The sequence below is a fragment of the Emys orbicularis genome, chromosome 2, assembly GCF_028017835.1.
Source record: "Emys orbicularis isolate rEmyOrb1 chromosome 2, rEmyOrb1.hap1, whole genome shotgun sequence".
Classification (NCBI taxonomy): Eukaryota; Metazoa; Chordata; order Testudines; family Emydidae; genus Emys; species Emys orbicularis.
The window spans coordinates 110,347,201-110,419,289 of NC_088684.1; positions in this window are offsets into that span (position 1 = coordinate 110,347,201).

Here is a 72,089-nt window from a genome sequence, read left to right on the forward strand (position 1 = left end):
TGGGGCACCATTTGGTCTAGGGCCACCCCTGGGAGGGTGGGGCCATGGTCACTCCCTACCCTGCACTAGCCAGCAGAGATAGGGGAACACACTCTGTAGTGGAACCAGTGAAAGGGTGACTGCAGTGTGTGTGTGTGTTGCTTAGGAGACCCCTTCTCAGTGTCCGGAATTCCACGCCAGGTTCTCCTGCTGCAACACAGCCCCAGCTATCTCTGGTTCCAAAAGCCAGAACTGAACCCTGAGTGCATGATTTTTAGAAATCAAGTCTGATTATCCATCTAGCTCTAGTACTTTTTATGCTCTCTCAGTGGCAGGCACCATCAGATACTAGAGAATGTGTTTTCATCCCAGTGAACAGAGGGCTACACAGACTGCTTGTAACTGTTTTTAGCACAGTAAACATGCAAACCAAATGCCTAGGAAAAAAGCCTTGCCTGGCAGCAATTGATCATTTTTAATTAAAACTTGATATATTGATATTAAAATGTGATATATTAATTTAACCAGCAAGAGATGCCAACCCTAAATGATTTAGGGCACCACTATTTAAAAGACTGCTTCTCACCCTGTATCCCATCACAGCACTTGCAATCAGCAGGGGAGTGCCTGCTGTCAGTCCCCAGGATAAAAAGCAAATTGCTGGAGGCAGAGTGTTCCCAACAGAGGGTCTGTTTGCACTGAATGCACTTCCTCAGCCAGTCCATCAGAGCCTGTAGCTGCCTCCTTTCAGGCTGTGATGCAAGACACCTCCTCAGTTTAGTTTACTGCAAATGGTGAGGTTTAGTAGTTGGGTGGGTTTGGTTTGCTGGCTGGTGGGGGCAGTTTAAAGTAATATCAGGTGTAATATATATTCTTAGTTTGATTTATGGTGACAAGATACCACTGGAATGGACATCTAATAATTATTTTTAATAAAACTAAATTAATAATGATAATGAAACAACCAGGAGGAGGAACTTTAGTAAGGAGCACCAATTCCCCAGGTCACCAATGGGTAGCAAAGAGTCTCTGTGACCACTGCTCACAATTGCTGGAACCCCTGCAGCTACCGTGGATTCAGACTGTTCTCCAGCTGTAAGTCCTCCTGCCTGCTAGGGTACAGGGAGCACCTGCAAAGCTGTAATCCACAACCTAGGGAAGTACAGTCCCTCTCTGTGGTCTCCCTGCATTCTGCCCATCCCTGCACATGGGTTCCACTCCATCAGAATCTTCCATGGTTGGGGAGAATACGCGATTGAAATACATTTTAGTTCCATTTTGATGTGTCCATTCCAGTGAGATCAGATCCTGCAAAATGCTTGAATCTGTTGGTGATGGGGACTGGCTTGATGGAGTTTGATATTTGCTAACATCTGACCTTTTTCTGTGTGGATCAGTAGTGAAGATGTTGTTTGTGAATTAACAGTAAAAATAAATGAATAAATAAAAGTAGTAATGGCAGCTGCCAAATAATTTTGAAACCAGATTCTGGCCTGCAATTAGGGTCTGGGAGGTGTTCATCTGCCTGCCAGGAGCAAATAGTCCAATGCGTAAAATATATTTTTGAAAAGAATTTTAAAATATATGTTTATTGACTGACAAATTAGTCCTCAGTAAAATCTCTTGTAGCAGCTAAGCACTGAGAAGCCACGCCGGGACTTTAAAAAAAAAAAAATCTATTTTTCCACTACTTGCACAGCAATCAAAATTAGAATAAGAATTCAGGCCACCTTGATCAGTGGGGGATGGAGGCAGAGGAATTTTTAAAACTCTCAAACAATACAGCACAGTACTATATTTTGCCAGATTTTAATAATTATATTTTTAAAAGATATGAGCCTGAACCAAAACACCAGAAATTCCCAAACCATAGCAACATTCAAAATCCAAACCCAGATGCGGTTTTACCTTTGGCAAATTACCTCTATCATTCGAGCTGAATGGATACACTGGATATGAAGCTTGGGGTTGGGGCCATATGATCCCGCCATGGGACACAAAAGTAGTCTTCCCCCATGGGAATTACTAGGAGTGCCTCTTATCCTGCGGGGCCGGGGGTAAGAATATGGCCTCGGGGATCCAGTCATCTCAGGAGGGCCCTGTGCGCAGCTTCCATTAACTTCAGTGGTAGTTGAATGCATACATCTCACGGGTGATTGGGCCCCACATTCATAGCTGGATTTTCTAGTTTGAGCCCATCACCAATTAAAAAAAAAAGAACGATAAGGGAAAAATCTGAGTCAAGTACTATCAGGAACCTGACTGAAGTTTGTCTTAAAAATACAGCAGGATAACACAGCTCTCTTTTACTATTACTAGACATCTTATAGGAGACCAGAGCAGAAAGATAACAAGAGATATCAATCTCACTGCAGCAATGATAATGAGATAGGTAGCTGTGCATAAATTTGCAGAGCATTAATTACTACACAGATAATATAGTGCTAGTGTGATGCTGCCTATCCCACACAAGTATACATGGAAGAAGAGGTGAGCACAAATCCAGTTTTTCTTCAGCATAATAATCCCTGGCAGTTTTATGATGAGCTCAAAGATTTTTACGAACACTAATTAATTTTCAGGTTTGAGCCCATCACCAATTAAAGAGATGAATGACAAGGGAAAGTGCTGTTCAGATTTGCACAGTGAGCATCAACTCCAAGCAAACAAGATGCTTGTGAGGTAGGTAAATATGAGTATAATTTTACATAGAGAGAAACTGAGGCAAAGAGGCATTAAGTCACTTGCCCGAAGTTAGACAGCAAGCTAGGAGCAGAGCTGGGAATAAAAACTCAGAGTTCTGACAAAGTCTTCTGCTTTCACCACTAGGTTACATTATCTTGGTTTTTTACAAGCTGACATATTTTGTCATCTTCTGTGTGGTATTCTGTGTTGGGAGACGGGCACAGAGAGTTTCTTTCCCCATCCTCTCGGCCTGATCCATTATTGCCCTGTGGCCCATTAGCATCAGCGAGGTTCATGCAAACCGGCCAGAGGGTAGGCACAAGCAAAGGGTAAAATTAAGTGCTTTGCTTATTGTAACCATAAATCCTAGTCGTGTGAAGTGATGTAAGATATTCAGTACCCTCAACTTTCATTAAAATCCAGGATGTCACAGCCTAATACTGAGTTTTGGTTTCCCTACTGGGAAAAAAAAAATCAAGCTAATGTATATCTACAGTATGTCACAGCAATGTCATAAGACTTCTTTCAATACTATTTGTGCCGGACAGTGCTTTGCAATCCTCTGAAGGAAGGTGCTATAGAAGTGTGAAATATGGGTCAAATGAGACCAATTCAGAAGACACCCTTTCTCCTTTGGCCTTCCTCTCCTGGCTGAAGAATTCTACCCATTTCCCATTTGATGCTATGATTTAATACATAGTTTTAAGACACGGGCTGTGTGTCCAGGGGTTAGAACTGAGAACTTGGAAATCCTGGGTACGACTTCCAACTCTGCCACATCAATTTGATTTATGACCTCGTATAGGTCACTTAAGGTCTTTGTGCCCCCGTTTATCGATCTTGTTTATACAAGAGAGACAGCTTTCTCACGGGTCGGTCTGAGACTGTAGAACAAACTCCAGTAGGAACTAAGGCCCATCACAAATCTCACCACCTTCCACTCCAAGCACACACTTCTTCATCCTGACCTTCTTGAATATAAACATGGAGAAGTGTGTATATTTTAAAAACCAAAACAAACCCCACCAAAACAAAAACAAAACACAATTCAACCCCTGGAGAGAGGATGAGAGAAAGAACTAGTCAAATGACAGATGTTAGGCCTGGTCTACACTACACCTTTAATTCGGATTTAGTGGCTTTAATTCGAATTAACTCTGGAACCGTCCACACAACGAAGCCATTTAATTCGAATTAAAGGGCCCTTTAATTCGATTTCTGTACTCCACCCCGACGAGCGGAGTAGCGCCAAAATCGAATTTGTCAATTCGAATTAGCGTTAGTGTGGCCGCAATTCGATGTTATTGGCCTCCAGGAGCTATCCCACAGTGCACCATTGTGACCGCTCTGGCCAGCAATCTGAACTCGCATGCACTGGCCAGGTGGACAGGAAAAGCCCCGGGAACATTTGAATTTCATTTCCTGTTTGCACAGCGTGGAGAGCACAGGTGACCACAGAGAGCTCATCAGCACAGGTAACCATGCAGGCTGATAATCGAAAAAGAGCACCAGCATGGACCGTACAGGAGGTACTGGATTTGATCTCTATATGGGGAGAGGATTCAGTGCTAGCTGAACTGCGTTCGAAAAGACGAAATGCCAAAACTTATGAAAAAATTTCCAAGGGCATGATGGAGAGAGGCCACAATAGGGACACAGATCAGTGCCGCGTGAAAGTCAAGGAGCTCAGACAAGCCTATCAAAAAGCAAAGGAGGCAAACGGTCGCTCCGGGTCAGAGCCGCGGACATGCCGCTTCTACGCTGAGCTAAATGCATTTCTAGGGGGGGCCGCCACCACTACCCCACCTCTGACTGTGGATTCCGAGCTGGGGATAATCTCATCAGGGACACCTGATGATTCCGCGGAAGGGGAAGAGGAGGAGGAGGAGGACGAGCTGGCAGAGAGCACCCAGCTCTCCGTTCTCCCCAACAGCCAGGAACTGTTTCTCACCCTGACTGAAGTACCCTCCCAAGCCTCCCAAGCCAGCACCCAAGACCATGACCCCATGGAAGGGACCTCAGGTGAGTTTACCTTTTAAAATATAAAACATGGTTTAAAAGCAAGCATTTTTAATGATTAATTTGCCCTGAGCACTTGGGATGCATTCGCAGCCAGTACAGCTACTGGAAAAGTCTGTTAACATGTCTGGGGATGGAGCGGAAATCCTCCAGGGACATCTCCATGAAGCTCTCCTGGAGGTACTCCAAAAGCCTTGCCACAAGGTTTCTGGGCAGTGCAGCCTTATTCCGTCCTCCATGGTAGGACACTTGACCACGCCATGCTAGTAGCAAGTAATCTGGTATCATTGCCTGACAGAGCCTGGCAGCGTATGGTCCCGGTGTTTGCTGGCATTCAAGCAACATCCGTTCTTTATCTTGCTGTGTAATCCTCAGGAGAGTGATATCGCTTAGGGTAACCTGGTTGAAATAAGGGAATTTAATTAAGGGGACTGAGGTGGCCGTTCCTACTGGGCTGTTTGCCTGTGGCTGAAAAGAAATCCTTCCCTGCATTTAGCCAAGTGCAAGGGGGGGGGGGGAGGATTGGCCCAGAGCTTTTCGCGTTTTGCTAGCAGGGATCTTCCCTGATACCAGCCAGGCGGTGGGGGGAGGGATAAAGCACTCATCCCAGAGAATTCATGGCGGGTGGGGGGGGGGGGTGTTAGTTTGGTTCCTGCAGGGATCTTCCCTGATACCAGCCACGCGGTGGGGGGAGGGAGAAAGCACTCATCCCAGAGAATTCATGGCGGGTGGGGGGGGGGTGTTAGTTTGGTTCCTGCAGGGATGTTCCCTGATACCAGCCACGCGGTGGGGGGAGGGATAAAGCACTCATCCCAGAGAATTCATGGCGGGTGGGGGGGGGGTGTTAGTTTGGTTCCTGCTGGGATCTTCCCTGATACCAGCCAGGCGGTGGGGGGAGGGATAAAGCACTCATCCCAGAGAATTGGATGGGGGGGGGGGTGTTAACCTTCAGCAGCAGAAAACAAGCTAACAGGAAAACTGCAGCACAACGGGCTTTGCTTGGTATGTGGGAAAGCAGGGCGCAGAAGCCTAAAGACAGTGGCTTACCATGGCAGCATGCAAGGTGAATTCTGTTGCCCCGACCTGCGTCTGTGATCTCTAGCAGCAAAGCCACAGGCACTCAATATTAAGAGGCAAAATGCGACCTTGCACAGAAATCACATGTGCTATGTAATGTGAATAGTATACACCGTGAAAGAGTATAAGCATTGTTCTGAAAAATGTATCTTTTAAAAAAATTCTCTCCTTTTTTCACTCCCTCCAGCAGGTGCAAATGTTTCAAGCCTCCCTCCTCCTTCCCGAAGGCTATCCCAGATAAGGCGTCGTAAAAAAAAAACGAGAGAAGAGATGTTTTCCGAAATCATGCAATCCACCAGGAATGAAAGAGCTCATCTGAATGAGTGGAAGGAGACGGTTTGCAAGTATAGGAAAGAAGCCAGTGACCGTGAGGACAGGAGGGACCAACGTGAGGACATGAGGGACCAACGTGAGGACATGAGGGACCAACGTGAGGACAGAAGGGACCAACGTGAGGAGAGGAGAGACGCTCGAGATGAGAGGTGGCGGCAGGAAGATCAGAGGAGTCGGGAAGCAACGCTGGGGCTGCTGCGTGAGCAAACAGACATGCTCCGGCGTCTGGTGGAGCTTCAGGAACGGCTGCTGGAGAACCGAGTGCCGCTACAGCCCCTGTATAACCCCCCTACCTCCTCACCATGTTCCATAGCCTCCACACCCAGACGTGTAAGAACACGGGGGGGGAGGCTCCATACACCCTCCCATTCCACCCCAGTGGACAGCCCAAGCAAAAGGCTGCCATTTTTTTAACCTTTTTTTACTGGGCTTTTCCTTCCCGCTGATCCTCCTCCCAAACCCCACTCAGGTTCTGTGCCGCTACAGCCCCTGTATAACCCCCCTACCTCCTCACCATTTTCCATAGCCTCCCCACCCAGATGTGTAAGAACACGGGGGGGGAGGCTCCGTACACCCTCCCATTCCACCCCAGTGGACAGCCCAAGCAAAAGGCTGCCATTTTCTTAACCTTTTTTTACTGGGCTTTTCCTTCCCGCTGATCCTCCTCCCAAACCCCACTCAGGTTCTCTCCCTCTTTTTATAATCAATTCATAAAGAATAAATGATTTTTAAACAATGGTGACTTTATTTCCTTTGAAAGCAAGCTGGGGGAAGGGGGAGGGTGGGTTCCTTACAGAGAATGAGTCAATAAAGGGGGCGGGTTTTCAGGAAGGATAAACAAACATAAATTTCACACTGTAGCCTGGCCAGTCATGAAACTGGTTTTCAAAGCTTCCCTAATGCGCAGCGCTTCATCGTGTGCTCTTCTAATCGCCCTGGTGTCTGGCTGCGAGTAATCAGCAGCCAGGCGATTTGCCTCAGCCTCCCACCCTGCCATAAAGGTCTCCCCCTTGCTCTCACAGAGATTGTGAAGCACACAGCAAGCAGTAATAACAATGGGGATATTGGTTTGGCTGAGGTCTGAGCGAGTCAATAAGGATCGCCAGCGACCTTTTAAACGGCCAAATGCACATTCTACCACCATTCTGCACTTGCTCAGCCTGTAGTTGAACAACTCCTGACTCCTGTCCAGGCTGCCTGTGTATGGCTTCATGAGCCATGGCATTAAGGGGTAGGCTGGGTCCCCAAGAATAACAATTGGCATTTCAACATCCCCCACGGTTATTTTCTGGTCCGGAAAGTAAGTCCCTTGCTGCAGCCGTTTAAACAGATTGGTGTTCCTGAAGACGCGAGCGTCATGAACCCTTCCCGGCCAGCCCACATGGATGTTGGTGAAACGTCCCTTGTGATCCACAAGTGCTTGCAGCACCATTGAGAAGTACCCCTTGCGGTTTATGTACTGGGTACCCTGGTGCTCCGGTGCCAAGATAGGAATATGGGTTCCATCTATTGCCCCACCACAGTTAGGGAATCCCATTGCAGCAAAGCCATCCACTATGACCTGCACATTTCCCAGAGTCACTACCTTTCGTAGCAGCACCTCCGTGATTGCTTTGGCTACTTGCATCACAGCAGCCCCCACAGTAGATTTGCCCACTCCAAATTGATTCCCGACTGACCGGTAGCTGTCTGGCGTTGCAAGCTTCCACAGGGCTATCGCCACTCGCTTCTCAACTGTGAGGGCTGCTCTCATCTTGGTATTCTGGCGCTTCAGGGCAGGGGAAAGCAAGTCACAAAGTTCCATGAAAGTGCCCTTACGCATGCGAAAGTTTCTCAGCCACTGGGAATCGTCCCACACCTGCAACACTATGCGGTCCCACCAGTCTGTGCTTGTTTCCCGGGCCCAGAATCGGCGTTCAAAGCCTATAACCTGGCCCATTAACATCATAATCTCCAAAGCACCGGGGCCCGCGGTCTCAGAGAATTCTGTGTCCGTGTCCATGTCCTCATCACGCTGGTCGCTGCGCTGCAATCGCCGCCTCCTCCTCCTCCTCGCCTCTTTTTTCTGGTCCTGTGTAAGCATAAACTCCACGAGAAAGCGCGAGGTGTTTATAATGTTCAAGACTGCGTTCTGGAGCACAACGGGATCCATGCTTGATGCAGAATGGAGTCTGCAGAGTTCACTCAGGAAAAAAGGCGCGAAATGGTTGTCTGCCGTTGCTTTCAGGGAGGGAGGGGGAGGCTGTACCCAGAACTACCTGCGACAATGTTTTTTGCCCCATCATGCACTGGGGTCTCAACCCAGAATTCCAAGGGGGGTGGAGACTGCGGGAACTATGGGATAGCTATGTAAAAGCTACCCACAATGCAACGCTCTGGAAATCGATGCTACTATGGTAGCTTGGACGCACACCACCGAATTAATGGTGCCTAGTGTGGCCGAATACATTCGAATTTATAAAATCGGTTTCCTAAATTCGAATTATATAAATTCGAATTAATCCTGTAGTGTAGACATACCCTTAGTCATGTTGCTCAAAGCGCTATGGATGAGCATGGTATAGCAACTCATATGGAATATCCACTTGAAAATGGGCATAATATTCCCCACATACAGAATTTTGCTAGGGTGGAGTGAGATTTAATAAATTTTCATTTGTAAAGTGTTTTCAGGTCTGCAGATGAAAGGCACCATCTATTTAGTATTTATTAATAATGAAACATCTTTTAAAACCGCATTGGATTAATATAAGGTTTTTCCTCTGGACTAAATATATGACAAAAAAGAATTTTCCTGTGGAGTTTATTGCAACATGTATTTCAAAGGACTGTGGATCCTCATTGGGAGAATATACTACCAAGTCAATACAGACACAGAAGCTGTTCAGTGGAATAAGGCTTCAGGAAAACACTGGGTTTTCCACACTAACACACATTTGCCCCTAGCAGGAACAGTGGCTACAGAACTTTCCCTGGTCTTAATGGCACCACATGAAGCATAAACACATCACCACGCATTATTAGAGAAATTAGACAAAGTTCCAGGAATAAAATAATCCTTATTAAAATATTTGAATTCAGAAAAATTAGAGCCTGCTCCTGCTTCCAATATTTCCTTAAATGGGACAGGATCAAACCCTACATAAGGGGGTTCAGACCAGTGTTGTGGGAAGAAATCCCTACTGCCAACAAAGCCAGCACAAAGTAAAACATTTTTCATAAAAGTTTTTTCACAAGACTTTTCAGCTGCAAAATGACAATTTTTACCCAGAGGGTAGAATTTTCCAATTATTTACCAATTATTATTCTGTGTTTCCCATTCACTCTAGATGAAATATGGAAATACCTATTTCCATAGACCAGTGGTTCCCCCTGTGCCACTTCCAGCAGCTCCCATTGGCCTGGAGCAGTGAACCGCGGCCACTGGGAGCCACGATCCGCCGAACCTGCGGACGCGGCAGGTACACAAACCGGCCCGGCCCGCCAGGGGCTTTCCCTGCACAAGCGGCGGAACAAGTTTGGGAACCACTGCCATAGACAAATTCTTAGTGAGAAAATTAGTGGTCTTGTGCAGTCCTTTTGATATTGATTTTTCTCTTTTGTCCAAATGTACCCAGAATAACCAGCCTAAATTTATTATAATATAAAATAAAATTGTGAAAAGTGAGTGCTGGGAAAGGATGCTCTTCCTAGCCCCAGGACAGATAAAGCAAAGACATTGGCAGTATTGGCTGCCCTATATTGCTTCACTACAGAACCCCACCACAGTGCCTCAACCCTGTCCTTTAGTGATAAGAAGTAGTTTATCCTCCAGCCATTATCCTCAGCTACCTCCAAGGAGCATTACAGTGTACAGAGGAGAATAAGTTCCTGAAAGTACCTTTGTGGTCTCCAGATCCTGTGCTGGCGGGGTGCATAAATTAGAGCAATCCGAAGGCTGCCCTAAGTTGCAGTGGCTCCACAGCCCCAAGGGACTGATACTGTAGTCAGTGATCAGCAAGACATAAGTGTAGGACATTCTCCTTTCCTCCATGCTGGGTGACAAAGGAGCCATGCTATCAGAGGATCCCCCTACACTACGACGCTTCTTCTGTGGCTGTCAATGCTGAATTTAAGGCTGCTTCCCCTGAAGGTGGGGCAATGCAAAGCAGCCACTTCGTAGTACAGGATTTGCACTCCCATGTCTATTCTAGCTGTGCTTTCTCTACAGAGACTGCCAACAGGGGTGTGAATTGTGGGGTTGGGTTTTGTGATGTGAACACCTGGCCATAGGGAACTGCAACCTCCAAACTCACACAGACCAGCACAATCGCTATATGGTGGTGGTAACTTTCAGTCATTACTATGCTGGTCTGGATTCAAACTGTGTTCCATTACTGTTCTGCTGAACCTACCAACCTCTCCTATTACAGACAACTCATATATAATTACTGTTAAATACAAAAGTGACTTGAACAATCCCATTACTGCTTGCGATCAAGAAATCGGTTTAGTGAGCGTTTAAAAGAAAAGTCAATGGAAATCTTAATAAATAATAATAATTAATAATAATAAAACCTATGTTTTCCCTTTGCTCTTTAGTTCCCATTTGCAGATTCTCATCCCTTAATGAGTCATGATCATTAATACAACACATATGTATAAAATAAAACTCATCTCCTTCTGCCTTTCCCTGGCTGCAGCTGCTTCCCCACCCCCATATCTCATTTTTATTTCCAGACCTAAGTCACCAAAATGTTCCTTGGGAAAAAAAACCTTCTCTTCACCCACTGTCTTTATTTGGTGTGGATTTAACTTGCTGCTTGTGCACAGAACTATAGACCTGAACTCTGACTGATGATGTGAGCCGTCTCTTTGCCACACTAAAGCAATCACAACAACCCAGCTTGAAGCAGTAATGCAAGCTGGACAAAAGCTAAAAGAAAAAAAAAAACAACCAGCAGCCCTTATTTTATCCTGTGAGCTTATCAAGGATTGTTCATCAGCAATGACATCTCTGGCAAACACAGCTCAATGAAATTTGTGATGTCTTTAAAAAGTCAAGGCCAAACTTTCCGAACTTACCAGTAGGTGCCTAAAGTCAGTCCCCTAAATCCAAGTGTATTAACCTCAATAAGAGGCCTGATTTTCAAGGGTACTGACCAGCCACAGGTGTCATTGAAACTGACTGAGATAATGCCTCCAAAAACTCTCCCTCTGTTATACTGTCCCCCCAGCAGTATTCCGATGAAACATTCTTTTATTTGAAATATAAAGGTCAATGAGCCAAGACAAGAGATCAGGAGTACTTGTGGCACCTTGGAGACTAACAAATTTATTTGAGCATAAGCTTTCGTGGGCTACAGCCCACTTCTTCGCATCCGAAGAAGTGGGCTGTAGTCCACGAAAGCTTATGCTCAAATAAATTTGTTAGTCTCCAAGGTGCCACAAGTACTCCTGTTCTTTTTGCGGATACAGACTAACATGGCTGCTACTCTAAGACAAGAGATGTCTATTGCTTTCTTTGTAGCGTAAAATAGTGCTTCCCAAACTGTGAGCCAGGAAAGGTTCATGGGGGGATACAGGAGTGTTTGGGGGAAAAAATAATATGCCCAATTTTTTTTTATTTTCTGATTAAGAGATTATTATACCAGGCTTAAAGCTCACCTGTGTTTTATCTATGGGTCTGCTACGGCTGCTAGCACTGGGAACCTTTCTGTTCCCTCAGCTCCTGTTAGGGGCCTTCCGCAGAGAGACTCCCTGCTGGGGGAAGTATTCAACAGGAAGTCTCTAGTCTCTAGCAGCAGCACTAGCAGATAGGGGAAGGGGGCAGAGGGAGACACAGGTGTGTCTTATCTTTATAATGGAACAATTTTTACCAAGTTAAACCTACATGTAGCAAACATTTGGCTGAAGAAGAAAATGCTTTTAAAACTGAAAAGGAAGAAAAGTAGACAATACAACGCTAGTTAAATTGTTTGGATTTTTGTGTCTCGTTATTACGGTGGAAAGTCCATAGCCATAACATGTCATTTGTTTTCAGGTGTTAGTAAATGAAAATATGAAGCCAAGGAAACTTCAGATGCATTTAGAACCCAAACATCAGGAAATCCAGACTCAAGAACCACGATTTTTTCCTTCAGAAATAAGAAGAATTAAAGCAGCAAAGAAAAGGTCAGGTCTAAAGCAGCAACTGGTCCTCAGATAGCCTTAGAAACATCATATGTTGTAGCCACACAAATTGCAAAATGCAAACAAGCACATGCCATTGATGAGACCTGACTACTTCCAGCAGCAAAAGACATCCGTAGAATTATGATGAGGGAACAAGGAGCCAAGGCACCGAAAACTATTCCTACATCAAATAATACCATCCCTCAATACTTTGATGACCTTGCAGAAAACATCCAGGACCAGTTGATAGAACAAGTTAAGAAGAGTCAATATATTGCAGCGCAGCTTGATGAGTTCACAGACATAGTCAACATGGCTCGGCTTCTGTGTTATGTGAAATTTGTCAAAGCAGTTACAATAGTGGAAAAACTTATTTTGCAAAAAGAGATCCCAATTTGAGTAACCAGTGAGGAAATATTCAAGACCACTGATAAATTCATAGTGCATGAAGGTCTTAACTGGGCTATGTGTGTGGGGCTGTGCACTGATGGAGCAGTAGCCATGACAGGAAAGAATAGGGGAGTTGCAGCATGTGTAAACAAAGTGGCACCAGCAGCAGTTTAGACACACTGCATAATTCATCACCAAGCTTTGGCATCGAAGCAGTTGCAACCTGAAGTACATGAGGCCCTCAACATTGTTATTAAAATTAATGTTATAAAACTCCAGGCAGTGAACACACATTGCTCTAGTATACTGTGTGAGGAGATGGGCTCTTTTGACTAATATTTTCCTGGAGCTGAACATGAATGTCTAGCTCCCGACTGGATCATTCAAAACCCTATTGTGGCAACAGTTGGTTCCATTCCTACCTTAATTATCTCTGCTCAAGAAAATCTCTTAGAATTGTCAAATGATCAGATGCTGAAGTTCAAGTTTTCAAATCTAAAACCACGAATTCTGGATTTCTATTAAAGGAGAGTACAAAGAACTCAGTGATGAATCTATGAAGTGCTGCTTTCATTCACTTCCAGTTATCTCGGTGAGTCTGGGTTTTCAGTAATGATTTCTGTGAAAACTAAACATAGAAATCATTTAAACTTGGAAAAAAACTTACATCTGGTGCTATCTGAGATTCAACCAACGTTGCACAACCTTGCAGTTCGAACCAGGCCCATTCTTCTCTCTAAAATCTTAGGTTGTGTCTGAATAGGCCCCAAAAGCCATATTTTCAAACTGTAGTTTAAAAACTTGGTTTAGATTGGATTATACAATTAAACTAACTGTATGTAGTTGAATAAAGTTGCAAACCATCCAAAATGTAGTATCCCGCTTGAATCTAGTGTCCTGAGTCAATAAACACAATAACAAAAACTAAACAAGAAAATGTTATTTGGTTGTTGGGAGCCACCGAGTCTTAAAATATCTGCAAAGGAGCTGCAGTTATAAGAAGTTTGGGAATCATTTGTGTAAAGTACAGGGTGGGGTGCATAGAGAAGAACTATGTATCTTAGAAACTGGAATTGTATTGCTAGGGTTTGCTTTCATTACAAGAATCCAAGCAATTCTTATTCTAGGAGTAAAATATCCTTTACCAACTCCTTCCTTTCATCTCTTTTTACTTTTGGTAATATCCCATGCTTTTGACATCTTGTCTCTTACTTCCTCTCCCTTCTTCAAAACTTTAGTTCGATCCTCTTTGCTACAATATTCCCTCTCCCATCTTCTCTTTTCACTTTCCCCTTGTTTTTTTTCCCCAGTCACCCATCAGTTTCCTCTCAGACTTTTATTTCTCAGTTTTGTCACTTACAGTTTTGTCCCTCCCATCTCTAGGCTCTAATTGGTGTTTTTAAGTCCTGGCTTCTCCCATCAGTTGTCCAGCAGCAGCAGCAGCTTCCCTATCATCAGTTTCTTTATTTTTAGATCATAGCCAATTATGGTCATTTGTTTTGCGATCACAAGAGGTGCATATACATTCCTTTTAAAAGACCTTATCCCTCAGCTATGTCAAATTACTAAAACCATTTGTATCATGTAAGATGCTTAATTTGTCACAGCCGAAGTGACAGCCTGCTAGCTAGTAGAGTTTACAGTGATTGATAAAATGGCAAACTTAAGAAGCCATACATGGGACTTAAAATATAAAATTATTCTCCAAGGACTAGTGCATGACCCAGACCATGCACCTGCACAGGGGGTAAGAGCCCATCTCTATAGGCTACCTTAGGTCCAGGCCTGTAAAAGGGGGACTACTCACCCAATTACTCCCTTCTCAGAGCAGGATGGTGGGGAAGTATGAGCAATGGGCAGAGCCTTCACTGCACACACTCCCTCCCCAAGCTGGGCAAAGTACTTTATAGCAGCAGTAAATTACTACCCCTAGGAGCAAGAAGGATGCAGAAGAAGAGATGTAACTCAAGAGCTGGGACTTTGTCACAATACCTCCCTGGTCTATTTCTGGGTTGGTGCAATTTAGGAACCACTCCTTGCTCAGGGCTGTGTCAGAATCAAATGTGCTGGGGGCTCCCCTCTCTCCTTGGTTGTTCCAAACTCTTGCAAACTTTGGGGAGGCAGGAATTTACCCAGGAATCACGCCAACACAGAGATCTAGCCCAACACATTAATTAGCATGTACAAAACCCCACAATCATTACAAAGAGCAGTCAGTCCATGAGGGTTGGATATAAACCCGTTATCTAAAGGAATCTCTGCTTCCTCCCTTGTGGCAATGGACAATTCTTATGTCTGCTGCAGGCTCATAGAGACCACATGATCAAGCTGTTATCTTGGCCTGCTCCCAAACCCCAACCTCAGGCTCTCAACCTCTTGTGTCCCTGCAGCATGAGCACATCCTTTCTCCTGCAGCCTGCGCATTACCTTCTTGAATGGCATTTCCATTCTCTTATCAGAGGATAGAGGCAGCAGCAGTAAGTAGGGATGGGGTTTCCTGCTAGCTCTCTAGCCTACAAGGGCTCTGAGGGGTAGAGGTCAACTTCTTTTATCTGTCCATCCCCTACCCAGTCAGTGCTCTGAGAGCAAGTGGGTAAGAGCTGCTGCTGCTGCTAATCTGTGGAGTGGGAGCTTCACACTGTCCATTAGTGATTTACACTTCTATCTCAGGCTCTTCAGGAAGAATTCTTAAAGCACACTGGGAAGCCATGGTTGGAGGATCAGTGAGATAGGATATGTGTTGTTCTCTCTGCACCTACCAGTAGATCTCAAAGCACTTTACAAAAGGTGGTCAGAATCATTATCCCCATTTTGACAGATGGGGAACTGAAGCACAGGTAGCAACACCAGTAGTTAAGATTGCCCAACATCTTCCTCTAAAAGACTCAGTTTTAAGTTGCTTATAACCTTGCCAAATGTTACTTGTTCAAACTGAATTTTTCCATGCTGCTGTCTGCTTCGGATGGATTATTATTATTATTATTTTTAATAATTTCAGCTAAACCAGTTCCACTGTTTCTGAGAATGAGATTGTGGGGAGAAAAAAACCAAACATTGTTCTGTCCAAATTTAAAAGTATTTCAAACTGTTTCATGGAGAAACTCTAGTGACTCCATGCTTTGGAGAAAGAATTTGGAAATTTGGCAGGGAACGGGGGACATGGGAGAGGAGGGGAGGGGAGTAGTTTGCGTTGGTTGGTAGAGTGAGCTGTATTTCAATTCTACCTCTACTCTCCCATCCTTCCAGGCTAAAACTCACCTCCACAGTCTGTTCAGCCAGTTCTGAGGTAGGAAAGCTGGAAGATATTGCACTTTTATTGCACCTGCTTTCATTGGGTTGTAGGTAATCAGAGGACTTTGGGGCTGTCAGTACAGCACTTGTCCTGAGCACTATGGACTTTAAAACCACGGCTAAAACAACATCATAGGGGAAGTTTATGCTACTTATTTGGCTGGATTTTACAACCTCTTCGCACAGGTGTAAATAACTACACCAGTTGCAAGGCAGTGGGGAATCAGGCCCTCAGTCTACAATCCATCCTTCGGATTGCCTGAAGGTTTTAAGGAAATGGACATTATGACCTGATCCTGGGGGAAAAACAAGAACAACAACAACAACACTGGAGGTGCAGGATCTGCCATGGAGTGCCTCTGAAATCAGTTCGGCTCCACACAAATGCAGGGGTCTGCCCACACATCTATCTTTGCAGGATCTGGGTCATGAGGTCTGAATTTGGGGATATTTGTTGATCAGCCCAAGGTGTGTGCAGGCTGATTCTCAGTGTTGTAGGCTATGAGGGTCATCCCAATTTTTAATAGCTGGGTTAAATTCACCTTTCCTTTACACTGATGTAAACCCTAAATAACTTCATTGGCATCATTCCAGATTTTCACCAGTGAAACAGAGATAAATTTGATCCAGTCTCTCTTTCTCATCTGTTCTGCAACAGCTGCACCCCGCAGCATTGTACATGTATCAGGGCTGGCTCTAGGTTTTTTGCCGCCCCAAGCAAAAAAAATTTTGGCTGCCCGCCGTCCCAGCCCTGGGCTTCTCGCCGGACCCCCCTGCTGCCCCAGCCTTGGGCTCTTCCCCCCTCCCCCCACCCACACCCCCTGCCGCCCCAGCTCTGGGCTCCCTCATTCCCCCCCACCATTGCCCCACACACACACCTCCTGCCGCCCCAGCCCTGGGCTCTCTCCCCCCCCACCTGCACCCTCCTTCCGCCGCAGCCCTGGGTCACTGGTAACTCGCTCCCACGGCAGGTCATTCAGCAGGAATTTTAGATGTGCACAGAACACAGACAGAATTGGTTCCCATATGGTTACAGAACTGCAGTAAAGTGGAACAATTTTCAGCTTGTGTGACTGGAGGATATCTGGATGCATATTATAAGACTGTCCTACATAAATGAAGAAAAGTTGAGGTGCCTTTATTATTCTTTTGTTCCACTCTTTCTTTCTATGGGGAAGTTGCCAATGCGATATCACTGTCTTCCTTTTAAACAAACAAACAAAAAAAGGCAATGGCTGTTGAAAATAGCAATTCCAGTCCTAATAACCACTGGGAAGCATTTCTTGCTCAATTTTACCCTACTTTTTCTACAGCAAGTTACAGTGGATCAGTATATTTGATTTGGGAGAAATGAAGTAACAGCTGCCCAAATTGAGCTTGAGCACTCCTGAATTTTGAGTTGTTCAATTCTGGAAGGCAGGTGCTGGGGGGCGGGGGGAAGGGGGCTGTGGCTCTGCGGGGGAGCATGGCAGCATGTATGCAGCAGTGTGTCTGGCGCTGCACAAAGCCAGACACGCTGGTCTGAGTGGCACGGTAAGGGGGCTGGGGGGTTGGATGGGGCGGAGGTTCGGGGGGGGCAGTCAGGGACAGGGAGAAGGGGGGGTTAGATGGGTCAGGGGGGCGGTCAGGGGACAGGCAGCGGTTGGATAGGCATGGGAGTCCCGGGGGTTTGTCAGGGGAGAGGTAGGGGGTGGAGTCCTGGGAGGGAGGTTGGGGGGGGCGTCTCAGGAGGGGGCAGTTGGGGACAAGGAGAAGGGAAGCTTAATGGCTCTCTTAATGGCTCTCCATGCGTCTCTGGACCCTCTCAGCTGTCGGGCTTGGACGGAAACATTGCCTGAGGGTAGTGAGAGAATGGGTTATCGGTGAGGTGGGGGTGGGCGTGAGCCCGGTCAATAGGGGCAACCCCTACCAAGATCTGAGCCTTTTCTCACACGCCCGTTAGAGCTCGACATTATGCTGTTTGGGACCCCTCTTTGAGGAAAGCCTCTGGATTGCAAGTCCAACCGCTACCTCCTCGTGGTGAGAGTCGGTAACTGGCTTGGATAGCCAGGCGGATTGCGGAGGACGAACCCACATCCCACATTCAGTGGGGTGTGGGACGGGGTTGGGCAGCCCCATATGGTGCCACATGGATGCCCCCCTGGTAAGGGTAGCCTCCCCCAGGTACGGGTTGACTCCCCCTGGTAAGGGTTAGATTCCCCCTGGTAAGGGTAGTCTCCCCCAGGCACGGGTTAGTTTCCCCCTGGAAAGGGTAAGTTTCCCCCAGGTACGGGTTAGTTTCCCCCTGGAAAGGGTTAGTTTCCCCCTGAGAAGGGTAAATCTTTTAGCTATGGAAAAAAGTAATTTATATTTTTATACCGGATTGGCGCTGGACCGGGTTAATAACGCCCCCGCTGTTGGCTTTGATGCCCCGGCTGACAGTGTTAAATATATTAGGGGTGTGATTAGGGTCGCTGGACCAATGGATAAAATGGTGTGGACTATAATGAAGTCTCATGAGCATGAGAGTGAGAATCAAGTCCTCCCAGTGGAGCATGGAGAGGAGGTAGAGGAGACTGTTTGTGATGATCATGGTGAGGAGATTTTATCTATCTTACCGATGGTTTTTACAAGGGACACTTTTAGTGATTTAACTATGGAAAGTTTTAATCCAGATTTTAAGTATTTAAGTACATTTGATGATCCATATGTTAGCGAATCGGGATATCTTAATGCTCATTTAGTTAATGGGTCTAGTTTATTAAATAGTTTTAGACCAAGTACTGATTTTAATAGGGATCGTAATAAGGATCTTAACAGTACTGGTAGTAATATAAATATATTAGAAAGTAGTTCGTGGAAGGATGGGGTTTTTTATTTAGAGTATCCCGTTGATAGTTTTAATTGTCCAATATGTCCCCAGATATTACCAACATTTGGTAAATGGGCCAAACACATTAATGTGGTTCATAAAAGTAAAGCCATACGAGTTGTATGTAGTAAATGTGGAAAATCTTCTCAATATCATAATATAGCTTGCCACTACCCCAAGTGCATACCCAAGAAGGCGGATACCCCAATGAAGAGCCATACGTGCTCGGTCTGTGGGCTTGGTTTTCATACTAGATCTGGATTGAGCCAACACTGTAGACATAGACACCCTGCTGTGAGGAATGAGCAAAGAAAAGAAGATATGGCTGCTAAAAGTAAGATCAAAGAGGGATCGACTAGATCTCGTATATGGACCAAAGATGAGGTTGCGCAGCTTATACAGTTGGAAAGGAAATATATTGGGAAAAGGAATATAAATAAATGTATTGAGAGCGAGATGAGGACCAAAACGAATAAACAAATATCAGATAAAAGACGAGAATTAGCAAAGAAGAAGTTAGTGGTAACAGGAGATAGGGAGGAAGTGACTGAGGTAGAGGACATTAGAGTAAATATATTAGAAATTCCGCCCCCAAGAGAGAGGATTTTCCCACTAAAAGGACATCCAGAAGTGGATTTAGTGGAGAAAATATGTAAACGGGGAAAACAAAGTAGGGAGGGAAGAGAAATAATAAATAGTTTAGGGGAAATTGAAGGATTATTAAAGGAGGATTTAACAAAAGCTCTCGGATGGGCAATGTTGGAAAAATTATGTTATTCATTAGTAGAGGGAAAGGACCCTAGAAATGAAAGTCAAATAGAGTTGAGGAATAAAGGAAAAGGGAAGATGAGAAAGGAGGGGAGAAGGAAGCAATTTAATGCAATTAGGAGATATGCTACAAAGAAAGCTAAGTATAAATTCTATCAACAGTTATTTGATAAGGATAGAAGAAGATTGACTCGCATTATAATGGGAGAGCCAGATAAGGCTAAGTGTGCTATCCCTATGAAAGAAATTGAGGAATACTATGTGAATATTTTGGGAACAATTGGACATGGTAATATGATAGGGTGGCCATCATCCACAGAGAATGCGGATAATGATATATTAATGAGTCCGATCTCTGTGGATGAGATTAGAATAGCTTTAAGAGAAATAAGAAAAGATAGTGCTCCTGGCCCAGATAAAGTAAAAGTGAGCAATTTGTGGGATATTTTTAATTTAGACTCCTTAATACTTACAAAAATTTTTAATATATGGTTTCTAAATAGACAGGTACCAGATGAATTTAAGAAAAATAGAACGATTTTAATACCAAAGACACAAGATGAGGAGAAATGAAGAAGTTAACATCTTGGAGACCATTGACAATTGGGTCAGTTTGGATTAGAATCTATACCAAAATATTAGCAAAAAGACTGGTGGAAACAGTTAAGATATGTAGTAGACAAAAAGGGTTTATATCCGCCCCTGGGTGTGAGGAAAATATTGCTATATTAGATAATTTGATTAAAGGGGCTAAACGAAATGGGAATGAAATTGCAATAGTGTTCGTAGATCTGGCTAAAGCTTTTGATTCTGTGGGACACGGACATATAATAGCCGGGTTGAGAAGATTTGGTATAGATGAACATTTTATAGATATTATTAGGGACCTTTATGATAATTGCACAACTAGGGTATGGGTGGGTGATGAAGTTACTGAGTCTATTTTAATTAGGAGGGGGGTCAAGCAGGGTGACCCGTTGTCCCCAATTTTGTTTAATATTGCTATGGATCCCCTTTTAACTAGATTAGAAGTAGAAGGAAGTGGTTTTTATGTTAAGGGCAATGGTGTCACGTCATTGGCTTTTGCCGATGATGTGGCAATTTTAAGCAGCTCATATAAAGGAATGATTAAAAATTTGGGTATCTTAGAGGAGTTTTGTAAAAATACTAATCTCTCTGTTAATGTGAAGAAAACGAAAGGCTTTCATATTTTAACTAAGCATAAAACCTATGTAGTTAATCCTAAAGATAATTGGCAGATAGGGTCAGAGGAGATTGAATATGTTCAACCAGGGGATTTTGAAAAATATTTAGGAGCTAGAATAGATCCCTGGATAGGTGTAGGGGGACCGGTACTTAAAGAAAAATTGAAAGATTGGAGTGAGAATTTAATTAAGGCCCCATTAAAACCGGCCCAAAAAATATTAATTTTACAGACATATATTTTACCGAAGCTATTTTATAATCTTCTTTTAATAGAACCCCCTTTTAATCTTTTAAACGATCTTGATGTGTTAGTTAGAAAAATAGTTAAAGAGATTTTACATTTACCTCAGTGTACCACAGATGGGATATTTTATTCTAGAGGTAGGGATGGTGGTTTAGCTCTCACTAAGTTTAGTGTGCAAATCCCAAATATGTTAATTCGTAAATGGAGGAGACATATTGTCTCGAGAGATGATTGGATGGACCTATCTTATCTATATGCAGGAGAAAATCTTGTGGATAAAATATTGTCATTTAGTGCAGTAACATCTCATCCCAAGAAATGGAGGGAAGAGGAATTTTTAAGATGGTCGGAACTGAGATGTCAGGGAATAGGGATAAAATATTTTAAAAATGATTTAATTAGTAATTCGATTTTTAGAAACTCTAGTAAAGTTAAATCGTCAGCGTATATCGCAGCATTGCAGCTTAGGGCAAATATTTATCCTACTAGGGAGACATTAGCAAGAGGAAGAGGAGGTGTGAATGCTCTTTGTAGATGGTGCGGTAAAGTGCGGGAGACTGTTCCCCATATCTCAGGACAATGTTATAAGACTAAGAATGCTAGGATAAAAAGGCATAATAGAGTAGTGTCTGCAGTTGTAGATAAGGTTGGTAAATTAGGGTGGAAGGCAATGATAGAGCCCCATTTGAGAAATAGTAAGGGTGAGTTAAGAAAGCCGGATATTATATTTATAAAAGGAGATACAGCAGTGGTGGTTGATGTTACAGTGCGATGGGAGGATAATGCCGGAAGTTTGGAACAAGCCCACAGTGAGAAGGTGGCTTATTATCTTGAGTTAGAGGAAGAAATTAAAAACTTAACGGGAGGTAAAAATATTCACTTCTTTGGTTTTGTGCTTGGGGCGCGTGGCAAGTGGAGTGAAGGTAATAATGATTTGTTACAATTATTGGGAATAGACAGAAGTAAAAATTTTAAGGAGAGTATATGTAGACTTGTTTTATATTCCACTATTGGTATGATGGCTATATTCAGTGACAGGTAAAGATCCCGGAGTTTCCATTCCGTGTATCTTGCCAAAACTAAATTTTAGCTATTTTGGTTTCCATGCTCTAAATTTTCAAATTTTTAATATTGTTTTGAACATTAATTTATTTAGTGTTATTTAATATTTGTCCTTCAATAGAATGGTTTTAATTATATAATAAATACTTATTAATGGATGAAATTCCAATTTAAATTATTAGTTTTTTTTTTTTTTTTTAATTACTGGATGTGGATGCGGACTGGCCGCGTATAATAACCAGAAAAGGGCAGGTAGTCACGCCTGTACATAAATAGGGGGTGGGATCCTGGGGGCAGGGGTCCCGGGAGGGGGTGATCAGGGGACAGGGAGCAGGAGGGGTTGGATGGGTTGGGGTTTCTGTGGGGGGCAGTCGGAGGGAGTGGATGGGGGTAGGGTGGGGCTACCCTCCCTCCCCGTGGAGTGTCCTATTTTTTGAATGTTAAAATATGGTATCCCTACCTTCCCAGTGCAGCTCTCCATTCACTGCAGCATGAGGTCTCAGCTACCTCACTCCCTCCCCCTCTTTCCTGTTGGTAGTGGCCAAGGGAATGCTGGGAAATGTAGTTCTTTCCCTGCTCGAGGGCTGGCTCTATAGGCAGGGAGCTAACCAAGGAACTACAGCTCCTAGGGCCCCCTGTTGGTTCTCAGCTCCCATGCTGGATCCCTGCCGCCCCTGCAAATGGGCTGCCCCAAGCACGTGCTTGCTTTGTTGGTGCCTAAAGCCGCCCCAACATGTATTCCAAGTCTATTCTATCTATATTTTAAAACAAAAATTAGATGACAATCTCCCATTCTTTGCGTGTCCTGCTAATATCTGTTTGTCGGTGTCACTGTAGTGATAATGAAAATCATCTTTTATTTCCACAGAAATGTAAGGAGCTTCCATTTTTGTTTTGATGTGTATGTAGGACAATAGACGCACAATTTATGTAAGGGGTCTGTGTATGAAAAATCTGTTGATGTTCACAGAACCTCTTTGGTAAATTATTACTTTGGATCAGATTTACCATTATTTTTTATTCAATGTCTAGTCTTAATTCCCACAGCTGTTAGCTGCTACAATCCATCATTTTCTTGGTAGAAGACTTATACGTGCAAAAACACCTCCCCCCCCCCCAAACCAGTCACTTTGCTTCCAGTTTCTGAATCTTGGAAGGGGATTATAGGTACTTAAATGTATCAACAGTTTCCACTGGCAACTGCAGCAGAATAGCATGATACCAGTTCTGACATGAAATGCCGTTCCATATGTAAAACCGTGTCTTAAACCCACAAGGGACACTCAAATAAACTTTGTACTTTCTTTTCCTTTTGTCTAACACCAAATGGGTTGCGAAGAAGTGCTGGATGCTTAAAAAAAAAATGCACTTACAATTTTGGATCCAAGCTGTGAGAATACTCACTGGAGACAACTGTTCTCTCATGGGCTAGTCTTGAATAAACAATCGCAGCTCTGTGTGATATTACTTCTTAACCAGATTCTAGCTTGGAGGTATTGGCTTGCCATGGTTACTTGCCTTTTAAACCAATGGTGCTTTTTCCTTCCCTTTTGCCAAGATTCCTGCTTACTTGGCAGTGGCTCGTTCTCATTTGAACTTTTGCCCTCTTTTAATCTTCACCAAATTTTAGTCTAAAAGAACCTTTCACGGATACCTTTTGTTGTCCTGAATTTCTATTGCTTGTGAGAACTAACTTGTGGATCTGGTCACTGGAATGAGCTCAAGGGACTGTCTTCTTCCTCTGAGTAACCAGCCCCTGACAATGACAGGCATCTGTGAGAAGATTAGAAAACAATCACGACAGCACAAGATGCTATCCCATTCCTGAAATACAATTAAGTAGGAAAGAAGGGACGGATATGGACATGCACACACATATATACATACTTTACCAGGTCATTCACTAGGAGATTTACTTATGCTTGTCAGTTCCAGAAGCTGTCCCATTTAAATTCATCTGAGGATAATAGTTAAAACGTGTGTAGAAGCATTGCTCTGCCACGTGGGGGATCCAAGTCTAAACCCTTCACTTGTGCTTCCACGTCCTGAGCAGGGGAACTGTGGAATGAGTATGCTCAGCATGGGAGAAAAGGAAGTGCTTCTGGTTCCTCTTAAGAAACTCTCAAGACAACCCAGGACTTGAACTGACTGGCTGTATCAGGAGTGTGAAATACCTCCTCTGCCAGAAAAGTATTGATTGATTTGATTTTTAGTGTGCTTATTGTCCTAATATGGAGACTTTTTTGGGGAGAAAATAAAGGGAAAAGGGGGGGAGCATAAAGAATTCCCTCCCCAATCCTGTTCAGTAAATTAAGGGTCTGGATCCTGCTCCCACTGAAGTCACTGGCAAAATCCCCATTGATTACGGGGAATAGCAGGGTCTTAATTACCTATAAAAACAAACTTTATTCTCCACCAAACTGACACATTGTGTGTTTTTTCTGTGTACAGTTGTATATGCATATACACAGATTACACATACATAAATAATGGAGTCCTCTCTAACCAATATTCACTTATTTAAGAAAACACATTTTCTTGCATTTGGAACATTTCTGACTTTAGTATGAGAAAAGCTATCACTATCCAAAAATCTCTCAGGTTCAGTAAATTGGGGTGAATCATTTTTGGCTGGGTTTTTAATCTGAAGCAGGAACCTGTTAAAGTTCTCAGGAATTAAGACATCTTTACTCTGCACTGTCTAGAATGAATCAGAGTAACATCTTTCCGATAAATGCATCATATGTGCTGATTAATCAGCCCAGGGACCAGGGTTTATTCTTCTTAACTCTCAGAATAATAATATTTTAACTCCAATTCCCCTTTCTTAGGCTAAGACAAGCAAAGGACCAGCTCTTCATCAGTACATCTGACTGAAATCTGCTCTTTCTTGTCATATGAATATTGCCTACTTTCATTCTTTTCTTCATTTGACCAATATTTTTTATGTGTTGGAAGGTTTTAAATGAAATCATACAATTAAAACCAAAGAGTCTGCCCTTATGCACACACGGTCATTTATTTAATTTTAGACAGCAACTTTCTTTGCAGTAGCAAAATCAAATTCTAAGATAATGTTTCTAGCAGCAGTTTTCTTTCTTGTAAAATTTTATTGGCAATCTACTTCTCCTTCTGTGCTGAAACAGTAAAATGAAAAGAGCGTGCCCCTCTTATTCCGCTAGTTTAAAAAAAAAATAGTATCTTTATTTCTTTTGGCACTCATGCAAAAGACACATTTTTCAGCTCAGCTAAATAATTATCCATCTCCATGATATTTCTTCACATGCAAAGCATCCTGACTGATCAAAAAAAATCACTAGGTGGTTGTCAGAAGTGTCCCTTATCGGTAAGTATTAGTTATAGCCTGTCTCTCAATCTTCCTGTTTCTGAATTGGGAGCGGACAATTTGTAGAACAGACAAGAAAACGTTAATACACAATTTAGGTCTGGCTTTGTTTGTGGTGGGTACTATGCACTTCCTTAAAGGTGCTGAGCACCCTCAATTCCCAATGAATGCAAGGGCATTGAGGGGGCTCAGCACCTCTCAGGACCACACAGGATTAGGTGCTTAGTTAAGGTACAAAGCAGCTTTCCTGTGTGAGTGATGCACAAAAAATGACTTCTGGTTGAGTCAAGCTGAAGCTAATCTATTTTACTGTAGGTATTTCTAGAGCAACAGTCACCATAATATCTAAGGCTTCAATCCTGCAATGAGCCTTGAGGAGCACAGGGGTCCACTGCATGTTGGGTGACCAGACAGCAAATGTGAAAAATCGGGATGGGGGTGGGGCGTAATAGGAGCCTATACTAGAAAAAGACCCAAAAATCGGGACTGTCCCTATAAAATCAGGACATCTGGTCACCCTAACTGCATGGAGCTCATTCTAGGACTTGGACCTAAGCAATTTTACAAGGGAGATGACAGGGATCATCAGATTAAGCAGCTGGAACTATTGTCAAGGGCTCCTCAGTCCATATCAGCATGGGATGCTGCCAAGCTCTCCTCAGTCCCAAAGCAGGCCATGCCTGTGACAAGACAAGAGATGGGGAAGGCAGATGGATAGGAGCTTGCATAGCCCTTTGTTTTGCACTGAAGTAATACAATTTTACCCTTCTCTAGTGCCTCTAATCTGAGAATCTCAAAATGCTTCACATACGTTTTCCGAAAACTGAACACCGCAGAGAGGGAGGTAAATACTACCCCCGTGTTACAGATGGGACACTGAGGCACAGCAAAGTTATAGAACTTGCCCACAATCGCAGAGTGACTCAAACAGAGGCTGGTGGACTTAACGCCTCTCCTGCGGTTCTAGTATGCTCCCTTGTTTATCCTGCTAGAACTGCTCCTTTTGGATCACCAAGGTCCTGCTCCAAGTCTTGACTTGAGGCTCACAAAACAGATCCTTCCACCAAATGGGAACTCTACTAATTGATTAAATCCACTTGAACACCGGGCAACTGACTGATAGACAAAATTAACATCAAATTACGTGTTGCAAAAGGGCAGGCTGAAGGTCAAATCTTATCCAGGTGCAGCTGCACAGATGGGGCCAAATCTTTCACTGCAATGGGGGATTCACTAAGTGATCAAAGAACTTAGCTCATTGAGTGCAGGTGAAATAACCCTATATACTGACAACAAACCCAGTTCTGATTGTTCACACAGATACTTATAATTACACACCTTTGCTATTTGGAGTCACCTAAGACTTTAAACGGGGACTTTTCAGCACAATTTAAATGTGGGTCCTGATTGTGCCACTCTTACTCATGTTGACTAGTACCTTGAGCTGCAAGTAGTCCTAATGACTCTACTTGCAGAGAACAATACTATTCATCAGGCCCCCTTTGTGAGCGTGTGGCCTCATGACATATCCATCTGTAACAATGACCTCTTGTAATCATTTACAATGCTTTTGGGCATCGGTGTTTAAAAACTCTGCTATTCCAATCCAGTGAGAATCCTGTGTGCTTTCCACTGTAAAGCTATAATTGTCTCTTATTTGTATTCACAGATGAAATAAGAAATAGTGGGGAAAGTAAAAAATCATTAAAGGAAATAGACTTAGGGAAAAACAGGAGCTAGAAGCAATCAATAAAATGTGGAATAAAGTAAAGAGAAGGAACCTTTAAAGTGCCCAAGCTTAAATGTCAAGAGTATTAGAACAAAAGAGCTTGAAGCAGAAGTATGTGTGGTAAAAGAATATTCTGACACTCATACAGAAAGCAGGTTTACTCCTGAGGATGGAAAGGAATGTAAACTACAAAGAATGGTCGAGAAGGACAGAATAAGAGATTAGGAAACTATATATTTTTTTTGTTTCTAGAACAACTAGAACAACTTGCAATAATAGGAGAACTATGATTCTTTCTAGAAGATTTTGAGCCGTACAATTAAGGAAAACTTATCTTCAGTGGTTAAAAGGATTGCCTTAAAATAACCATATAATAAGCCTCTTTGAACATCTAGTGTAAGTGGAATAGTCTCCTATATGCCATAAAATGTGACACCAATATTATATAACCATGTAATATCGCTTACATTATATTATACCAAAAAAGAAACTTCACTGCCAATCAGAAAAAGGTTCGCTGTATTTGCCTTACCAATTACACTATAATTAACCATGAACTATACACGGTTACACTTGCTTTATTTTATTCCCTAGGGCAATGATTCAGCAAGGCACTTATACACAGAGACCGCAGTGGCTCTGTATCTAAGATTGACTGGCCAGTGGCCAGTTCCCACAGTGGAGAGGGAACATAATAGCCATAAGCAGTTCTGCAGCCCTGATGCTGCAGCAATGGCTTGCTGAGCTGCTCTGGCGCCCCCTCCCCTGAATTCCTGTGGAATTTCCCACTGTGCAGACCACCTACTGGAGCTAGGTATTTAGACTAGTCTTTGCAGAAAAAAATTCTCAGGCCGGGATGTGGTCTTAATAAGAGGTTATTACAAAAGATACATCCAGGCTATTTGCTGTTTCAATAATAAGATGTCACCTAGAATCCACTTGGCCATCTCTGCATTCCAATGGCACTTAGAGTGCAAACAATGCATTCACTGCAACATGTTGCCCATCTGAGAAAATCAGTGATATGGATACAGACCAAGATTTACCTGCTCTGCCTGAGGGAGACAATTTCAAAAATGTTTCTCTAGATGAAACAATCTCCCCTCTTACTTTAAGGCTGGGGATCATGCTATTAGTATGGGAATGACCGTACTAATGAGATGTGTTAAGCTAGCATGTGAGTGACTATGCCGTAACCATAGGCACCGACTCCATGGGTGTTCCGGGGCTCAAGCACTCATGGGGAAAAAAGTGGGTGCTCAGTATCCACCAGGCGCAACTGTTTGGCGGGGCCACCGATCAGCTCTTTGGCAGCTGGCGGGAGGCACTTGGGGGAGGGCAAAGAGCAGCGAGTGGCAGGCGGCAGCATTGGGAGAGAGGGCAGGGCCTTGGGGCTGAGCGGGGGTGGAGTACCCATAGGGAAAAATAAAAGTCAGCACCTATGGCTGTAACTCTTCTGCCAGGTGGAGTTGGCAAAACCAAGGGCTGGGTTCAATACCTCGGGGTTCCTCTTAACAGTACAACACAGAACCCGCTCAATAATCTGGGTAAACAAACATCAGCCTGGAGTGCCTTTGGAGGCAATTCTTTCCCACTCGCAAGCACTGAGACTGTGTATAACAAAAGAAAATTGTTAAAGGGGAAAGGGAACCCAGCATTAATTTGGGAAAACACCACAACCACATTCAAAAAGCACATGTCCCTAAGCAAATCCAACCCCACAGTGCATTGGACAGTGTCCTTCGCCTCAGTTTTCTACCTTGCAGAGGGAAAGTCCAATGAACAACTGCCCCTTTAAACACATCACTCCCCTCTGCCGCACCCCACTCACAGTTGACTATCCTTAGTCCAGAGGTGAGTTCACAGGGGTTCACCTCCCACTGCTGGGGGAGCAGGATGTCGAGCAATGCCTCTGCTGCTGCCTCTGCAACTGATGCACAGCTGCTGCTGTCTCTGCCACCACAGCTTGCTGCTCCTGCAACCTCACGCGCTGAGGTTCCACCACTTAACCCAGCTCTCAGTGATTGCAGCAGGTAGCAGAGAGCCTCACAGCAGGTGCAATCTCTGTATTATCTTTCACTGTCCCCACACAAGGCTTAGCCCCTAGCCCCACTCATCAGTTCTGTCAGCTCTACGAATCACCAACCAGAAACAGACTCAAATCTAATCAGCTCTGTCATTAAACACTGGAGAGCGGCAGGTCCAATGGTGTCCAGGACTCTTTAGGCAGCATCCACACCACCAGGTAGGAACACCTGTCCCCACCCATTCTCCTCTTCACTGGGATATGGCATCCCTACCCCCTGCTTAGCCAGTGAGGTTCAGTTCAGGGTGACCCCCTCAAGCAGGGCAGGCTAAGCACAGTTCTGCTGCCCTTTACTGGTACAATAAAATTAACAAAATTTCATTATTCTGCATTCAAATACTAGTGATTTGTAACCGAAAACCAGCCAAAAATCGATCATTTTGGCAAAGCAGCTCCATCTGCTACACACCTAGGCAGAGTAGGCATCTATGCAACCAGTCTGTTACTGAAGTCTTTCCCCCCCAGATCTCCACTAAATGTTGGGGGAGAGTTCATTCAGACCCTGCTTACATTGCTCATACATGTGTGACACCTCTGAGCATGCTCAGTGTGAATTCAATATTTCCAGAAGCCTGATCAAACTCATAGTGAGCCGAGTGCTGCTGCAGCTCAAAGCAGTGTGCAGTGCCTTCCCACCAACAAACCTGACTGCTGACAGTGAAAGATTTTGCAGTGTGTTTCAACACAACCTTTAAAATCTCTCTTGTAAATTTCTGAAATCACCCTCATTCTAATTGTCAGAGTTGACAGCCTTGCTAACAACATTGAGTCGAATGTCCCTTCATCTTCTTGCTCTTCCTTAACTGAATGATCTGTGAACAAACCAAAGCCGACAGCTATTGTGAAGGTAACAAGAACTAAAGGATATTCAGCAGAGGTTTCAACCTTTTCCTGTCTAATTCGCCCCAAACAAAATGCCATTGAGTTCAGGAAAAGGTTGGAGAAGCAGAGAGAAGAGAACAGCTAACTATGATTGGGGTGGACCTACAAGAGTTTCAGAGTTTGACTATTCAGTTCTTTCTAGGCAAGGTCCCTGGAACAGCATGTGGTAGGCCAAATAATTTGACTATGGGTCAACATTAATTTTCTCTTTATTCTAACAGTCCACTCCAGCCAGATGCTAAATGTCTCCAACAAGGTGCAGAGTGCGCACTGGAGCACTGAGTGTTAAAGATGTTCAGCATATCAAAGGAGGTGTACAGTAATTTGAAGAATTTGGGCCATTTAAAGACCTACACACCATAGTCTCACACCAATGACTTTTTATTGGATTAAATATTTGACCTAAGTTAATATTTCAAACATTTTATGTTAGCTCAAATTTTTAAATGGATTTCTTCAATGTGCTCATACCCCATTTGCCTTCTTTCATTGGATATTCCACCAAATGAGTTTACTGCCGGGAATGTTTGTGAAACAATGCATTTTTCAGTGAATGTTGATGAATATTTGAAGGAAGCCAATTTTTCATTCCCAGATGCAAGTATTTGCACCTGAAATTGCATTCTAAAAGTTATGCTCATTTAATCAAGAAACAGGCCACATAATATGTTTCTCTGTGTCCAATCAAACCAGCTGAAATTTCAAACATTGAACTGCTCACGAATAGAGCTGGGATGGAAACAGTTTTCTCATCCCGCAAATATTTGGGAGTTTGACATTTTTTCCTGACTCAAATCAGGACACAATGTCAACATCTCAAAAATATTTGTGAATTGACAATCCAAAAGGTTTTTCCTTTTGGATCAATTTAAACTTTTTGTTCTTTGTTTTAAAGCCTTTTCTGTCTAATTAGCTTAAATTTCAAAATGAAAGTCATTTTGAACTAAAAACCCAGACAATTTTTGGTTTAGAAAATGTCAAAATGAAAAGTTTCAACCATTTCAAAACCTTTTTCTAAATACTTTTCTGAGTTGGGAAATTCCTCAAACCTGACCCCTGTATTTTTATCCAAATCATGATTAGCTGAAAAAATTGCCACTAGTTAGTCACAAATGACGTGCAGACCAAGAATTATTCCAAGAAGTTATTCTGCTAAAAACAACAAATGCATTTGAAAAAAATCAAGTCTGCTCTGGGACAATTTGTGAACAGAACTGTAGTCAAAATTAATACAAATTATTCACCTCCCTCTGGCAACACCAGCAGGAGTTATGCTAAAGTTGTCTCAGCTAGAAATCTTTGTATCGCGTATAATAAGCACATTGTGTGATGCTTTTTCAGAGAACCCAGAATTATGGCTCACTTGTTACCCTTCTGCCTTAGCAAAAAAGAGCCTTGCTGGAGCTAAACTAGGTGACAGCTCCCTGTCAACCCAGTCTGTTAGCCAACCAACCTCTTCCAAAGCTGTGCCAGCTTTTGCTTTGCCTAGCACATAACAACTGATGCACCCTAGTTCCCAAACCCTCTGGAAGAGCGTTTCTCTGCAGTATCCAGCACCTGTCACTGGACACTCACAGAAATTACCCGGTCTGCTGTTTCCAAAGAGACACACCAGCCTGTTAGAGCAATAGAGGATTCACTTTGTAGTGTTATAATACTGAGAAGAACTTATAATAAAACCAAGAATAAGTTTATTAATAAAGAACAGAGATTTAAGTAATACCAAGCAAAGATAATGGAACCAGATATGGTTACAAACAAAACAAATATACTTTTACAAGACTAGACTTTAACTCTAGCAAGCTAATCTTAGGAAAAAACAGTCTCTCACCTAAAACTTTTCTGTAGAGCTTACTGGTATTCAGGCATACCAAATTCCAGATTTTCATAACTACCCTATGCCCTACAAAGGGTTTCCCCTCTTCTTATAGTCCAGTACACCTTCAAAATGTGTCCTTGGAAGCATCCCCGAAACAAAGTTCCTCTCCCCCGCTGACTATTCTTTGGTGGTGTTGACAGCATGCTGTCTGTGTTGTTCTTCTGTTCATTTGCTTTTTCCTGACACCTCAATATGCAAATACAATCCCCATTATCTTTGGCTAACCCTGCTCAATTAACATTAGAGGGTATGTCTACACTACGACATTAGATCGAATTAATAGAAGCCAGTTTTATAGAAATCGGTTGTATACAGCCGATTGTGTGTGTCCCCACATAAAATGCTCTAAGTGCATTACGTCGGCGGACCGCGTCCACAGTACCGAGGCTAGCGTCGACTTCCGGCGCATTGCACTATGGGTAGCTATCCCACAGTTCCTGCAGTCTCCGGCGCCCATTGGAATTATGGGTTGAGATTGCAATGCCCGAATGATGCAAAACAGTGCCGCGGGGGGTTCTGGGTACATTGCGTCAGGCCCCTCCCCCTCCGTCACAGCAACGGCAGACAATAGATTCGCGCCTTTTTACCTGGGTTACCTGTGCAGACAACATACCACGGCAAGCATGGAGCCCGCTCAGCTCAGCTCACCGTCACCATATGTCATCCGGGTGCCGGCAGACGTGGGACTGCATTGCTACACAGCAGCAGCAGCTAACTGCCTTTTGGCGGTAGATGGTGCAGCATGACTGGTAGCCTTCATCGGCGATCTGGGTGCTGGTAGCTGTGGGGCTGGCAGCCGTAGGGCTGCATTGCACCAGCCCCTTACCTTTTGCCTTTTGGCAGTAGATGGTTTATTACGACTGGTAACCGTCCTCGTCGTACAGCAGTGGCTATCAATCATTGGCACCTGGGCAGGCATGCTCTGTCCTATCGAACTGTCTTGACAATGATGGCTATCAGTTGTAGTATACTACTTTCTGCCAAGCGCCCAGTATTTTCTGCTAAGCACCCAGAAGAGGCCGAGGGCGATCTGGGTGCTGGCAGACATGGGGCTGGCAGACGTGGGGCTACATTGCTACACAGCAGCAACCCCTTGCCTTTTGGCAGTAGATAGTATATTATGACTGGTATCCGTCATCATCATACTGCAGTGGGTAACAGATCGTGCAATAGGCCTGAAGGCTAACTGCCAAGCGCCCAGTATTTGCTGCCAAGCACCCAGAAAATGCCGAGGGCTATCAGTCATGCTGCACCGTCGTCTTAAGATGTAAAAAATAAATTTGTTCTGTATTCATTTCCTTCCCCCCTCCCTCCGTCAAATCAACGGCCTGCTAAACCCAGGCTTAGGAGTTCAATCTCTGGGGGGGCATTCTGTGTGACAGTTGTTTGTATTTCTCCCTGATGCACAGCCACCTTTCTTGATTTTAATTCCCTGTACCTGTACGCCATGTCGTCACTCGCCCCTCCCTCCCTCCTTCCCCTGGTCCTTCAGATACTAGTTTCGCGCCTTTTTTCAGACCAGACGCCATAGCTAGCACTGGGATCATGGAGCCCGCTCAGATCACCGCGGCAATTATGAGCACTATGAACACCACGCGCATTGTCCTGGAGTATATGCAGAGCCAGGACATGCCAAAGCAAAACCAGGACCAGCCGAGGAGGAGGCGATTGCAGCGCGGCGACGAGAGTGATGAGGAAATGGACATGGACCTAGACCAAGTCACAGGCCCCAGCAATGTGGAAATCATGGTGTTCCTGGGGCAGGTTGATGCCGTGGAACGCCGATTCTGGGCCCAGGAAACAAGCACAGACTGGTGGGACCGCATCGTGCTGCAGGTGTGGGACGATTCCCAGTGGCTGCGAAACTTTCGCATGCGTAAGGGCACTTTCATGGAACTTTGTGACTTGCTTTCCCCTGCCCTGAAGCGCCAGAATACCAGGATGAGAGCAGCCCTCACAGTTGAGAAGCGAGTGGCGATAGCCCTGTGGAAGCTTGCAACGCCAGACAGCTACCGGTCAGTCGGGAATCAATTTGGAGTGGGCAAATCTACTGTGGGGGCTGCTGTGATCCAAGTTGCCAGGGCAATGAGAGACCTGGTGATATCAAGGGTAGTGACTCTGGGAAACGTGCAGGACATAGTGGATGGCTTTGGGATTCCCAAACTGTGGTGGGGCGATAGACGGAACCCATATCCCTATCTTGGCACCGGAGCACCAAGCCACCGAGTACATAAACCGCAAGGGGTACTTTTCAATGCTGCTGCAAGCCCTGGTGGATCACAAGGGACATTTCACCGACATCAACGTGGGCTGGCCGGGAAGGGTACATGATGCTCGCATCTTCAGGCACTCTGTTCTGTTTCGAAAGCTGGAGGAAGGGACTTTCTTCCCGGACCAGAAAATAACCGTTGGGGATGTTGAAATGCCTATCGTGATCCTTGGGGACCCAGCCTATCCCTTAATGCCATGGCTCATGAAGCCGTACACAGGCAGCCTGGACAGGAGTCAGGACCTGTTCAACTACAGGCTGAGCAAGTGCCGAATGGTGGTGGAATGTGCATTTGGGCGTTTAAAAGCGCGCTGGTGCAGCTTACTGACTCGCTCAGACCTTAGCGAAAAGAATATCCCCATTGTTATTGCTGCTTGCTGTGCGCTCCACAATATCTGTGAGAGTAAGGGGGAGACATTTATGGCGGGGTGGGAGGTAGAGGCAAATCGCCTGGCCGCTGATTACGCGCAGCCAGACACCAGGTCGGTTAGAGGAGCACAGCAGGGTGCGGTGCGCATCAGAGAAGCTTTGAAAACTAGTTTTGTGACTGGCCAGGCTACGGTGTGAAACTTCTGTTTGTTTCTCCTTGATGAAATCTCCGCCCCCCCACCCACCCGGTTAACTCTACTTCCCTGTAAACCAACCACCCCACCCTCCCCTACCCTCCCCCCTTCAAGCACCACTTGCAGAGGCAATAAAGTCATTGTTACTTCACATTCATGCATTCTTTATTAATTCATCACACAACTAGGGGGATAATTGCAAAGGTAGCCCGGGATGGGTGGGGGAGGAGGGAAGGAAAAGGACACACTGCAGTTTAAAACTTTAAAACTTTAACACTTATTGCTCGGGAAATCATCTAGGGTGGAGTGACTGGGTGGCCGGAGGCCCCCCCACCGTGTTCTTGGGCGTCTGGGTGAGGAGGCAATGGGACTTGGGGAGGAGGGCTGTTGGTTACACAGGGGCTGTAGCGGCGGTCTCTGCTCCTGCTGCCTTTCCTGCAGCTCAACCATATGCAGGAGCATATCAGTTTGATGCTCCAGCAGCCGGAGCATCGACTCTTGCCTTCTGTGTGCAAGCTGTCGCCACCTCTCCTCTTCAGCCCGCGATTCAGCACGCCACCTCTCCTCTCGTTCATATTGGGCCTTTCTATAATCAGTCATTGACTGCCTCCACGCATTCTGCTGCTCTGTCAGCGTGGGAGGCAGTCTGTAGTTCTGTAAACATTTCATCACGCGTCCTTCGCTTCCGCTTTCGAATATTCACTAGCCTCTGTGAAGGAGAAACATTTGCAGCTGGTGGAGGAGAAGGGAGAGGTGGTTAAAAAAGATACATTTTAGAGAACAATGGGTACACTCTTTCACGTTAAATTTTGCTGTTCACATCACACAGCACATGTGCTTTCGTTACAAGGTCGCATTTTTCCTCTTATATTGAGGGCCTGCCGGTTTGGTGTGAGAGATCACTCACGCAGTGCCAGGCCACAGATTTCAGCTTGCAGGCAGCCATGGTAAGACACAGTCTTTTGGCTTTTTTAACCTTGTTAACATGTGGGGATGGTTTAAAACAGTACTGCTCTCATTAACCATACCAAGCACCCGTTGGGTTGGCCATTTAAAATGGGTTTGCAATGTAAAAGGAGGGGCTGCGGTTTCAGGGTTAACGTGCAGCACAAACCCAACTAATTCCCCTCCCCCACACACCCAATTCTCTGGGATGATCACTTCACCCCTCCCCCCCACCGCGTGGCTAACAGCGGGGAATATTTCTGTTCAGCAGAGCAGGAAGGGGCACCTCTGAATGTCCCCTTAATAAAATTGCCCCATTTCAACCAGGTGACCGTGAATGATATCACTCTCCTGAGGATAACAAAGAGCGATAAGGAATGGATGTTGTCTGCATGCCAGCAAACACCGGGACCATACGCTGCCATGCTTTGTTATGCAATGATTCCAGACTACGTGCTACTGGCCTGGCGTGGTAAAGTGTCCTACCATGGCGGACGGGATAAGGCAGCCCTCCCCAGAAACCTTTTGCAAAGGCTTTGGGAGTACATGAAGGAGAGCTTTCTGGAGATGTCCCTGGAGGATTTCCGCTCCATCCCCATACACGTTAACAGACTTTTCCAGTAGCTGTACTGGCCGCGATTGCCAGGGCAAATTAATCATTAATCATTAAACACGCTTGCTTTTAAACCATGTGTAATATTTACAAAGGTACACTCACCAGAGGTCCCCTGTGTGCCCACAGGGTCTTGGGTGAGTTCGGGGGTTATTGGTTCCAGGTCCAGGGTGATAAACATATCCTGGCTGTTGGGGAAACCGGTTTCTCCGCTTCCTTGCTGCTGTGAGCTATTTACATTATCTTCATCCTCATCTTCCTCGTCCCCCGAACCCGCTTCCCTGTGTGTTTCTCCAGTGAGGGACTCATAGCACACGGTTGGGGTAGTGGTGGCTGCACCCCCTAGAATGGCATGCAGCTCCGCGTAGAAGCGGCATGTTTGCGGCTCAGCCCCGGACCTTCCGTTTGCTTCTCTGGCTTTGTGGTAGGCTTGCCTTAGCTCCTTAATTTTCACGCGGCACTGCTGTGCGTCCCTGTTATGGCCTCTTTCCTTCATGGCCTTGGAGACCTTTTCTAATATTTTGCCATTTCGTTTACTGCTTCGGAGTTCAGCCAGCACTGATTCATCTCCCCATATGGCGAGCAGATCCCGTACCTCCCGTTCTGTCCATGCTGGAGCTCTTTTGCGATCCTGGGACTCCATCACGGTTACCTGTGCTGATGAGCTCTGCGTGGTCACCTGTGCTCTCCACGCTGAGCAAACAGGAAATGAAATTCAAACGTTCGCGGGGCTTTTCCTGTCTACCTGGCCAGTGCATCTGAGTTGAGAGTGCTGTCCAGAGCGGTCACAATGAAGCACTGTGGGATAGCTCCCGGAGGCCAATAACGTCGAATTCCGTCCACACTAACCCAATTCCGACCCCCTAAGGCCGATTTTATCGCTAATCCCCTCGTCAGAGGTGGAGTAAAGAAACCGGTTTAAAGGGCCCTTTAAGTCGAAAGAAAGGGCTTCGTCGTGTGAACGTGTCCAGGCTAAATTCGAATTAACGCGGCTAAAGACGACCTAAACTCGTAGTGTAGACCAGGCCAGAGACAGGGAAATAACTACATTCCCTCCTGTCTGGGGGAAAAGCTGTTTTCCCCTTTGATTGGTTACAGAGTTTAAAGCATAATATCAGCGAGCATCCATAATTCCTCCTACAGTGTTAATACATTTTTTCACAATGATATTAATGCCCAGTATATTACAAGTTTTCATTTGATACTTACATGACAAAATAGATAAATGCCGGGACAGCAAGGTGTTAAGTGTAGTGAGTTTGTCAGGCTGTTACATGACAGTGAACCCTTTGTCAGTAGGCACTGCCGGGGCTCCTAGGGTCACACATGGATATTCTGAATGATATTTTCACTCTAAGGCTGTCCTATGCAACCAGCACTTTCCCCTAAAATGTATCAGCTTAACAGCATTTCCTTGACACATGAGCTGAAGTTACAACTTTATCACACACTCACCCTGGTATACATTATTACTTTCTGCTGCTCCTTACTTGATCAGCTTCACAGAGCACTCGGTAACAATGCAAATCTACACTACATATCATACAATGAGAGACAGCAAGAGCCGATTGCCCTTCAGTAGAAAGGAGCTATTTTGAAAGCTGCATTCGTTATTTCTTTCTGATGAGGCAGCAAGAAGCTCTACTTTCTCTGCTGCAGAGTTTTCCATATGCTGTATGTATATTACAGTGTTCTCCGTGCACGGGATACTGAAGGGCTGGACTGTCCCTTTACTTCTATCCAGGGTAAGAAATTGGGCAGGTTAGCAATAAACTCCTAAGCCTGAGGACTAGTCAGCCCAGCATCCAGGCAGAGTAACAAGCTCAGCTGGGTTGCAGTAGGACCACCTGATTGGCCAGCCTGACTGATTGACTGAAGGGAGCCAGCAGGCCTGCTTTTATGCTCCGCAGCAGGTCACTGACTGCTTAATGATTATGCATGTGTTTGTGATCACTCCTGTACCTATCCTTTCCCCACCATTGTGCCAGGCTTTTTCCTGTTCTGCTCCAGTCCAGCTTCCCTACTTGGCCTGACTCCTTGGTTCTGGCTCTGACCTTCAGGTGGATTCTTGGTTCCCTTGGCTTGACTCCTGCTCCTACCACTAGGCACGACTGCTTATGCCCTTTTCAATGGCCGTGTGTAGTTATATTGCCCCAGGAAAAACCCAGAGAAGGAACTGTATAATTCCTTTCCAGGTCTTCAGGAGCAGTAAATTGCTACTGGCAGAAGCAGACTACTATCCCCCCCCACACACACACACACCCACACACCCCTATTCAGCTATCGGGAAGTGGAGCAGAGTCCATGGTTCCATCCATTCCTTCCTCCCTCTGTTCATTCCCCACACACATGTGCAGAGGCTGAAGTACTGGGCATGCAGTGCCTGCTCTCTCCTCTACACCTGCAGTTTAAATACAGGTACGCTATGGAATACCATGAGAGGTCTTATTCCTATGGCATCAGGCCTGGCCATAATCTAGAACCATAACTTTCACAGCTTGTGTATACTTGCCTGTTATTTTCTCAGAAATTTTAGGGCTGAAACATTCCATGCTTGGGCTCAGCCAAATGTTGAAATCTGTAATGGCTGTTTGATTGTTTCAGCCATGTTTTGAGTTAGGTAAGCAACAATTATTAATTATGCTCTCATTTGCAAATTTTTGGGGAGTTGTGGATGCTCAGCATCTCCTAGGAGACGCCACTTTGCAAGGTGGAACCCAAACATGTAATGTTGCAGGCCAATGTGAAACCTTGCCTGAAAGTTTATGTGCATTTACTTATAACTGGGGCTGTCGATTAATCACAGTTAACTTTTTTGAATTAATTGCGTGAGTTAATAGTGATTAAAAAACTTAATCACAATTTTAATCACACTGTTAAACAATAGAATACCAATTGAAAAGTTACTACATATTTTGGAATTTTTTACATTTTCATATATATTGTATTCTGTGTTGTAATTGAAATCATAGAGTATCTTATTTCTTATAAATATTTGCACTGTAAAAATGATAAACAAAAGAAATTGTATTTTCCAGTTCACTTATAAGTACTGTAGTGCAAATCTTTCTTGTGAAAGTGCAACTGACAAATGTATATATTTTTTTGTTACATAACTGCACTCAAAAACAAAACAATGTAAAACTTAAGAGCCTACAAGTCTACTCAGTCCTACTTCTTGTTCAGCCAATCGCTAAGACAAATAAGTTTGTTTACATTTACAGGAGATAATGTTGCCCTCTTCTTATTTACGTCTCCAGAAAGTGAGAACAGGCATTTGCATGGCACTTTTGTAGCTGGTATTGCAAGGTATTTACATGCCAGATATGCTAAACAATCGTATGCCCCTTCATGCTTTGGCCCCTGTTCCAGAGGACGTTTCCATGCTGATGATGCTCGTTAAGAAAATAATGCGTTAATAAAATTTGTGACTGAACTCCTTGGGGAGAATTGTATGTCTCCTGCTCTGTGTTTTACCCGCATTCTGCCATATATTTCACGTTATAGCAGTCTCGGATGATGACCCAGCACAAGTTGTTCATTTTAAGAACACTTTCACTGCAGATCTGACAAAACGCAAAGAAGGTACCAATGTGAGATTTCTAAAGATAGAAAGACAGCACTCAACCCAAGATTTAAGAATCTGAAGTGCCTTCCAAAATCTGAGAGGGACGAGGTGCGGAGCATGCTTTCAGAAGTCTTAAAAGAGCAACACTCCGATGCGGAAACTACAGAACCCGAACCACCAAAAAAAGAAAAAAAGAAAATCAACTTCTGCTGGTGGCATCTGACTCAGATAATGAAAATGTGTTGGTCTGCATTCATAGAATATCAGGTTTGGAAGGGACCTCAGGAGGTCATCTAGTCCAACCCCCTGCTCAAAGCAGGACCAATCCCCAGACAGATTTTTGCCCCAAATCCCTAAATGGCCCCCTCAAGGATTGAACTCATAACCCTGGGTTTAGCAGGCCAATGCTCAAGCAGGGCCGGTGCAACCACTAGGCAGCCGCCTAGGGTGCCTAGTGGTTGAGGGCACCTAAAAGCCCGCTCAGGCGAGGAGGTGGAGTGGAGGTGAGCTGGGGCGGGGGGACCACGCGGGGAGGCCACCTGCAGTAACGGGGGGGCGCACACAGGGTAACTGCTCCCCACCCCAGATCACCTCCACTTTGCCTCCTCCGCTGAGCACACAGCCCCCACTCTAAATTCTCCTCCAATTGGCGCCGCAAGCCTGGGAGGGGAGGAGAATTAGAGCGGTGACGGCGTGTTCAGCGGAGGAGGCGGAGCGGAGGTGAGCTGGGGTGGGCTCCCTGGGCGGGGTTAGCTTCCGCGGGGGGGGGCTCCCTGGACGGGGTTAGCTGCCGCTGGGGGGGAGGGGTAGCTGCTGTGGCGGGATCCCCGGGTGGTGGGCTGGGTTAGCTGCAGCAGCGGGCGGGATTAGCTGCCCCGGGGGGGCGGCACAAGGTGGAAGTTTCGCCTAAGTCGCGAAACTTCCTTGCACCGGCCCTGTGCTCAAGCCACTGAGCTATCCCTCCCCCATATTGCTTTGGATTGTTATCCAGCAGAACCTGTCATTAGCATGGACACATGTCCTCTGGAATGGTGATTGAAGCATTAAGGGACATATGAATCTTTAGCACATCTGGCACGTAAATATCTTGCAACATCGGCTACAATGTGAACACCTGTTCTCACTTTCAGGTGACATTGTAAACAAGAAATGGGCAGCATTATCTCCTGCAAATGGAAACAAACTTGTTTGTCTGAGTGATTGGCTGAACAAGAAGTAGGATTGAGTGGACTTGCAGGCTCTAAAATTTTACATTGTTTTATTTTTAATGCAGTTTTTTTGTACATAATTCTACATTTGTAAGTTCAATTTTCATGATAAAGAGATTGCACTAGAGTACTTGTATTAGGTGAATTGAAAAATATTATTTCTTTTGTTTTTTTTACAGTGCAAATACTTGCAATCAAAAATAAATATTAAGTGAGCACTGTACACTTTGTATTCTGTGTTGTAATTGAAATTAATATATTTGAAAATGTAGAAAACATCCAAAAATATTAAACAAAAACAGAATACCATTTATTTAAACAGTGCAATAAGCGCACAATTAATCGTGATAATTTTTTTAATCACTTGACAGCCCTACTTATAATTTCACTAGATGTACTAGATGATTCTTCCTTAGTGACATGCACCATCATGCAAATACTGAAAGTTTAAAGTGAAGCCCTTTAGGCGTTATTTTTGTACAAAGAATTCTCAATTGTCTTTAAATTGGAGAAGTATATTTTTTCCTGTGTAATTAACTGGAAAGAAGCTGAAACTACTTTAAAAGAAATCCCTGAGAACTGAAGGTGTTTACTAGGGGCCGTCTCCTGCAAGTCTTCCAGGCACAGATCTCAATCAATTTCCCAGAAAGTCTCCTTGCCTTCACTGGGACTCTCGGTGAAACCGATCCCTGTGTACAGTAATAGCACAAGACCTCAAAATAGCATGGAATTCACCCTCTTTGTGCACAGGGCTTGTAGAATCCCACCCTTGGAGTGCACACAACACAAATACAGAGTTCCATCTCATCAAATAGCTGGTGTATATTGTCATAGCTCCATTGAAGGGAAGTTTTTTTTTTTAAAAAATGTCTTCAATGGAGCTGTGACAACTCACTCCAGCTTAAGCTCTGACCCATGGATTGCTTCCTTCATTCTCTTCCTTCTAATTAATTTTCTCCTCCTTTTCTGTTTTTCAAAAGAGAAAATTAAATTTAAAGTCTATCCTGCCTATAATTTAGTATGTATTTATGGTGGGTGTGTACACACACATATTCATGTGTTTGTTTATATTGCTCTGTGCGTGTGTCTATATAGCAAAATACTGTAGAACTGGAAATATTTGCAAGAGTAATTTTTGCTTTCTTTGTGGATTTGAAAAGCCAACAACAGCTAATTTACAGAGACTATTTCTAGCACCAGGCAAGTAGTATTGCTCCCTAACTGAGATGGTTGGATAGCTTGAAAATAGCGTTAGGCAAATATGTGGCCAGAGTATCCTACTGTGTTTGTATAGAGGGGAAACCCTGCTCTTATGATTTGCAGAACAGCAATTGCTAAATACAGGGGCCCTGAATTGTCTTCTCTGCACAAGGCAGGATGGCTCAGGAGTCTGGAGGAATTGCACTCTGCAGAGCCCTTTACTGCTCCTCTGAAAACAAGCAGTGTGTGCTCTCCCCAATGCCTACGGCCAATTACATTGTGTATGCAGTGATGGCTGGAGGCCTGGTCACCCCTGAGAGGCTGTGGACCATATCCCCTCAGGGCAATGAAGCACTATTAGGTCCAATTAGCAACCCCCTTAACCACAATGCTCTGGGGAGTGCTAAGTCTGCCTCACAGCTGCACAGGTGTGCTAGAGAATTAATAGTGCTGCCCCTTTTTGACCTGAGCAGCTAGTCAAGTCACAGGGCTTTGGAGATGGTCCAGTTGGAAACAGAAATTGAGGGAGTCCAGTGTTTTCTTTGATGCAGTTGTGACACTGCACCCCCTATTCTTCACAGTAATATTATGATCTGATTATGACAATTATGATGCATTTTGTACAAGTCATATGAGGTGTCATTGAAAAAGTTATTTGCTGAATATGGTTATCCTATTTGTATTCATGTATCATTTTTGTATCTGAAGTTATGAATATTGACTATATCAGTATTTCAAACGTAGTTACACCTGGGCAACGCCCACTAAACAAGATGATTTCAGTCTAGATAGATGGCTGGGAAGGGCCTATTCAAGGTAATGAGTCATTAGGGAAAACAATAGGCCTTAGGAGAAGCTTATCTCCCACCTGGTGATGACCCTTCCTGAGAAGGCTCCATACAGCTTGTAAGTAATGGCTGCTATGACTCTACAAGGACATGTGATCAGACCACATGAAGCTGGACTCCATCTTGGGATGTCAGTATTTTTCCATAAACCAGTCTGGGAACCAAGTTTTGAAACCAACGGGTTCCCACCATATGCTAAAGCTATATAAGGCAGGGAGTGACATCATCAGTGGTTCTTCACACCTCACACAAGAAGACTCCTGAAGACACCTGAGGAACAAAGTCTGAACTGGGGAAAGTGCCGGACCAAGGGTAAAGGGATTTCTAGCCTGTATATGAAACACCTGGGGATTCCAAGCTGCAAAGCAAGTGTAGTTTGTGCCTTAAGAATCTACAAGTCTGCCTGTACCATCAGTTAGATAGGGGGAGAATCTGCTATTCATATCCAATCTAGCATATTAAGCTTAGGTTGCGTTTTTGTTTATGTAACCCTTCTGACCATCTAAGTTGGCAGCAACAAGGGCCGGGTTCTGTATCTAGGGGTTCCGTTTCAATACTGCAATGCAAAACCGGCTCGAGCCCCCAGCCAGTGACCTGGGACAATTACATACCACCCCCCTGGGTACCTCTAAGAGGCAATACTTCCCCTCTCGCAAGCACGGAGTCTGAGTGTAGCAGAAAATGTTTAATAACATGAGGTAAACGACATCAGCATAAAATTGGAAAAACACCACAAACAGGATTCATAACACAAACCATGAGCAAAACCCACCCCCAGCAAATTGGGCTGTGTCCTTTCCCTTTGGCTCTTGAATCCAGCAACCCAAAAATCACCCAGAGTCCCCAAAGTCCAACACCCCCAAAGTCTCTTGGGTCCAGCAACCACCCAAAGTCCCAAAAGTCCAACAACCCCCAAAGTCTCTGTCCCTGGTCAGTGCAGCCCCAGAGTAAAAGGGGGGGGGGCAAGCAGGGTGTTAAGGGGCACCTTACGTGATCCAAGGCTGGCCAGACGTCTGTTTCTCCGTGGGGGTTCTGCCGCAGCCTTCACCACGAGCCAGTCCACTTTCCTGCCATCCCACAAACTGCTCCGCTCTACAAGCTGCTCCGCTCACCGACCTGTGAGCCGTTCCAGCCGTCCCCGCAAACAGCTCCGCTCGCCGTTCCTTGGGCCACTCCAACCGGCCCCACAAGGCTCCACGCCGCTCGCTGCTCCTCCAGTCGTCCCCACAAATTGCTCCGCCAGCTGCTGAGCAACGTAGCTTCAGGCTCCCCCACTAGTTAACACAGCACTCAGTGATCTCAGCTCTTAATAACTTTAGCTCTTTTGTGATTTCAGCTCTTAGCGATTTCAGCTCATAGTATAGTAGGGGAGCCCCAGTGCTGGTGCACCATTGGCCCAAAGTGAATTCAGCTCAGCAGCCTGTAACTAGACTCCTAATGGAATCAAAGTTAGCTCTGACATTCAACAGTGGAGAGAGGAGATGGTGCAATTGGTGTTTCAAACCCTCGGGGGGGGGGGGGGCATACCATCAGGTACAAATACCTGTCCCCATCCTCTCTCAATTCACTGGGTTTTGTAACCCATGCCCCTTGTCAAGCAAGTGCTACTTAGGTAATGGTGAAGGACTCACTCAGTCCTTCTGTCATACAACAGTTCCACTGGCCTTGATTCACAGAATCAGGGTAACAAAACTTTATTCTTCCTGCCCCAATAATAGAGAAACTGGGGATCCCACACCAGCCAAAGTAACCACTTTCAGTTGCTGTTTCCTGCCAGGCGAGTGGGTGTGCCTATGCAAACAAGATCAGCCCCTGGAGTTCTTTTCCACACTCGCCATAATTCACCACCAGATGTCAGGGTAGAGCTCATCTTGACTCTGCTAACATTTATTTGCTAGGTAATCTGTTTTGATCTGTTTGCTATCACTTATAATCACTTAAAAGCTATCCTTTGTAGTTAAACTTATATTATGTTTTAATCCAAACCAGTGTGCATTTGACTAAGGTGTTTGGGGAAAATCTCTGCTTGGTTATCACAAGTGTGCATTGTTCTCTTCACATTGAGGGAGAGTCATTAAACCCATATAGTGGCCAGATTTGACCAGGGCAGGACGGTACTGCTCTGGGGTCCTAGGCTGGGAAGGTGGTGGTTAGAGAGCCTGCATGTAACTGCAGCTGGGTTTGTCTCTACCTGTAGGAATGCTGGTGAAAGTGCAGGCTGGAGGGCTTTGCAGCTTGTCACAGCAATACAGTGTGAGGGGGAGCCCAGGCTGGTGGGTCAGAAGGTTCAGTGGTACCCCAGTTCCAAATGGCACCCTGGGGGGGGGGCCATCACAGCAATCTTGTTTCATTACAATAAATGTACAAAGTCCTGCTTCTCTAAATGCAGGAGAAACTAAGAACAAAAGGAGCAGTTTTTTGGTTTACAGCCTCAAGCCTCTTTATCCAACAGACCCAGAAGTGCTTCCTGTAGCTTTCCTCAGGATCACACTGTGCTCACAGGTGACTGCTTGGCTTTCTTGCCTCTGTCTCTCTCTGTTCTCATCCATTGTCAGTTTGTCCAGTCTCTCTCTTACACACACACGTGTCTGGTCACAATACTCAGTTGAACTTCCCTGCCTGCAACATGGTGCTAGTTTCATTGTTTTAGGTGTGGCCCCTTAACTGTCTCTTACAACAATCTTAAATGAAGGGCATGTTTGCACAGTGCACATTGGAAAACAATCCCAACTAGACATATAAAATGATGGGGTCTAAATTAGCTGTTACTACTCAAGAAAGATTTTGGAGTCATTGTGGATAGTTCTATGAAAACACCTGCTCACTGTGCAGTGCAGGGTCAGGACCTACCTCTTGCAAATGCCTCCTCTGATTGGGTGTGTCTGCATCCTTTCTGTTCTTTTCAGCAGGGCAGCACCCACCTTTCATTAGCGCCCCCATCCATGGATCTCTCACTGGGTCTTCAGCAACTCAGTCTTCAGGGTGAACCGCCTACACTGTCCCTGTAGCCCTTCCCAGGCTCTGGTCCTCATTCTGACCAACAGGGTCTATCTCAATACCCTACTTGACTAGCTTACATGTGAAAATTCCTGCTCTGGTGTAGAGCAGCACCCCCCATAGCTTCCTGCCTGGGGGCTCATTGTCTGCTCTTTAGTCCTCTGACCCCAGCTCTCCATCTGGGTCAAACTAGATCAACCCCCTTCCAGGGATAACAGTTCCACAGACAGTCCCTTCAGTGAGTCCTAGAAGCCAGCCAGAAGCTATTCCCTCACTTCCATAGTCCCTGCCAACAACTATGCAGCCAGCCACCTTTTGATCCCCTGATCCCTGCTAGCAGACTGATCTAGCCAGGCCCTTTCAGCTCCTACAGCTAGCCAAGAGCACCTCTTCCTTCCTAGTCCTTGTAAACAGACTGCCCTCATGTTGGCCCTGCAGCTCCTTTCATATGAGCCTGCTGGGCCCTCATTGGCTGCTCCCTGTAGCATCTCTGATTGGCTGCTTCTCCTGCAGCCACTCTAGCCCACTTGGAGGATCTCTCCACTGCTCTTTTCTTGGGATGGGTGTGGCAGGCCCCTGAAGTCTCCAGCAGGGTGCCTTTGGGCCTAGTCCACCTCATTACAGGCAGTCAAAAAAGCTAACAGATGTTGGGAATCATTAGGAAAGGGATAGATAATAAGACAGAAAATATCATAATGCCTCTATATAAATCCATGGTATGCCCACATCTTGAATACTGCATATAGATATGGTTGCCCTATCTCAATAAAAATATATTGGAATTGGAAAAGGTTCAGAAAAGGGCAACAAAAATTATTAGGGGAATGAAATGGCTACTATATGAGGAGAGATTAATAAAATTGGGACTTTTCAACTTGGAAAAGAGATGACTAAAGGGGGATATGATAGAGGTCTATAAAATCAAGACTGGTATGGAGAAAGTAAATAAGGAAATGTTATTTACTCCTCATAACGCAAGAACTAGGGGTCACCAAATGAAATTAATAGGGAGCAGGTTTTAAACAAACAAAAGGAAGTATTTCTTCACACAACGCACAGTCAACCTGTGGAACTCTTTGCCAGACAATGTTGTGAAGGCCAAGACTATAACAGGTTCAAAAAGGAACTAGATAAATTCATGGAGGATAGGTCCATCAATGGCTATTAGCCAGGATGGGCAGAGATGGTGTCCCTAGCCTCTGTTTGCCAGAGGCTGGAAATGGGCGACAGGGGGATGGATCACTTGATGATTACCTGTTCTGTTCATTTCCTCTGGAACACATGGCTTTGGCCATTGTCGGAAGACAGGATACAGGGCTAGATGGACCTTTGGTCTGACCCAGTATGGCCGTTCTTATGTTCACATTTGTTTGAATGAGATTTTAACTCAATCCATAACTCAACACAACTCTTGACAATAGACTCACTGAGCCCTCTTCTACCCAACTCAGTGCATGTATTGAAGATAGGGCAGGATTTTGCTAAGAGCTTGTGTCAGTGTCCATGTATATAAATATATGTGTGTGCACATGTCTGTATTTGTAGAGGTGTGTATATGTGTATAGTATATCCAGTATAAGACAATGTTCTGTTTTCTACGTACGACAGAGTAAAGACATTTTTTTCCTCTTCAGATTTTGGGCATAAATCCCTACTTGTTTTCACGGGAACATTAGCTCAAATTTGCAGCTACTGTATGCAATAGATAAAACTGTTGCTTGGAAAGACCATATGTCACACTGAACTGCTCAAGAGGCATCAAGCCTTCCCTGCTTGCAGATCCTTTAAAGATATAATTTTATGCTCAGTTAAAATGGAAAAGAGCATTATGTTTAAAGATAAACCCATTTACTGTGCAACTAGTTTGCTAAATTACTAGTTAGTGAGACATTTGGACTGTCAAAAAAAAGTTCCACATCTCCATCTCGGTGTTTATCAGTTGCTATGGCAATAATAATTATGATGTCACAAACAGCCTGATTAAGAACTCCTTCTAGAGGGAAGAAAAGACAAAATGGGCTATAGGGAGAAAGTTTCCTCTTTATTTATATTTATTCTTACCCCCCTTTAGACCAGAGCAGTTAGCCAGTATTCAGGGTCTTGCAGGTTGTTTCTATTAGGAGGAGAAATTGATGGTGTAGGTGGGTACTTGTTTTGGTTCAATCCTTTTTATGTACAAAGAAGGTACACAAAGTCCTATTTCCCTGCACACAGTAGGACTCAAACAGCAGGAGTTGATTTCTAACCATTCTAAGCCTCTTTCCAGCCAAACACTGCCCAAAAGCCTTCTCTCTGCCTTTTCTCAGGGTTGTGCTACAAGTGCTTCTCTGGCTGTCCACAGTGCTTGCTTGCTGCCTTCATCCTGTCTGCTTCTGTGGTATTTACACACACACACACCTCCATCTCACAATTCTCAATCCTCAACCTCCTACATCAGCATTCAGTCCCCAGTGAAACCCCACTGCCCACATAGCTCAAATTACTGACTGGCATTGCAGGTGTCCTATATTTTGGGTGGTGGCTCCTATTGTTTTAGTTATCTCATTCCATAAATGAACTTATTTGCTTCTTACATTTACCCTGTATGAAGGGTGGCTGTTTTGCCCTCTAGCTTCAACAAGGTTTCATATACCCCTCCCCTCCCATTATCACCGTATATTTTCTAAAAGTTGTTTTTAGGGATGTTAGTGCATGAAGAATTTAGTATCCTCAATGGTGTCTACAGGCTTTTAGCTCCCAGTCAGACCACCATTACTGTACATTAGTACTTCAAGGGGGCAGAAATTCTGTTACTGTTTCATAACAAATGAACACAAAACCGAAATATTAAAAGTTGTGAAGCCTGCAGGAGTAAAATGTATTAGGCAGCATTTAATTTCTCTGCACTTAATGCTCTATCCTGCTTTTGCTTTCCTAGTGTACAAACGGGAGGATATAGTACACCTGAGCCGCATAAGCAGCAGAGCAGCATCCCTTCATAACACAGTGCTAATGCACCAGTCCTGTAACCATGACCCAAAGAGGCACTGTGTGCAGATTACATGATGTTCCCCCCTTCCCCTGGCACTAGCTAGCTCATTGGGGTCAAAGGGAAGTAGATCAGGGTCCAGATGAGCGACATTGCTACTGCTCTGGGAAGCAGTAAAGTTTTCCATGGCTATCCTCGTGGAAATTCATCCTGGTTGGCTGCAGCCCAGGTGCAAAGGATGCACCAAGATGAGGTCTGGTCTACACTTCAAATTTAGGTTGACATTGCTGCAGCACTCAGGGGTGTGAAAAATCCACACCCCTGAGCCCCACAGCTATGCTGACCTAACCCCCCAGTGTAGCTGCAGCTACATTAACAGAAGCTCAAGGAGGTGGAGTTACTACAGCAATGGGGAAATCTCTTCTGTCACTACAGTAGGCATCTACACTATGGTGCTGTGGCGCTGTAGCTGTGCTGCTGTAGCACCCATAGTGTAGACATGGCCTGAATCTCCACTCTCCATCATTGTGTCAGTCAGGGCAAGATTTGACCCTTAACTTATACTTAATCCTCAAGTGTAAATGTATATAACAGAAACTGTTTGTTCTGTTCTTAAAGAAATTTAGCCCTTAGGACCCTTGTCTCTATCTCAGGTATCTAGGTGTGTATACCCGTCACATCACCACGGTATCCGAGTGCTTCTCAGATAATGGATGGATTTACATCATATGATGGATTCATATCTCTAGTTTACATACCTACATTCAATCATCTTCATTTTTTGTCTCCATTCAGTGGAGGGTCAGAGGTAAGATGTATCCTGAAGGGATTGGGAAAGAGAGGGAGAATGTTCCTCCTTCCTAGTGTGAATCCACACACAGGAAACTTAGAAAACATCTTTTAAATTTCTGAGGTGCTGGCTGAAGTTGTCCAAAGGCTCCAACATGGCAGACAGCACATAGGCTCCTTGGCTGCATCTACAGGGTAAGATTTTCACATGGATGAAATATTAATGGACTATGTTTCCAATATGCATTGATACCCCTTACAATGTAAGGGGGAACCTGCAAGTACTTGTGAATTTCATGCCATGAAGACTACTGCATTCAACAGGAACCTAATGCAAATATAAATTCCCCATTACAGAACAGAGGAAACCTGCATTTTTAATTAAAAGTCTCAGGCCATCACCTCGCCCAGCCAGTCATTAATCCCCAAGAAATGTCCTTTGCCGAGATCATTATTTCTTAATTAACATACAGTGAACAGTATATATTTGGTTTAGCCTTTGAGGGAGGGGGCAAACTTTCTTCAAGAACTGGAAAGGTTAGCAGCCCTTTACATGGAGCATCCAGATGTGATCAGAAGGAATGTTAACACAGTGCTTGATTAAGCACAAGTTAGCTCTGATCCCCCTAAATTTACTCCACGTCTTGTAATCTAGATCGCTTTGAATGGTTGTATGGAGTTGCACCTTTTCACACGGCACTGCACATTCTTTTAAAGGCCTGATTTGATTTTTAGTCTGTTATATCAATTAGTCATGTGTCTTTCATGGCTTCCGGATCCATTTGTATGTTATTTAAATGCACAGACTTTGCATTAGCTGGCCATTTCTATTCAGCTGCTTTTTTATGCAACACCACTTGGCAGTGTAGCAACTACTGCACTTGGCACTAGAACTGTTTGAAATATGTGATTTGTTTTTCACAGAACGCTTCAGGGAATTTTTTTTTTTTTTAATTTCCACAAAAAGATTCACTTCTTGAATTTTTTTTTCATATTTTCACTTTCTGAACCTTTCTCTCCTTCCCGCCCTCCTCTCCCCACCATTCCCCTCCCCGCTTTTTCCAGTGGCCAGGAAAAAAGGAAAAGAAAAAGGGGGAACCAAAACCCTAAACTAAAAACTGAATATTTTTTGTTGTTGGGAAAAAAAACTAAGCATTCTGAACAAAAAGATAATTTTCTGAAAAAAATTTAATTGAGGGGGGGAAATGCCATTTGCCATTGAGAAATTATTTTGATTGAAATATTTCAGTATAGCAACTAGCAGAAACATGGCAGTAGGGCGACTCCTGGTACAACCTCACAGCATACACCTATTGTGGTAGCCCTTAGAAACTTGCCCATTGCCTTAGATAACTATGGTATTTGAAAGATTCAAGGTATTTTCTATGGTAAGTATAGGAAAGAACAAGGATATATGGCAGATACAGAAGTATCTTATTTGTCAGGGCTATCACTGTATGTTACTATCTGTGCTCTCCATTCCCTCACAGATGACAAAACTCTTCTGATAAAACTCCCTAACCTTTGCTGTGATGCCTACAAAAACCTTGACAATGGTTAGGAAGCTGCTGCGCTGTGACCACTGCTTATTATGCCGACCAAAATGACCTCATTGTTTCCAAGACCTCTTTCCCCCTGCCCCCCAGTCTGTCGTCTGTATCTAGCTCTTGGTTTATACTGAGGACTTGAGGGCAGGGACCAACTTTGTGTTCTGTCTTTGTACAGCACTTAGCACTGTGGCGTCTGGTCTGTGACTGGGGCTGTGGATTGAAATACAACCACCACCACTCACCTATCCCTAACGGCCAAACTTTCTCTCCACAAATGTACTACTCTGTTTATGGCAGTTAGTGTAAGACTTCCTCACACCTTTGCACAGGTCCCGCCCGAGTCAGAGGGCTAGCCTTGGTTCTGAACTGCTTATTATTGAATGTATAGAATTTACATATCAGGCCAGAATCTCCCCTGCTCTACCCGCACCAAGTAGCCCTACAGCTGGCAGAATTGGCAGTAGAGGAGGATTTAGATGTGATGTAGCAGCTCTTACACCGTTCACCTCCAAATCAGCCATATCATTTGTTGGTGACTTACCATGAAGCAGCAATATGTCTGAAGCCTTCACGCCCATTCAGATCTTTAGTATCCCTCACTTTGAATCAACCATTTTCAGATTGCGGATTCTAGCTGTGCTGGGATGGACATTGTCTGGGTGATAATAATTCATCTTTTGCTCTCCCAAATTGTTCCAGTTCACAATAATTTGAATTGTAGGAGTGGACTATTAGGAAAGATCACTATCATTCCATAGGAGCAAACCCCAAGTTTGCTATATATGATTTGGTATTTCATGAGCAGGAAGCATTGTAATTTGTTGAGAATTTCAGTTCTATTGACAATCAGACCAACTTATGTCCGGTCCCAGTGAAGTTAAACCAGAGATTAGTTTGCCTTACGTCAGCTTTAGACACCATCGGCCTGCATATCGCCATTGTCTTGCATGTTGTGTAATCATTTACACTCGTGCTAAAGCACCATTATGAGTGGAGAATTCTGATTTGGTAGCATTTTACACCCACTACACGGGATGCAAAGCAGTGGAGGATCAGGCTCCATTTCTTCTACCTAGCCAAGTATCCCTGGATAATACGTAGCCCTCCAGGTTCACTACAGCCATTTCTCCATTCCCAAATGTTTCCAATTATTTGTTTTGTCTTAGCCTCCCTCTACTTTAGATGCACCGGTGAAACTTCTGGAAACCCAAATCTATGGATAATACTTCCTTTCCGTTTTAAGCATAGTTTTGTTATGCCACTGTCAAGATTTTTGATGTTTTGCTCCTAATCCTCATTTAGAACCATCTACTAATAAATTGACAGGTTGTGACATACCACAGTAATTTAGAGCCTTTTCTTCTCTGTCTCCAAGTGCTGCTTTTAGTGTTTTCTGAAGGCTTTTATTCAGAGGCAGTATCCCTCTTGAGTTGCTCTCTGAATGTGTTGTCAAGACAGATACATTTTGTATGAATTTTTCCTGGAACTTTATGCAATTTCTCTGTAAAATGCTACAACCCTTCTGTCTGTAGCAGGTCTATTTCTACAATGGCTAACTAATTTGTGTGACTTCCAGCCTTGCTAGCTTAGAATATATTCCAAGAATTTACTTTTTATTGGCTGAACTTTAAATTCGTCTGTTTTTATCTAAGCCCTGTTTTGGTATCTGATTCTCTTTCACTACATACAGATCACACACTAAAGTAAGTCATTTCTTCTGTGTTGTATGAGCACTTGTAATATACTCTCTCTCCCGTGTACTGTTTGTTCCATACATAAATTATAAATACCTGAACCTGAGGAATGGAAATTTGACAGGTTGGATCATCATTATTACTGTTTAATATTTGCATGTGGTAGTGGTTTACGACCCCAACTGTGGCCTGCAGCCCCACTGTGCTTGGCACTGTACATACACATAATGAAAAAACAGGCTGTCCCACAAAGAAATTCAGTAGATAAAAGGATTATTCAGTTAATGTAATTTGCCAGTAGTGATAATTGGTATCAAGTGAGTTAAACTCTGGATCTGATTCTCCACTCACCTACACCATTGTAAAACAAGAGTAATTCCATCAAAATCAGTGTAAAATAGATGTGAGAAGAGACTCAGCGTCATGAATGTACTTCTGCTGGATCTAGTGTTAGAATGTCCAGGTATCCTCTGTCTCTAGCTTTGTTATCTTAGACCAGGCATACCCTAGGAGAATACATAATTTGCCATGCCTTAGTAATAGTATCCTTTACATTTTCTTTCCTTTAAAAAAAATCTTCAGTTTTCAAAGTGAACTGAACTTAATTATAAAGGATATCGGTTTCCATGCTGCTCTGCCAGTGTGTTCCAATGTAAGTTAGAAGTGAGAGGGTCTTTCAGTTTCCAGGCACATTCAGAGCCCAATTCTTGGGTCCAGCAAAGCTGCATTTGCACAGGACTTTATTTCAGGTAGACCAACAAATTGCCATGAGATACGAAAAAACTTTCAGTGACAAAGTTGGGGTTTCATGCAGGGCTGACGGGGGGCAGGGGGAAGCTGGTACAAATTACCGGGGCCCAGCGGTCCGGAAGGGGGCCTGGGGCCCAGCTTTCCCCCCCCCCCCATCTCATTGGCCCTGTTTAGCTGGTCTGTCCTTGCTGGGGAGCCCGAAAAAATTTTTTCACCGGGGCCCGAACCTGCTCTCGGCAGCTCTGGTTTCATGTCTTCTTACCAGTCCATCCCCTGAGCCAGCCACTCCATCTGAATGAACCTGTTTTCCCCAAGTAAAAAAAACAAACACATATAACCATGTTTTTCGCCAGTTTCTTGATAACTTCATATGACCACATTCAATGCTTGTTTTCTTCATGGTTCCCTGTAGGTTCATCTGTGTTACTTCAGCATTTCATTCTGGAATTACAAATCAGGCTAATTTCAGTGAGTATTTGTGTCTCGTGCAAACCCACTGAAGTCAGTGGGATTTTACATTATAAAAGTCAGCAAAGAATTTGGTGTATCTTATCTCTGTTTTAACCTCGCTGCATTTTTATCGTAATTAACTTAGAGGGAATCAAATGAAAGCTACTACTTACGTTGCAGTCTCAGAGTTATCTCACTGACTTCCTTGTTCCTAAACCCTTTGGCAGGGGTTTCAATGGGAAAACCTATTATACATCTTTCCATAGGTCTCCTATGGGCTGCTAGCAAGTTCTCCTGCGCAGTGCCAGTTTTTTCACACCCTGGCTCTCAGCCCTTGGCTCAGTTTTGGATTTTGGGCAAAGGCCATTTATTTTTTTTCCACACTATTATGTAGCTTGTTTGTTTATTTAACATAGGATTTTGTGAAACCTTCACTCTTCCACATGGCTTTCTCCCTTAAATGTCTACATAGAATCAGTGGACCTTATACAGTTATCTCTATTCAAAAGTCAATATTTACCAAGTTACTAAACAGCGGTATGTGAGACAGCACAGTTATTTCCTGTTTTGGTTACAAAGGGAGATTGTACCTCAGGTTGTGTCGTAACTGTTGGCAATTGTTAATAGTGAAACCTCTTGCCAATAATAACTGGGGAATTAGGTGCTACTCTATTTCCTCATAAAATTAACCCAACTTCTTAGTGAGGAGCCATAACAAGTGTCACACTTTCCAATAGTGCACCAAAAAAATGTAGCACCCGACAAACAGCTTAGTTAATCTTTTACAATGTGTAGCTGCTGCCCAAATGGATCCTGATGTGTGTACAAGTTGTATATTGGTAGGCTATGAGTCCAACCAAACACAATGAACGGTCTACCAACAGTGTCGTAATCAAATGTATTATAATCAAAATAATGAAGCTTGCAAGAAGGTCTAAGAAATTTGATGCCAAAAATACTTGGGGAATATCACATCCAATGGTAGGACTCCAATGGTTCCACTAAAACAAGGGTTCTCAAACTTCATTGCACCGCGCCCCCCTTCTGACAATAAAAATTACTTCACGACCCTGGGGGAGGGACGGGGGGGGGGGGAATCTGAAGCCTGAGCCCTCCCAAGCCTCACTGCCCCAGGAGGTGGGGCAAAGCCTGAGCCCCACCGCTCTGGGCAGGGGGGCCAAAGCTGAAGCTCAAAAGTCAGGGGGCCTACAACCTGAGCCCTGCTGCCCAGGGCTGAAGCCCTCGGGCTTTGGCTTTGGCCCTGGGTGGATGGGCTCAGGCTTCAGCTCCGGGCCCCAGCAAGTCTAAGTCAGCTCTGGTGACCCCATTCAAAGGGGATCACATCCCACTTTGGGGTCCCAACCCACAGTTTGAGAACAGCTGTACTAAGAAATACATTCCCCTTTGCCTCCCATAGGATGTGATATTTCCCAAATATTTTTGGCAAGTTCATTTCCTCAAATTCCTTGTTAGACTCATAAGAGGCACTGACGGATATTAAGATGTTCTAAAATCAGTGGCCATTGTTGGTGTTTAGCACCTTCCAGAATCTGGCCTTCATCTTTTGAAATTTAATCAAATAGCCAACTCTTTTCCCAGGAACTTCCCATAATATTTACTTCAGCATATTCAGGCAGAAGGTAATTAAATCATTTGTGCAACTTCAGATTCTGTACAGCTTTTCTAATAGAATTTCCTCCTCTCCCAGATTACAACCTTCCTTCCACCTGCCCAATATTTACAGCTCCAACACTTTATAGACAGAATCCATTGTTGACAGCTGAAAAAAAACCAGTCACTATTTATGGTATGATTAGGCAGGTCAAGATTAATTTCAGCATTGTAGATGTATCTGTTACCCAATCATTTTAATGATACACTACTCGAGGCAGCAGTGGGGTCTAGGATAGAATGAAAATCTTGATTGGAGCTTGTCTGCTGATGATTGGAGCTCTCTATGAAAGAACACTAATGTAGCCTTTATTTGCATGTATCGCTAAAGGAAGGGAACTTCAAATCCTTCTGTTGCTACTGTACTTGTAGGTATATATGACAGATTAAAAAAAAGGGACATATGCCAGAGGGGTGTGGTATTATGGGAGTGTCACTTTCCCTCAGCAATGAACCAAACTGTCGCGGGGTAGATACACCCCCTTAAGGGGTGTTGGATTGCATGTGGCAAATAAGGGATTTCAGCGCAAGTGGCTAGAGTAGGTACTGCTATCCTCACCTATAAAGCAGGGTGGTGCTCTCAGGGCAGTGTGGCCCAGCAGCCAGAGTCCTGGGGGTTGCCCTTGCTCTCAGGGCAGCATGTCCCAGTGACTAGAGTCCTTGGGCAGTGCCCACACCCAGCAGTATGTGTGGGGCAGGGTAGAGGGACCTGGGCCCATGCTACCTCACCGGGTCCCGACCCCGGGCCCCATGAAACTGGTAGCCCACAGCTGCAGCTCAGTTTCCTATTTTAACAGTCACGTTCCCTGGGTCGCTGGTTCCTGTTCTGTCAGTTCTCCTGGGGGTGTCAGTTTTCCAGCTCATTCTCATCCTCTGGGGCCAGCAGGGGTTCTGAAGTCAATTTCACTGGCTCAGCCTCCGCGGTCTGTAGCTCCAGCCACTCCCTGGCAGAAGCCTGCAGAGTGCATCCACTCTCCTCCTCAACCAGCCCAAACTGAGCTGGGACACTCCCTTTTATATTCTGTCTCCAGGTTGACCATGTCCAGCAGGAGCGAAGGGGTGTGGCCTCTTCGGCCCACACTGTGTGCTTAACCCCAGCTGGATCAGTGCAGGGTAGATTCATCCTGTCACACCAAATAAGAGATATGTTGTTGTTAAGACAACACAATGTGATTCTTGGTGTCTTGTGGGGCATTGCCTGATCAAGAGGGTCATGGAAAACTGAAGGATCTCACTAGCCAGTTGAGCCAATGCAGCTGGATCAAATGTCAATGCATACTTGGCATGGCACAATCACAGTGTTACTACACATCTGCATGCTAAAGTTTCTTGCAAAAAAGCAAAAAGCAAAAAAAAGCAAAGCAAAAAAAAAAAAAAAAAGGCAAAAACGTTTCTTGCAAAAAACAGCTGTGTCAGAGCTAGATGGCTGCCTCTGAATGTAGTTGCTCCCTCAGGATTTCAGTATGTCTCTATGCCTGCAAATGCATCAGGCCCAGAGTTTGGCCCTAAAAACTCTTAGATCCCAATTGACTAAAGAGAGAAAATGGAAACTAATAAATTACAATATTTTTTAAATTGACCACATTTCTATTCTCCTCACAGTCAATCATTGACAGGTACATGGCTGAAAGTGGAATGGAATATACCTTTAAAATCGCTAGTGATTTCTCTCCTTAGGTGATTGTAACTATTGTGACTGCTGTAGGTCTTTGTCCTCATTCCTAACTACTTACCCAAAGTCTTGGTTTATCAGACAACCACACACACACAAGCACACCCATATATACATACTATATATGATAATACATACTATAACAAGGCAGTGAAGTCTGGAGGAGTGAGCATGGGGCTAAGGATCAGGTGGTCCTGAGGTCTAATCTGGGCTCTGCCACTGCATCAACTCTGGGACATTGGGTCAAGTCACTTCATCTATCTCCATTTCCCCAACTGTAAAATGGAGATAATAATAGTCACACGGTGTCCTGAGAATTAGAGTCCACATGCTGCTTTGAGCATATGAAGTGCTAAGTGTTATTCCATCACTTTATAAAAAATAAAATGTTCAGTAGATTCCCTAGTTGTTGTTTTTAAACCACCTTAGGTTAGAACATCATCCTCTAGTGAGAACTGTTATTTCATTCACTTGAAGCCTTTGACAAGAAGGAAAGATATATTGTACTAGGAGGATTAGTGGAGCTTTCTCTGCAGAGGCCTTTCCTTTTAAAAAAGAGAAGAAGTTATCCAAACTGGCCCATCTGCACTTGTCAGTGATTTAGCTTTAAGACCACAGCTCCGAATCACCAAACATTTACCTGCCTTGCAGTAGTTCATCTTCTCCTGACAGACACTCTAATTGTGCTCGCAGAGAGCTGGTCCACATCCCAGAAGGAGCTAGTTAAACAGCGGCTCTGCCGGAAGATGACAGCCAATGGGCTCCCCCTAGGGGTAGCTGAGTCTCAGTGGAGTGAAGGAAGGAGCTGTGGCATGTTGCCAGGAAACAAACCCCACGGTTTGTTCTGACAGAAAAACACAAGGAGCAGAGAATTTTGCTTTGTTTTGTAGCTTCTTGCCAGCACTACCTCAGTGTACTACAAGTCATTGACACTGTTCTTGCTGGACTGCTGTGAACCACACAGCCAGGGAGTTAATTCTCACCCTACTGAACAAACTTTCAGATGCTGTTTTTCATTATTGTTTTCCTTCTCTTATTTCCCTATGTGCCACCTTCTTGTTATTTTTAAAAGTACAGTGACGTTTAAGGGTTGTATTTGTGAAAAGATCTGGAGTAAAAGTAATTAAATGGCCTAACATTTCACCATTCAAATGTGGCTTAGGGCGTGAGAGAAATTAGTTTGGTGACCTGTGGACACAGTTTAGCCCCACTGGGCACAAAATGCAGTTTCTGCTCATATGAGAGAAACATGATTATGACAGGGATGTTGTAGGCCAGGACTGAGGTGCCTTGGCAGAGCTCTTTGGGGAGTGGGACCTGCACTGCAGGATATTCAGTCCCACTTGGGAGGCAATAAAACTTAAATGAAATATATATATTAAAAGCTGAAAAGGCAAATCAGTAATAATTGCATGGCCAGCACTCTTCAGCAAGTCACAGGTGTGTATGTGACAACATAAAATATAGCATGGAGCACGGTCAGCGGCAGAGACACACCTAGCAGCTGGAATACAGCTTTCCCCTAAGAGTCCAGTTCTGTAATCCTCTCGCAAGCAAATGTTGACTTGAGGGAGAGGAAGCTACTCTGATGTTTTGAACGTTAATGTAGCCCCAGTGAGATGGACTTGTGGGCAGAGTGCAGGTGAGGAGATAAAAAGTATATGATAAGATGCAGGCTTTGGCTCAGTCTTATCTCTTTCAGTAGGTTGTTACATAGGCAGGGTCCCCTGACTGAGAAAATGTTATCTTTAGCTCTCACAAGCCTCTACCTGGGCACTATTAGTTGCATTGTCCCACAAAAGTACAGCTGCCTCGGTGGATTGTGAATGCAGAGGTGGTTTCATATGTAGTCAGGCCTCAACCCATTTAGGGCTTTGCAGATTAAGAACAGGGTCTTGAATTAGCTACTGGAGGGTGAGGAGTATCCTACATGGTATGTTCTCTGCTGTCTTTCCTGCTAAGGAGGTGGGATGCTGCATTCTGCACAGATTGGTGTTTCTATATTGCCTCAACCTTCAACCCCAGTACACTGAGTTGCAGTAGTCTAACCTGGCGGTGACAAATTCACAAATTGCATTGCCCCGATCCTCACCTGAGAGGAAGGCCATCACTTCTGGCAAACTAGAGGGTAAAGGAATTCATCTCGCAGCATGGTTGCTGCTTGGGTATCCAGGATGAGTGCAAGAGGTGGATCCCACTGCTACAGACTACTTTAACAAAAAGAGGGTAGGTGCCTTGAAAAGAAGAGATGGTTAGTGTCTTGCCACTTCTTTAAATGTTCTCCTCTTCTTGCCAGCACCATTTCTATCTTGCCTGGATTCAGTTTGAACCAGCTGCTCTTCATACAAGTGCTAGCAGGCTCTTGCAGGCACTGCAGCATATTTGTGAGGATGCTGGTCATGAATATTAAGAATACAAGAGGGCTGGATCCACAGTTGATGTAACCAATTTACATGGATCTGGTCTAAATTTTGGTGTCAACAGTGTAGAGCTGGCCAGTCACCAAGCTCATGACATATCACACCCTTATTAAGTGGTCTCAGATATTGAAGAGGAGAGAGGTAGCACTGATCTTTATACCGGAGAGATAGTAAGGATCTATGCAGGACCCCACATGTCCTGTTCTCTTGTGAAATAACCTGTCAAGCTATTGCCACAATTTTAAAAGTTCAAGGAGTATCTCAAGACCTTTGTAAAATCAGGGCTCTGCAAATAAATCACAATATAAAATTCATATTAGTTAAGTATTTATTATTAATAGGTGCCGCATGGAATTTTGTTTATTTTTGGTTTATTATAAGGGGGGATGGCAAAAGTGCAACACCAACATGGTACTCTCACAGTAGAAATTGTCACTTGTGTGTCCTTATTCTGTTGCACCAGCCAAGTGTTTGAGACACCTGGTTCATTTAGCTTCTGTTCTTGCCATGGACTAATGGGGGCAGAAACAGGAAGACCCCCCCCCCCCCCGCACAATGCAGAAAATAACTGTTTTGTGCCAAAAGGGAATGTATGATTAGAACTGCAATGGGCAGGCAAGCAGTGAGTCAGTGACCTGAGGCAGAACAATGTGTCAGTAAGAGAGAGCAGAAGCTGAGGGACATTGGTGGCCCACAGCCTCAATTTGTAATGACTGTGTGGCCTACCTGCCAAAAAGTTTGTCTCCACCTCCTTGCTCTAAGGATTTCTCATCATGTTCTTAACTACTTGGACATCATAAGAAAAAAGAGTCTGCCTGTTTCCAGCATATAACCCAAGGCATCTGCTCAAACGAAACAGAACGGCAGACCCTGAATCTAATTCAGAGCTTTCCAAACACCTGTGAGTCACTCGATGGGAAATTCTCCCTGTCTTCATGAGCACAGATGAGTTTTGAACCTTCTGGGCATTTTAGCAGTTTACCATCTGTACATATAACCTTTTTTTTGAGTACATAGAAGTCTTGTAGGAGGATGTAAAATCCAGGAACCAAGATAAGAAAACATGTTTACACCTGCTACATCTGTTCAAGAATTTCCAGCCTATAGTACACTTTTGACTTTCAATCATTTTTTCCCTTTGGTCAAATGCCATCATCTTAAAAGCATTTTTATTTTTTCCAAGTCTCACAGACTTTCCATCAAAACTTGTACAGAACATATTGTAACCGAGCAAAATTGTGGAGCAGCCTATTGATAGAGGGTAGTGCTAGCTGCTACATCTTTTGATAGTTTGTATACTGAGAAATCATAGTAAAGAAAAATAATGTTAAATACCTGCATGAAAATTGGTGATTAGATTTTTTTAAAAATAAAAATGGTGGGAGGTCTATGCACCATGTATAGTGGAGAAATATATCTGAAAGCCAATTGGGAAAAAACCCATTTATCACAAAGTAGGTTATCAAAGGAACAATTACAAAAATATCAGCACAAAGAAGAACATATCCACAATAATCTCAACTAATGATAGTATTTACTAACTCTTTTTATAAAAGGACAGACACAATGAAATGTGCCTTCAGAAAGGGGATCAATCTCAATGAAAGAACTAAAAATATGCAACAGCTACCAGAAAGGCAAACCGGTAGACCTCAGCTGATCAAAATTATTTCCTTTATAATTGTGAAAAAAATCAACATTTCAAAGTCGTTTCTGCTTTGGAAGATTCAAAACAGAACCATATCTTTTATTTTTGTCAAAAAATTTCATGGGATTTTTTTATCAGAAATGTTAGAGGAAACATTATCAAATATTTTTGTTTAGTGAAAACTAGATTTTGGATGAACACCAAATTTCAATAGCCACTTCAATAATGATTTCTATAACATTTCTGATAAACATTTAGATAAAACTATGAATAAAGAAATTTCAATAGAAACAAAACATTTTTGAATATTTTCCATTTTTGAGAAAAAGCCAGTTTTCAATGAAAAAACTTGGAAACACTGGAAAAATTTTTGACTGGCTCTAGTGTAGACATGAGCTGCCCTACTAATGTGATGTAAAGGGTCAGAGTGGAGGCAGGGGCAGGGGGGGAAACCTCCACGACCTATAATCACACAATATGTCCCCAATAAAATGAAGCAAACTGCTTTGACAAGTCAACAAGTAACTAAGTGAACGAAATTAAAGTCTCATGTATATAATTATGGCACTCAATTATTACAATGCTACCTGTTTCCTTGTTGTGAGTGTTTGCTTAACAGGTGTTCTGTAATCTAATAAAAATAATGATTAATAATATCAAGTTAATTCAACCAGGTACTAATTCCTGAAGTCAAATCCTGAAGTCCTTGCTCCGTTTTTTTCCTGACTCAGGCAAACTCCCACTGCAATCAATGGAAATAAGAATGTTATCCAATGAAATTTCGCCCTATAAACAATAATAATACATAATTCAGTCCAGTAAATTGAATACAATATGATCGCTCTCATTTATCCCAAATCAAAACTCACACCAACATGTTCCACTCTTGACAATACGGCATAGTCCTCTACTGGAAGTTAGAACACACAAACTGCACTGTGTAGGAAGCTCAAGCAAAGATCGGTTTTAACATCAACAACATAGTGATAATAGGAAAATATGAAAAATTTGGGCTACTAGTTCTAAGCCCACAAGAGCCTTCACATTTTGCAAAGAAAGGAGCCCCAGCAAGCACCAGGTGCTAAGGGCTGTATTCAAAAAGAGTCTCACATCATAGTCTCAAACTGAAGAGAAATCATAGTGAAGAAATGAGGGGTTTCAAATGTGAAAGTGTTTTAAAAATCATTTCTGCAACAATATTTTTTCTCTAGAGTGTGGACCAGGGACAGGAGGGAATACTGCAGGGTTTCTCTAGGAACAGTGAGAGGCTGCTGTATATTAGCATCCTGCCAATGCACAAAGTGGCCTAGACTGTTATTAAAGTGTACATCCATAACTGCTGTACTCTACTTAGCTGAAAGTAAGTTACCATATTGTTGGTCCGGCAAGACATTCCCTACCTTTGACATATCCTCTCCCTCGCATGAGTGGTAATGACTAGGATCAGGTCCCGCTGATTAGGGTGACCAGATGTCCCAATTTTATAGGGACAGTCCCGATTTTTGGGACTTTTTCTTATATAGGCTCCTATTACCCCCCACCCCCGTCCCGATTTTTCACATTTGCTGTCTGGTCACCCTACGCTGAACTGCTTTGCCTTGCTCTAGAGTAGTATCTTTTAATAATACTGCGTTGTTGGGTTTTGTTCAGTCTTTACTCTACAAATTAGTTAGTGAGCTCTTGCTAGATAGCAAATAATAAAACCATGTCAATTCAGTTGTTCCAAAACCAGATTGTAAACATGGTTCCAGTGTACGGTGCAGATTGGACCTTTGATGTTTCATAACCAGGCTGAAGCCTTGAGGTGAGCACAAAGTCATTTGTGTCCACATTTCAGGTAACTGCCGTGCAAATGTAAACCTCATGCCTAGTGCCTTATCTCTGCACAAAACCACCAGTTTGCACACAAAGACATGCAAGGATCTGTGCATACACTTTTGCACCCAGTAATAGCAAAATTCTGACGTCCTCGGGAATTTTTCAAATGGACGGAGTGGGGACTTTAGAATTTGAACCTAAAAAGTAGTACAGTAAATAAATAGTTTTAAAATCCTTGTAAAAACTGTTTAATATTAATTCCAAAGACTAATGACGACGTTCACAGAACTGATGGTTTTAGCACAATATCACAGCAGATGCATTCAGTACTTTTCCTCAATAGCTTCTTGGTGCCACCTCCTGAGTCTTATATTGTTTACATTTCATCTTGATCTGCCACTTTCTCGAAGGCCAGCAGAGCAAAGTCATTCTCCTGACTCATATAGCTCCAGATGGATTCAGACTCCAACACACTATCTTCCTCAGAATTTGGCATATGTCGGTTTATATACCCTAATCAATCAGGCTGATTTCAGTTAATCCTAATCATCCTGTTAGGGTTCCAAGTTAACAACAGCAGAAGCTAGAAATCCCCAAGCAGCCTAATTGACACAGTCTAATTACATTCCTTCTTGAGATTTCCATTAGACTGCTCCCTGAATCCATTACAGCGGTTGACTGTATGTTTTGGTGATTTTTCTTACTAGGCTATAGTCAATATGATATTTGAATTCTATATGATCTAGAGGGTATCCGATCTTGCCACATGCATTTGTTTGCTGTCTGTCAATCACCTTGTTCTAGCACTTATCTAATGTGTCATCTATCCATGGATGAGGACACCCATTTTGACTCTCAGCAAACATGGTCATTTCAGTCTAAACGCTGGCAGTGGTTCTTTCCTCAGAGCACCGCAACAACTGCTTGATTCAAAAACTGCCAGCTCCTATCAACCTCTTGTGCAAAGGCTATATCTCATAAGCTAGGAAGCTGACATTCTTTTCAAAAACAGTTTGGAAAGGTATGCTCTTTTGTCAGCATCTACACTCCCCTACAACCCTTTTGCTACAGTAAACTATAAACAGATCCATTGAGATTCCATCAGTCACAGTTGGGCTTCTTTGGCTAATTTGATCGCCCTTTCCATCAAATTCATGTTTCATCTTACCAGGCTACAGAGAAGCAAAAATAGAGCTACTGATGCTTTATCTCTGCATTGTTTTACCAGATAAAGGCAGCATTTTCTAACAGTGTAGCATACAGTCATATAGTTTCATGCAACTCAGGCTAACTTTTACTGTTTGACTCTTACCCTAACTATTGTGCCCTGGAGCAGGGATTTCCCTACAACCCCCTGAATTTCCCCAACACCCCTCCCCCCCAGTTTTGTGAACTAGTTACATACAGTGTTGCCATTTTAGTGATTGTTTGGAAATTTGAATTGAAATTGAAACATTAATACACACTTTAAAAGCATATAAAGTGTATGATAAAATACGTGTATCTGAAAAAGTATAATAGATTTGAAAAGAATAAAAACAAACTAGCTTATACAGCTTTTGTTTTTATGACGATGTCAGTGCATTCATTTCGGTGATGTTGACCAACCTAATAATTTCAAATTATGATTTGTAAGCAAAGTCTAAATGAGCTCTCCCTGACAGCTAGTGATGAGCTGGGGGATGGGGGGAAAGGCTTCAGGGCCAGATTGTATTTACATTCACACCTAATCTACCTAGGTATCCAGCAAACAGAGCTGCGTTGCCCAAGTGATAGATTTTGGCTGGGGCTGGGTTACAAACCACTTGAATGCCGGGGGAGAGGGGAGGGAGATAATGAAATGTTGTTATTCTTATTGTATGAGTAAAGGGCAGTAGAACTGTACTTAGCCTGTGCTGATTGAGGGCATCGAGAGAGGGTGGGGACATGTGTTTTGCTTGGTGGTCTGCCTGAGTCACAAGTACTATTTGACCTGTCCCTCTCCACTGTTTAAAGACAGAGCTGATTAGGCTCCATAGATAGTCTTTTGTTTTGTTAAGTGACCACTACAGCTGAAATCACTGATAATCAGGTCTAAGTGCTTAGACCTGCTGTGGGACAGTGTTTCTGTGGAAGAGACGGCCCAGTATGCACTAGCAGCGAGGTTCCCCCACTGAGAGCTCAGCTGAAATCACTGAGAGCTGGGTGGAACCTCAAGAGACCAACTCACAGAGGTCACAGTGGCAGGTGGCAGCAGAAGGTGATGGCACAGGGCCATTGGCAACAGAGCGATGGAGTGAATGGTGGCACAACAAACAACAGTGGCCAGAGCGAACAGTGAGCAGCTGAAGGAATGAGCAAGGTGCCTTCTTGCCCCCCACCTGGGAGGTGAACTCATGTGAAAGCACCTCTGGACTCTGAGTCTCCACTGGCCAAGGACAACACCGGTGAGTGTTAATGAGGCAATTAAGAATACTGGAGACACAACACAGTTCATACGAACAAACATGGCTGTGGCATCATACTTTCTATTTAAGCAAGAGATACCACACACTACAAACTGGAGGCCAATGTTAAGTGCATTGTCACTTGTTCATCCTGAAGTTGAACACTGGTTCCGAACAAGACCAGCAAATGCTCACTATCTTTCTGCAAGAAACTCAACTGACTGGCTAGAAGCATGTGGTGCAACAGTGAAAGTCTCAACAGTTAAAAAAGTGAAGAACTCTCTCACCACATTCAAAAAATTTGCATACATGGCTGATGAATGCACCGATGCAAATGGGCATCAAGTATTAAGTCATTGTGTACATTATCTTGATGTCAGTGGTAGGCCAGTAGATGCATTTCTAGATGTTCAAGGTATAGAAGACACATCGGCTCCATCTGTGATAACCCACATCTTAAAAGAGTTAAATACTTGTCAATTTGACCCCAAACAGATGGATGCTTGTGCATTTGATGGAACTGCAAACTTCTCTGGAAGACATGGTGGAGTACAAGCTTTGCTCAGAGAAAAGTGTAACCCTAATCTCTCCTATACACACTGCAGAGGCCATCTACTCCAACTAGCACTAGTACGAGCTGCAGACTCTTCAAAAGACATTTAAAAAGCTGTAAATTTAATGTCTTCGTTATATTCTTTTTTCAGCAAGAGTCCAAAAAGACTGAATATCTTGGAAAATATAGAAGATACACTGGGACAAAAGTTCAAATTAGTCCAACCTGGGAAAACCCTCTGGCTTTCTCATGAGCAATCCTTGGCTGTTGTCTTAAAATTACTCCAGCCATTATTACTGACTTTGGAAAGTATCTACCAAGATGGTATGTATCTAAGCAATGAGGCTGGTGGATTACTTTTGCTATTATGTTCAGAGAAGACTATTGCCATTCTCTTTCTTGTAAGTCTACTGTTGAAGCCACTTGGGTCATTAAACAATGCCATCCAGGCATCTGCTACAACAGTAGTAGATCTTTGTCCAGCAATAGAAGCTACATTTGGATCAATCAGAGAGCTATCCATTGAAAAAGTACTGGAAGAAGCAAAGACTTCAGTCCAGAAGTTGACTAATGAAGGCATTTATATTGAATCCTTAAGTGAAGAGGACAAGAAGTGTTTGTTAGAACAACTGAAAAAGTACACAGACTTGATTCTTAAAAATCTACAACAGAGACTTCTAGATTCTACTCAACCTCTATGTAGCTTTTACAGATCCCTGTCCTATAAAACACCAACAGTTGAGTGGAATGAGTTGAGCCCAGCAATGGGGCTGCCATGTGCTCAGGACAGAAGAGAAAATTTGAACACAGCGTGGAATATCATATGACGAATGAATGAAGATTTGACTTCAACTTCTTTTTTATCATCACTAGTGGCTCGACCTGATCTTTATGCTATGTTTCCTGGGATGAAAGAAGTAGGAATTCATCTCTTGCTACTCCCAATCACAACAGCTACAGTTGAGGATTCTTTTTCATCATTGAATAGAATTTTGTGTTCTGAAAGAAGTCGCCTTCTCCCTGATCATGTGAATGAACTAATGAGCATATCAGTTGAAGGAATGGAAGTACCGGACACACGAGAAGCCACCAAAGATGAACGCATTGCATTCAAGAAGTTCATTAACAGAGTTGTGCAAAATTATAACAAGAAACCAAGAAGGATGTACATGTAGTGCTTCATAGAAGGCTTGAGTAGCCAACTTTAATTTGTGTGATGATTTTAAAACATGAGTTAAATCTAATAAAATGGTCATGAAACATTTTTCAGTTTTTACTTTGGTGCCATACAGCCCACCTTCACCCTCATGGTCTCAACCCTCATCGGCCCTGACCCCCTCCTCCTCCCCATAAATTCGAACATCCCCCTAATTTCAATTCCTGGGAAAAACACTGCCCTGGAGGTAAATTAAATGTCACAGAAAAAAGATGGCCTCATTCTCTTTTCTAGCCAATTTTGCTCAACTCCAAGGAGTCTTCAGGAATGCACAATGTGCACTATTTATAAGGTTGGGTTTTTTAATACCAAATTCTAAATACTATTACTTTAATTCAGAAATGTCTGGAGGATTGTCTGGTTGTCTAACCAACATAGAGTTGAACACCTGTTTTATGAATGAATTGTGAATTGAGTTCATAAAGTCAAAACATTCATATAATTAACCATTTGAAAATTACAGTAGATGTAGCGCATAAGTTGCAGGCTGGTGCACTGCGCTGCTTTCTTCTTGACCTTCAAACCACTGCCAAGTGATTTCCAATGCATTGAAGGCATAGGAATGTGAAGGGATGTCAAGTTGTTCTTTACTGACATCACTTTTGTTATGTGATTTCCCTTCCCTTTCCCCTACATCCCATCAGGGAAAATGGTTTGTAAAACCGGTCATTTGTAAGATTGGTGTTCATAAAATCAAGGTTCTACTGTACACAAGTTCAATTATCCAAGCTTCCATTATCAGAATCTCCCTGTCATTCATAAAAGGATAATGTCACCCCAAATGTATTAATTTTAGTCAACATTCCCTCAGCTATCCAAAACTCTGATCGTAATGGCATTAGAATACTTGATATTGTACTGTACTTCAATGGGGTAGACCTCAAAGAAGACAAAGACTATTACCTTGCAATCAGACTAGGCCAGAATGTAAATATACACCACCTCCAAGCATAGCACACCCATAGTATTCATCAGTAGTAGGTAAGAACACTTATGTATTTCGACTGAACTTGCTCCTTCAAGTGCTCTGTGAGTGGAGCTCTCACTCAAATCAGTGGGAGTTTTGCATGTAAGGGACTGGCTGAATCAGGTCCACAAAAGTCTGGAGTGAGAGTGCAGTAAGTATTCACCCTAGAGTAGTTGAATAGGGTTGGACCAGGTAGACTTGAACTACTACTGTCCAATATAGAAGACTGTGGCATGAGAAAACATTATAATGAAATAAAATTAATGATTGAAAATATGAGGATCAGAAAGGAAATTTGTGCAGTTGAGAAATGTTTGGAAGTAATGTTTGTATAATTGGCATCAATTTCTAGTAGCTAAATACTAACTCACTCATCTAGTGGCAAATTCTGCCTACCTTCATGTGTTCAGAGAGCCCTGACAGCAGTGGAATTGGTAGACTTGATCTTTGCATGCCTGTAAAGCTGATACCTAATTTGGCATCAAGACATTTTAAAGGAAAATCTAAAAATAAATAAAGAGAAGTCTCTTCCCCTCATCCTTGAGAATATAAAATATTGTAAACTGATGCCTCCGAGCACTATGACTGAAAACTTGTCACTGATTTTTCATAGGCCTCCTTATCGTCATCCAGAGGGGCTTTAGGGTCCAGAAAAAAATCAAAGAATTGATCCTTGGAATACTTGGAAAGGCCCCAGATTGTGTTGTCCAAGCTATGCCCTGTTGGCACTACGACAAGTCTCCAGCTGTTTCGGTGCCTTCAATTCAGACTTGGCCTGGAACTGAATCGATGTATGGGGGACAGCTGGCTCTTTGGTCAACTCCATGGCAGTAAAGGGAAAGGGACAATGTTCTCAAATGACAGACCTGGGGGAGGTCTCTGAAGTGTACATGTGCTTGTCCAGTCTGCTATCAATTTCACCGGTTCATCATGCTGGCTGGCAGCTCCTTTGGGTTTACACAAAGCAGATCAGGATGCTGTTTTCTGTCATAACAGAACATATAAAAAATATGTTCCTGGTTTTGTAGACCCATTGTGAGCCTCTTTACTTATAAAAACTGTGACAACTGTGTTATTCATTCATAGTAAGGCAGAGTATAATGGGCAAGTGTCAATTAATTTAGTTTCAGGGGAAGCTGGGATGGGGTCAGGTATTTTGGGAGGGTCAGGTGGGGAGAGGTCTTGGTGGCAAAAATTTTCATAGGTCTGACAACAAATGCAATGGGTGGCCCTGGGAAGAGTATGATTCACTGTAGGAGTAAGTTTGGAGTACAGCCTTCACAGCAGTTCCCCATGCTTCCGTAGGAAGGAGGATTGGGAAGTGCTATGGGCCAAAAAGTGTTGAGGGGATCCATGACTTCATGGAACAACTGGCCAAACCCTCCCAAGGTGCGAATCAACCACAGGAGCTAGTGGCCTTCAGTGGAACTGCTTGTGTAGGTACATCTATGTACAGAATGAAAGGTTTGCATGACTATACATTGTGACCTTTTTTCTTACCATGATATTTCCTTATTGAGCAGTAAGATGGGGAAAGCTCCTGTTTCTGCAATGTGATCTCATGCTGAGCTGATCTTAGTGAGATAAAGCTTTATTTTTTTAACACATACCGCTGTATAACTGTTTCCTGGACTTATGCTTGCTAGTGGAGGCAACCCCCAAGTAAAACAACTGCCATGCAGGGGAGGCTACAGATGGCACGATAGTAGTACGCATACTGTACACCTGCACGTTTGGCTCACAAGTGTCTGAGTGCAGATTTGCTAGCTAAGAAGACAGATTTATTTTTCTGAGGAGGCGGGAAGATCAGATCACCTCCAGGTGTTACACTGATAAATACCGAGAATAACTCACCAGTCCTCCGCAATTCTTCCCTGATCAACTTCATCCTTGAGATATGAATTAGAGGCACCGATATGTTATCTGGGAAGTTGTCCAGATTCATTTTCAAGGAAGTTAGACACTCAACACAGGCCTGCCATAAACAAGGCTTTTTGGTTTGTCACGGTGCCAGAGGCAGCATTGAAAGGCCAAGATTGGAACCATGTAGCCTAATCCCCAAGCTGTGGGGAGTTCAGATAAAACAGGACTCAAAGTTCAGCAGTTCCTAGTTTTGTTTTCAGTTCTGCAAACTGAAATCCAATCAATGAAGCTTTGCAAAACAAAAAGCTAAACCATCCATACAAAATAGGGCTAAGTCCTGTAACCCATTAGTGGTTACAGAGGAAAAATGTGCACTTGAGCCTTGATCTAAGAGTCAGTGAAGTCAGTGGGAGACTTTCCACTTATTTCCATGGCTTTTGAATGAGGCATTACAGAGCTGTGCAGCAACTGCAGAGTGTGGTGAAAAATGCCCTGTGGCTAGTCCCATGAGCACAGCAACCCAAATGTGTTGGGGCAGAGACATGGATGGCTGAATCAATGGTACTCAGCTCTCATCCATGCTCTGGAACCTCACCCCATTGGAATGCCAATGAACTCTGTAACACTAGGTGGGACTTGGTACTAGGTATGTGCCTCTGCCAGAGACAGAACATCCAGTGATCTAATATCATAAGCAAACCCTAGCTTCCTGTACTGGAATCTGAGTGGAGAATTACCTAGGGGAAAAGTGCTGCTACAGGCTTTATTTGGAAAGAACTTGATGGTAGCTAATACCAGTGCTGCTTGCTCATTTTATTTCTATCTTTTTTGGGTCTCTTACAATGCAAAACTGTAAAACACAGGCAAATAGCCTCTGGTCATGGAACTATCATTATAAACTTGCCTTAGACACATACAATAATTATTTGTTTTTGTTATACTTTTAAGTCATTTTAACTTGATTTTAAAAATGAAAAGCGGACATCTAGTATGTTTTTCATCTTAACACCTTTGAGCTGTGGTTAATCCTCCAAGCAATGGAGTAAGGGAGAGTTTGGCCATCCTATATCTGCTAACATTTGAAATCTATAGAGAGGGACATGTGGAGAGAAAGATAGGTGACATGGCATTTTCAAAAGCACTCAGGGTGTGCCTAGCTGTTCCCACTAAAGTCAATGGTTGACTTTCGTGGGAGCAGAGCAAGGCCTTGTCTACATGAGAAAGTTGCAGCAGTTTAACTTAACTGGGTTTTGAAACCAGTTTTTAAACTAAAGCAAATCCCTGTAAGGATACTCCTATTCAGTTTAAAAGTGGCATTTTTGGGTGTAGCTTTGCTGAGTCAACTTGACAGCCATTCTGCTGGGCCCCGATGCTTCCAGAGCAGCCCTGACTAGACTGCACCCTAAGGCAACGTTACCATTCATAATTGCAGGCACTGGATCT